We start from the raw sequence: 71,739 nt of genomic DNA, 5'->3' as shown, positions 1-71,739 counted from the left end.
TGAGACAGGGAAGACCCAGAAGGCAAGGGTAAAGACCCAGAGACCCAGAGACTCAGAAGGTAACACAGCTGTCCTGGGCTCAGGGAGCTGCAGGTGGGCTCTGCAGTGCATTGACCATGTGCTCGTACACCTCTGAGTGTGTGTGCGCTTTTATTTGTATGTAATTAGTTGTAAATGCACATACTGGTTTGTGTGTGTGGCAGGTGTCCACACTGGGTGTATGTGACCCTTCAGAATATTTTTTCTCCGGAAGTCTCCTCCCTAGCACATTGAATTGAACCTCACACACTAAAAACGGGAGCCTGTGGTTTTGATTCTGACTGTCCCCTAGGCCCTGCCTATCAGGCTACACATGGGGACTGCGGGCCCCATGGGTGGCTGGGGAAATGAGTGGGTGAGTGGGCCTCGTTGTGGGTACTCTGCTGCCAAGCTCCCTAGCCTCCTCCCCCTCCCCCTTCAATTCAACAAGGCTCTCACATGCATTATTCCGTGAAGCCTTATGAGAAACCTGCACAGACACTAGCATTGAAAAGCCAAAGATTGCCAGAGCCAAAAGAGATCTTAGAGATACATAGTCCTCCTTTCTACTACAGAGGAGGAAACTGTAAAGCACAGAGAGGTGAAGTGACTTGCCCAAGGTCACACAGTCAGTTGCTAATATTCTCTTTTATTCATCGATGAGTATTTGTTTGCATTCCTGCTATGCACCTGGAACTGTGCCAGGTGCTGCAGAAGATGCCGGGAAGCCTAACTCAGGTCAGGGGTCAGAGGAATTATTTAGGAAATGACATTTAAGCCATCACTTTCCGGAAGGGTGACTGATAACAACTAAGTCGGAAGAGAGGCCCAGGCAGGGGAAACTCCACAGGGAAGGGCTCTGAGGTTTGAAAGAGCTTCACGTGTTTAAGGAGGACAGAAGTGAGGGTGTGAGGATGGGGAGATCAGTAGAGGCCAACTCATGCAGGGAATGTGAATGTTATCCCACACAACAAGGGTACGTGTAAGCTGGGGAGGGCAATAGTTTTTAAAGACCATTTTTGCAGAAGACACTGGCGGGAGCAGGAGCAGAAGTAGCGATGAGCTCTACGCTGCTGCTCCTGCGCTGCCCCTCCTCCTGCGCTGCCGCTCCTCCTGCGCTGCCCCTCCTCCTGCGCTGCCCCTCCTCCTGCGCTGCCCCTCCTCCTGCGCTGCCGCTCCTCCTGCGCTGCCCCTCCTGTGCCGTCACAGACACAACCTCACTACACTTCACAACAGCCCTAGGAGGGGTGCTGTGTGCCCTCTTCTTCCAAGAGGCCAGGGCCTGCTGCTAAATTGGCAACCTGTGGAGCCAGTGCTCCAATTTCATGCTTTTGCCTGCTAAGCCTTAGTCCCCTTTCTTTAAATTGCCTCCCATTTACGCTTCATCCCCCTGAAATAGGGCTTTGTCCCCTCTGCTCCCTGTACGTGTCTCTACAAAGTCACGGTGATGTGCGGCATCCATTCTCCTGTCTGTACAAGACTTGATGCTGCCAACTGCTCCTCCCCTGGCTCCTAGGACATTGCACTGTCCTGGTTCACCACCCGCCTCTCTGTCCACTCCTTCTAAGCCTTCTCCAGCTTTTTCAGCTTTGCTAATTCTCTCTGGATGGATGCTCCTCAAGGACTCTGTCCTGGCTGACTCTTGCTTGCTTGGGTGTTTTACCCCACAGAGGAGCCTCCAGTTACCACCTCCTCACTGTGATTCCCAGTTGTCCATCCCTAGCCAGTCTCCTGGTCTTAAGCTCTGAAACTATACTGGTAATTATCAGCATCTTCTTCTGGAAATCAGCATGACCAACGACACCAGACCTTCTACCCATGTTTTCTTCTGTTGGTTAATTACATCACTGTCTACCAAATTTCCCATTGCAGAAACTTATTCCCACACCTCTCCTACACATCATTTCTTCCACATCTAATCTGTCATAAGCCATCCAATATTACTTTCTAAATCCTTTTTCAGTCTTTCTTTCCCATCCCTATGGCCACTACCCTAATTCATGTCCTGTCAACCTCCTTGGCAAGGTGTACAGGGCCCCAGGGGTAAAACTAGGATGAAGGGGGCCTATGCCCATTCATCATGGCCCATGGTAACAGGAAGCCAACGCAGAGGTATCAGGCCTTCTTCCAGAGAGGAAATGTCATCTCTGTGCAGGGGTGGCTAAGAGGAGGCCAGCTCTCCCTAAGCCAATGAGACCAGCATGTGAGTTTGTACAAATCTGTCCTGGGTAGGTCTCCCTGCCCCTCTCTCCCACTAATATGGTACTTCCCTCCCCAAAGGGACCCATCACTGCCAGCCACGCCCCATCACATATTCACACAACTCACGGTTGCTTAATGTGGTGGACAGATTCTAAGATGGCTCTCAATGCCCCCTGCCTCCTGGCACGTAGGTCCCTTTGTATGTCTCTCTCTTGACTGTGGGCAGGACCTATGACGTGCTTTTAACCAAAAGAACACTGCAAAGGTGGTAGGATGTCATTTCCATAATTAGATTACGTGAATTATAATTTCAATCTTACGGAAAGACTCTCTCTATTGCCTTCTTGGCTTGCACCCTTCAATGAAGCAAGTGCCACTTCAGAGGGCTCCATGTGCGAGGAACTGAGAGTGGTCTGCAGTTGACAGACAGCATTGGCCCAACAACCTGCAAAGAAGTGAATTCCATAGCAACCACATCAGTGAGCTTGGAAGTGGATTCTTCCACAGTCGAGTCTCAGATGAGAGCCCAGCCTTAACCAACACCTTGACTGCAGCCTTGAAAGCGGCCCTGAAGCAGAGAACCCAGCTAAGCTGTGTTCTGATTCCGACTCTCAGAATATATGAGATAATAAATGCATGTTGCTTTAAAGTGCTGAGTTTGTGCTAATTTGTTACACGACAACAGGAAATAAATACACTTGCTGTCACTTCTGTGTGAACAAAAGGAGGTGAGCTCTTTCTGCCGTAAGCAGGGGCATACAACAAACAGAGGTGCACTAACCCACCAACCTCAGAACAAACCCTCAGGACCACCCCCATCTTACTGGCCTTTCCTGCACATTTCTCCCCATGCCAACTTCTCTATCATTCCCTGTACCTATATTTTCTCTGCTCAGAATGAATATCTGTCCCCTTTTCTTGGCCTGTGAAGTAACTTTTATCCATCCTGAACTAGCTGAAATGACACCCCCTCCAAGAAGTCCTCTGAGATTGACCCCTCCTCTGGGATCTCATAGCTCACTAAGTATCCCTCCACCCTGAACCAACTACAGGATCTTGTGGCTCTCCGCCCTGAGGTCTCACTCACCACTCGGTGCCCCACACTTCATCGTATTCATCATTTTATACCCAGGGCCTATTAAGTATATGAGGCAATAACTGTGCACCGAATGTGTGAATAGTTCAGCTTCACATACCTCCTCTACTAGGAACATCGCAGCCTGCGAGGGAGCTGTGTGACCATCCTGAGGAGAAGGCAAGGCCTTGCTGTCACCATGGCGGCCTGCTTTAAGAGTCTTATCGTATGATATTTATGTAAGACAGGGAGCTACCTTGGAAGGAGAGTAGATCTGGGTGAATGAAAGGCCCTTTTGTTGTGCTCAGAGCCAGGATGGTTTTGGATATGCGAGATATGCAAGCTAACCTGCACTAGGACAAAGGAGGAACCGGAGCAAAGGGAAACCGGAGACCGGGAGCAGACAGCCAATGAGATGCAGGGCACTGGGGACGACAGAGGGGCCACGGTCCATGAAAAATCCCCAGTGGAGGGCAGGCCAAGGACCAGGGATGTCTAATGTGCAATCTGAGGTTGTTGGCATTGCTGTTAGGGCTGCCAGATTTAGGGAAAAAATTCAGGGGTGGGGGTTTCAAGGCAGGGGGAGACATACAATGAAAAAAAATATCCATTGTTTATCTGGAATTTGAATTTAACCGAGTATCCTGGGTATTATCTGGCAACCCTGAATGCTATGACATAAATCTCTCCTCCTATAGATTTACAGTCACATCCATAATTAACATCATGCCTTGTACAATTTAGGGTGTTTTGTGGAATTATGTAAGAAGCTAAATTGGGGCTCTGGGCTCTGGACCATGGGGGCACAGAACAGGAGGAGCACAGGGGATTCAGGGTAACCCATGAACTGAATTAGTTCTGTGGAATCAGGAGTTTAGAGCTGGAGGTGACTAGAAAGGTGACCACAGTGGGGAAATCTTAGGAAAGGCTTGAAACTTTCCAAAGCCAGAGAGTGAGGACTTAGAGCAAACTTATTGAGACAATCTTATTGAGGACTCAAACAGGGAGTGCCCAACTGTCTCTTCCCATCCACTCCCTGCCCCGCCAACCCACCCACTAGGGGAGTTTGAGATGGAGGAGCCACAGCACAGCAGCAAAGCTCTTAACCTATGGCGGGGGGGAGGCCTGGAGGAGTGGGAGGGGACAGGTGCCTAGATGGTCTAAGAGGGGTTAGAAAAGCCCCAACAGGCTCACAAATGCACAAGTTATGTGTGTACATCTTCCTGAAAAGAGTGGCTGGAATTTTCCACCAGGCTCATCAGAATCCCTGATGTGAAGAGCGTTGGTGGGGGCAGTTCAGCACTCTGCTCCCCTCTAAGATGGGAGATGGCTCTGGCAGAGGAAGGTGGGCAGCTCTGGCTGTGCCACTCCATCAGGGTACAACTAGTCCTGGCTGGTGGCTACTTGAGGAGAGGCCGTCAGTTCACAGAGCGGCCCAGCACCGTTAGCTTTGAGGCCTCACAGTTCCTCTGGAGCTGAATCTCTCAGGGAACCAGCCTGTGTGGCGCCATTCCCTCTGGGTAGTATGTCCAGTCATGGTGCTGAGCTCCCAGCAAAGTACCAAGTATACCACTAAGAGGCAGGGCATTCCCAGCCCCAGGGTGCTTCGAGCCTGAGTACACCTGGAGAAACAAGTTGCAGCCCAAGTTCTGCAGCCTGGAATGCCAGGCCCTGACCATAGGGCCCCGCCTCAAGTTCAAGTCTCATCTCTGGGCACTCCTTTACTCCACCTATTCCACACTAACCCATTCAAGCCACAACAGGCATCTCACTTTTCTCTACACATGCCAGCAACATCCATACCTCATGCCTTTGTACATGGTGATAGAATTAAGATGTGACTGCAATTTAGTACTCTTCCCTTCTCAAGTTGGAGCCCAATTCCCTTTCCCTCCAGTGTGGGCTGACTTAAGGACTTCCTTCTAACATGGAATAATGCAGAAATGACAGCAACTTCACAGACTAAGGCACAAAAGGCATTGCGGCCTCCTGCTTACTTTCTCTCTCATCAAGCACTCTACGGAAAGCTGGCTGACACATCACACAGATACTCAAGAAGCCTCCGGAGAGGCCCACGTGATGACGAGCCGAGGCCTCTGGCCAACAGCCATCAAGGAACACAGGCTTCTGTCCATCGCCCCAGGAGAGTGCTTAGAAGCAGGTTTTCCAGCTTCAGTCAAGCCTTCAGATGGCTGCAGGCCCTGACAACTTCTCAGTAGCAATCTCAGGGGACATCCTGGCCAGGTCTACCAGCTAAACTGCTCCTAAACGCCTGGCCCACAGAATTGTGAGGTAATAAACGTTTGTTGTTTTAAGCTGCTAAATTTGGGGGTAATTTGTTACACAGTAATAGATTACAAATAAACACACGCACTTTCCTGGACTGACATGTTTGTTGCTTTAAGCTGCTACATTTGGGGGTAATTTGTTACACAGTAATAGATTACAAGTAAACACACGCTCTTTCCTGGACTGACATAGCTTCCCTTCTCTACTTTCTTTTTTTATTATTATTATTATACTTTAAGTTCTAGGGTACATGTGCACAACGTGCAGGTTTGTTACATATGTATACATGTGCCATGTTGGTGTGCTGCACCCATTAACTCGTCATTTACTTTAAGTATTTCTCCTAATGCTATCCCTCCCCCTCCCCCTTCTCCTCCCCACAACAGGCCCCGGTGTGTGATGCTCCCCACCCTGTGTCCAAGTGATCTCATTGTTCAACTCCCACCTGTGAGTGAGAACATGCGGTGTTTGGTTTTCTGTCCTTGCTATAGTTTGCTGAGAATGATGGTTTCCAGCTTCATCCATGTCCTCCTTCTCTACTTTCTTTTCCTTGTCCTTCAAAACACCATGCAAATGCCAGCACTTCTGTATCACCTTGTGCAGTGCTGAAGGTCTGATTAGCCACTTTTCCCCAGGGCTAATTAGGCAGTGTGCATAAACCCCCATTGCAACCCCTACTGTATTGAATGAGAAGCATTTACTTACTGCATCTCTCTCTCTGTCTCTCTCTGTCTCTCTTTCTCTCTGTCACTGCAACTGGAGCTCCTTGAGGGATTATGTCTTGTTCATCTTTATATCACTAATGCTTAGCACAATAGTAGCACTCAATTAATATTCGTTCAATTACTTAACTCAATGAATTAACACAGAGAAAGCCTGCATAGCATAGTGCCCAGCCTCCTATTGTTCACAAATATGTTCATTTCTCTGTTTGAGTTCAGTAAAAAGGGAGTCAGTACTCATAGATAACTGTCTACTTCTCTTTTCTCCCATTCCCAGTAGTGATTTGTGACCCTTGTGTTACACTTACCTTCTCTCTTCTCCAGTAAGAGAGGAATTCGGAGTTCTGATGAGGCAACCTAGGTTCAAAAAAGTTAAATGACTTTCCCAAGGACATGGAAACGATATGCTCAAAATCTGTTGCAAGTAGAAATTCAATAACATGGCTGAATTGTACAAACATCCTGCTAAATGAAAGAAGCAACTTCTATAAGAATGAAATTATGATTTCATTTCTATATAGCTTAAAAACAGGCAGAACTAAACTATAGTGCTTAGAGATACATACACAGGTGACACACCTATTAGGAAAAGGAAAAATAAAAGAGTATCACAAAAGTCAGGATAGCGGTACCCTCTGGGGAAGAGGAGAATGATGCAGTGGGGGCTCTTGAGACTTCTCAAGTACTGGCAATGGTTCATTTGGCAAACTGGGTGGTAATTAGACAAATATGAAAAAAGTGATGAAGCATAAATCTTATATCATTAATCCAAAAGTTACTTTTTAAAATGCTCATTCCGGCCAGGCATGGTGGCTTACACCTATAATCCCAGCACTTTGGGAGGCCGAGGAGGGTAGATCACAAGGTCAGGAGTTCAAGGCCAGCCTGGCCAACATGGTGAAACCCTGTCTCTACTAAAAATACAAAAATTCTCCTGCCTCAGAGATCTGGCCACTGCACTCCAGCCTGGGCGACAGAGCGAGACTCCGTCTGAAAAAAAAACCAAAAAACAAAAATTAGCCAGGAGTGGTGGTGCATGCCCATAATCCCAGCTACTCAGGAGGCTGAGGCAGGAGAATTACCTGAACCCAGGAGGAGGAGGTTGCAGTGAGCCAAGATCATGCCACTGTACTCCAGTCTGGATGACACAGCAAGACTCCATCTCACAAAATACATAAAATAAAATAAAATGCTCATTCACTTGGATCTGCCAGTCCAGAATCAGTGGGAATTCAAGATGGGGCATGAATTGAACCTTGAAGCTATAGAATGGGAGACACATCTGCCCATAAGGCACAGTGGGACATGGGCTGTTACGGGGCACTGCTTCTTTTGGCAGTGCCTGAGTTTCTCTTTCTCTTATTTTATAGAGGTTTCAAAGCATGGCCCTTGTTTCTGTAGCGGTGGGCCTCAGGCTTCCTGAGTGAGCCACACGCAGCGGGGGCAGGACTCAGGCGCCTGCATCGGCCACAGCACAGCTGCTCTGCTTCCACCTGCTCCCTGCATCGGGCTTCCACCAGCAATTTCATTTAGAGAACAGGTTTTGATGTGAAAAGAAAAACGTCAAACTTTGCTAGGGCATCAATTCTCCCTTAAATACTAGATACAGGATTTGAAAATACTAAAATTACTTTTCTTTTTAAAAAAGGTTTCTATACCAGACTACACTAAGATAACTTCCTTCAGGCCTCCCTCTGGTCCTGAGTTCTGCTCCCCTGTCCTCCATTCCTTCCAGCTCTGCTCTGCCACTTCTGTGCTGCGGAAAAGGCTGCCTCCCTGGGGCACGTGGGGGCCATTCTAACATTGCTGGCACACTCACTGGTCTTCTGTAGGAAGCTGCGGCTCCTAGGAGGTATAGTCCTCCGGCCTGTACAGGGCGGGGTTCATATCTGGACCACAGGAGAAGGAGCCTGGGGGCCAGTTGCAGCCACTGCAGTCTGGACTCCACAGGGCTGAGCCATGTGCTGCCAGGTCTGATGTCCCTGTTCTAGACTAGTCTGCCGCTGGGCCTCTGGGTGTCTCCAGCTCAAGACCTCTGGTCTCTCCCTCAGACCTGCTGGCTTCCAGAGCCGCTGACATAGGAGTTCTTCAAGCTGCAGGCCACCTGATACACGCCAGAGCAAGCTGGGTGCAGCGAGGACCAGTCATACGACTCTGCCCAGAGCCAAACTCAGTGAGCCAAGTCCCAGGGAGCCAGAACGGAAGGGGCCGTGCTCAGTAAGGCTGCCCAGTGGGGTGGGAACGTGGGTCCAAGCTTACTAGCCCAGTTTCTCACCTCTTGGGGAACCAGCATCCTCCAGAGAAACCTGTCCATTGTGTCCCTGAGACTAAATTCAAAGTCATGGACAAGATGGATTATGTAACCAAAGGCAACTGTTCCTCTTGGCCTCACTCCAGTGCTTCATTATTAAAAACAGCTAAGACCATTCACTGAGTTATTACTACATTCCGGACATTCTGCTAGGCACTTTATGTACAGATTTGAGCCAATCCAAGCCAATCATACCTAAATTTTAAGTACTCTGTTTAAGTTCTCTATTTTATCAGTGTGTTAGTTAACCCATGGGAAGATTAGGTAACCGTTAGGGTCACCATCAACACAAGTGAGCCCAAGCCCATTCAATCTATGGAAGAATCAACTGCAGTCACACTGCTTCGTGCTCAGGGAAGCCCGCTGTGGCTGCCATCTGTGCACCTTTAGTGTCCCCCACCACCACACCTCCCCCAACCACATTGTTTCCAGTTCTCCACTCTTCCCTGTCCTCATCAATCTCCTGCGACTCTTACTTTCTAGGAGACACCTCCAGAGCTTGCTTCACTGGAGGCTTTCATGTAGAACAAGTGCTGCCCTGACAAGGTCCTCAAAGGGTTCACAAGGAACCTAACTTCGAGGGGCCTCAGTTTCGTACTCAAACTTGTAGGCCCATCCATGTTCATGTCTGCATTCATGGCTACAGTCCAATATTTGATGATCCTAGTGATATCTCTAAGGGGCCAAGAATAGATAAAATTGTGCTGTGCAATCTGTATGCCTTGGACAAATTCCTAATCTCCTCGTGTATGTTTCCTCATCGACAAAATGGTGAGAATACTTATAATCTACTTCACAGGGTTGTTGTGAGGATTAAATGAATTAGCACACACAAAGCACTTTAAACCTTGCCAAACTCAACAAGCATGCGTTATTAGCGGTAGTAGCATTGCCATTTTATTATTCTTACCAAGGCAGGAAAGTATGCAATAAATTTTGGAAAGAATTCTATCATGAAGGTAAAATTTTTGAAGTGCTTATGATCAAAGGGCTCGTCTTTGGGTATGTGAGAAACAAGCTTGCCCAGAGACTTGCACCCCCTGAGCTGCAGGTAACAGCACCAGAAGGCCACAGGAGATAAGAGATGAAGGTCCAGGGAGTCATCCAGTTAGCTGGTCTTTCTCAAGTTGCCAATGTAGATCCCTTACTTAGCAATATTCCTTTTTCCAAATGGTTAGATAGAACTTTTTAATAAGAAAAATAGCACTGATATCATAATCACTTTTCCAATGGTTTCATCTTCGCCCACCATCCTATGCCCTTGCTCTACTTCCCAAAGACAGAGACTGGCCTCTGGCCTTCCAGGAAATCACACCCAGCCTCCACTGACTGCCACCATTGCAGGTCCCCATCTAGGAAGGGAGTGGCCAGATAACACGAGCCTCCTAGTGGCTCCACCATAGCTGACCCAAACCACAGACCAAAGGGTTGTGCTTGCTAGATTTTATTTTTATCATGACCACAGCTGCTGTGGAGTCTATCTATTCTGAATACTGCAGTAATAAAGATTTGTCTTTATTAATGAATTGGTTTAATCCAAAAGAAATCTTTAGACTTCCATCTCCAGCCAAGTTGAAATAAAAGAAACCATTTTTATCTCCTTGGCTGAAAAATTAAAAACAAGACAAAATATTGAACAACATTGGACATCAGGCAATGAAAGGCAGCAATACCGGAGAGATGAGAAGCAAAGGAGGTGAGCCCTGTGACTGCCTCAGTTTACTGGCTGGAGAGAGTTTCCAGGCCCCTGAGATAGGAAGGAAGAAGCCAAGAGGATCTCAGTTTCAGAGATGGAGCTACGAATCTGGGGAGGCCAAGGCCTTTAGAGAGTGCAGGGCAGAATACCAGAGAGGAGAGAGCACCACTGAGAGGAAGCCCCAGAGGTGTGCAGGGGGTCTCCCTGGAGTCTTCAGCTGAATCCTGATCCATGCATAAAGGTAAGGAACCTACTCAAGGATGGGAAAAGAAGCACCCTAAAGGATTAGAGAGAACAATCCACAGAGCCAAGAATTGTTCCTATTCCTACCAGCCAGAGTGTAAAACTTTATCATTCATGGGGCATCAGATAGAGTACTCAAAAGGGTCTTCCCTCAATAGTGGGGGGAAATTAGCCCACAATGAAATGCAGTTCTGGTCCTACCTAACAAAGCTTAAAAGACCCACAGGATCAAACTCAACTACATCCCAAACAAAGCTCAAGAATATTTATAGAGATACAAAAATATTGTGTACCCAATAAGGTAAAATTCACAATTTCTGTAATGAATAAAAAATTTTCAGGCATGTATAAAGGCAAGAAGATACAGCCCATAATAAGGAAAAAACCCAATCAACTTAGACCCAGAACTGACAGAGATTATAGAATTAGGAGACAAGGACATTACAAATATTATTATACTATTAGAACAGCTAAAATCCAAAATACTGACAACATCAAATGCTAGTGTGGATGATCAGCATCATTCACTGCTGGTGAGAATGCAAAATGGTACAGCCACTTTGGAAGAGGGTTTGGTGGTTTCTTACCAAAACAACAACAACAACAAAAGCCTAGACATACTCTTACCGGATGATCCTGCAGTCTCACTCCTTGGTATTTACCCAAATACAAGTTTATGTCCACACAGAAACCTACACATGGCACATGAGTATTTACAGTATCTTTATTCATATTGCCAAAACTTGGAAGCAACCAAGATGTCCTTCAGTAGGTGAATGCATAGAAGCACGGAGGAACCTAAAATGCATATGGCTAAGTGAAAAAAAAAAAAAAAATCTGAAGAGGCTATACACTGCCTTCATCTTAATCCCAACAAAAATGACAGAGAAAGAATACAAAAGGCAAACACTCATAATTACCATGAGAACAGAAGAAGAAATGGCAGGTGGTGAGAGCGATCCACATGCTTTGGGGAAGTTGAGAAGAAGTTGGATGAGCGGTAACTGACTTGGCAGACTTGAGAACCTTGAAATCAAAGCTAGAAAGTGGAAAAATGAAAAAGAAGCAAGGCAATGCGCACCTCAAGCCTCAGCAGGGCTTAGGAATCAGAAACATCAGATATCTTTGAAAGCCAGAATGTGGGGGCGGACAGAAAACCACGGGATTTGTAAAAAGTCTTCATAAAGAGCAGTTATTCCCCAAGCCTGTACTATCCAGCAATGGTACCTGCTCACCCAAGTGGAAGAAAAGAGGCTCACTCTGTGCAGAAGTTAAATTAGAAAGCCTCTGGAATTGGAGATACCAATAGCAGCTCAGAAGATGGTTGAGACTTTTTATTTTGAAAGTGGGATTAAGTGAAATCTACATGCTTTACTGTGAGTCAGCCTTGTACATCCAGACATACATATGGCTGACAGAAGATTCCTCTCGGGAAAACTGACCAGCCCCAGGAGAGAATACCTACAAATATCCACATCTGGGGGTCTCCTAACAAAACATGGCTGAATGCAGAGAAGGTTGGAAGACTGTGAGGTTCATGCATGAACTAGAGCTTCTAATTAATTTTTATGTGACTCATACCAAAATAAGTATGAGTAGCTAAAGATCGCCCGCCTTCTGAAGAACACCTCTACCATCAAAGACAAGGAATAAAACACATTAACAGATAAAACGCACTTGGAGAAAAGAGAGTACAAGAGCATAAGAAAATGCCAGCAAAACTTATAAATAATATTCTCAAAGTGATACAAGATATTGCACCTGTGAAACGGAAAAAGGGAAGCTTAAAAGGGGGATATGTTCGAAAACAGGTTAAAGAGTTGACAGCAAAACTTAGAAATTCAGTGGAAAGTTTACAAGGTTTTTTCAGAAAAGTCACTCAGAAGGTAAAACAAAAAGAGAAATGAGACAGATGGAGAGAGAGAGAGAGAGAGAGATTCTGATGGAAAACCAGAAATAAACAGTAGCACTAGACTAGTCCAGAGGTCCAACATCTGAATAATCAAAATCCAGAAAGAGAAAACAGAGAAAAGGGAGAAAACATTTTTAAAGAAAGAGTAAAGGAAAAATTTCCTATAACTGAAGGATATAACTTTCAGATTAAAATCACTCATGGAGTGCCCAGCACAGTGAATGTAAACATATACACATACAGACACATAGACACGGGCACTTACACACAGGCATACAGACACACAGACACAGACTCTTACACACACAGGCACACAGACACAGGCACTTACACACATGCACACACAGAGACACAGACACAGGCACATACAAATCATACAGAGGCACACACAGACCAGGACACTTTATCATAGAATCCAGAATACCAGAAGTAAAGAGAAGACTCTTGGAGGGCAGGGGCTGGAGGAACAGGTCACATACAAGCATAAAGCATCAGTGGCATCAGACCTCTCAACAGCAATACTAGAAGCTAAAAGACAATGAAGCTCCTCCCCTTGCCCTCCAGCCATGGCAGGTGCAGCTCCATGAGTGACTCCAGTGGCCTCACCTGCAAGTGGAGCAACAGCAGCAGCCTCACTAAGGAGACCACCAGATCACCTCTTCCTCAGGCCTGACCATGTCGACCTACCGACAGACCTGTACACAGCCAGTGTGTCTTCCTTCATCATACGCTCACCTTGTCAAAGCTCCCAGAGAGGGTTTCGACAAAGGATTTGGTTTTAAGTTGGTGAAACGAGGTAAAAGCAAAGTCACGTGGTGGTGTGGAATTCTCAGTCTGGTTCATCTAATACAGACACCGGTAAAGTTACTGGGATCTTGGAGTCCAAATATAAATGGTGCAAGTATGACTTGACTTTCACAGAAAAATGGCACACTGATGACACTCGGGACAGAAACCACAATTGAAGACCAAATTTGTCAAGGTTTGAAAATGATATTAGATACTACCTTTTCACCAAACATAGGAAAGAAAAGTGGCAAAATCAAGTCCTCTTACAAGAAGGGGCGTGTGAAGCTTGGCTTTGATGTTAACTTTGATTTTGCTGGACTTGCAATTCATGGTTCAGCTTGCTGGGTACCAGATGAGCTTTGACAGCACCAAGTCAAAGCAGATGAGGAATCACTTTGCAGTGGGCTACAGGACTGGGGACTTCCAGCTGCACACTAATGTCAATGATGGGGCAGAATTTGGAGGATCAGTTTGTCAGAAAGTATGTGAAGATCCTGATGCTTTAGTAAACCTTGCTTGGACATCAGGTACCAGCTGCGCTCGTTTTGGCCTTGCAGCTAAATTTCAATTAAAACCCACTGCTTCCATTTCTGCAAAAGTCAACAACTGGTTGACTGGGGAGGGCTACACTCCACCCTGGAGGCTTGGTGTGAAGCTCACCCTGTCTGCTCTGGTAGATGGGAAGAGCATGGATGCTGGAGGCCACACACTTGGCCTTGCCCTGGAGCTGCAGGCTTAATCCAGATGAAAGAAACCTCTGGGAATGGATATCAGAAGATTCGGCCTTGATGTATTTCCATTGTGACTAGCAGGCTTTTTCCCCCTGAGAAGGTGATCAAAACGAAGGATGATCTAAACAAGAGCTGTATTTTAAATCTTTAGATAGTTACTTGTTAGCTGCTTTCTAGTTCAATAGGCTCTTTCTCTCTAGTTGCCAATGCTGCAGTCCTGTAGTTATCTGTACATTGTTTAGATGTATTTAACTGTTAAATGTGCTACCCACTAATCATGAAACAGACCTTTATGAAAACTGCATAGTTGTGCTCACGTTTGTTTTTATGTTCCTTTACACACTGAATATTGTCATTGCATGAGATGAATCAGTGGACATTTTAAGATGAGGTTTAAATTATTTTTGTCAAATTCAACCACCATTAGAATTACTTTTGGTATCCCAGAACATTACAAATCATGAATAAAACAAGCATATAATTAATGGCTCCAAGTACCTGCCAGCGAGGGTCAAATCGCCCTGGTATCTTGCTACTACTTGGTTTTTCAGGTGAGCATTCTGCTCTTCACCTCAATCTGTCCCTAGATTAGTTCCGTGAACCTTTTAAGACTACAATAAGAGCGTACACGCTTTTAAAAAAATTTTATAATGAGGAAATGTCTTCACATTCCGAAGAAAAATGAGTACTAGCCTAGAATTTTATGCTCAGCCAAATTCAAGAATGTTATACTCAGCCAAATTCAATCCAAGATGAGGGTAGAATAAAGCTATTTCAGAATTTGGAGGCTGACTGGCTGGGCCCTCTATCCTCTCAGTCTACCCTGATGTGAGACGGTGAGGAGGTAGATGATCTGTCTCTGGGGGCTGCTGTTTCAGGGGATGGCAGGCAAGAGAAACACCTGCATACAGCAGCTGCTTGGGAGATAGGACCCCTGTGTGGGGGCATGAAAAATACCCCAAGTACTGCTCCACTAAGGGAAGCTTGGACGCCTAGGGGATATTGTTTGGTTCTCAGAATAACTAGGGGATGCTAGAGCCATCAGCTCCCTAAGGACCAGGATGCTAAATGTTCTACAATGCAGGGGACAGTCCCTCAACAGAGAATTGCTCTACCCGTAATCCCAAAAGCACATCCTTGAGAAATCCTGAATTAGATACTTTCTTTGGCTTTCATTGTGAGGCTGTTTATACTTGAAGCGGGGTTGAGTGGGAGTAGAATGCTATGGGGGTGGGCTGGGTGTGGTGGCTCACACCTGTAATTCCAATATTTTGGGAGGCCGAGGCAAGCCGATCGCCTAAGGTCAGGAGTTCAAGAGCAGCCTGGCCAACATGACGAAACCCCGTCTCCACTAAAAGTACAAAAATTAGCCAGGTGTGGTGGTGGGTGCCTGTAATCCCAGCTACTCAGGAGGCTGAGGCAGGAGAATTGCTTGAACCCGGGAGGCAGAAGTTGCGGTGAGCCAAGATCACGCCGCTGCACTCCAGCCTGAGCGACAAGAGTGAGACTCCGTCTCAAGAAAAAAAAAAAAAGAATGTTGTTGGGATGAGTCAGGTGAAGTGGAGAAGATAGCTGAATAGGGGAGAAGGAAGGAGAGGGAAACTATTGAAACTATTCCAGGACATAAAATACAATGACTGACTAGAATAAACAGGTATGCCTGACATTCATTAGTCTACAGAACAAATTCTACTATCGAATTTTTTGTGGCGATGCCCACGTTTGTAAAGGGTTCTGTGATTGTTCTGTGCCGAAGTTCAGGCCTACACCCTGTCAGCATGCCTTGCCTGGACCATTGCTGTGGCTGCCTTTCAGGTCTCCCTGTTTCCAGTCTCCCCTCTGCCCCTTCGTCCACGACACAGTTGCCAGAGTGATCTTTCGAAACACAAACCCAAATCTTTCAAAACAGTACTTGGGGTATCGTTCATGTCCCCACACAGAGATCCCATCTCCCAAGCAGCTGCTGTATGCAGGTGTTTCTCTTGTCACTCCCCTGCTAAAAGTTTTCAGTGGCTCCCCACTGCCTCCCCATTCCCCAGGGAGTGTGCAGCCAAACAGGACTCATCCTGCAAGCATCCAAAGCCCCTGCTTTCTGAGGCTTCTTCCAGTCATCCCCTGCCAACGCTACCCTAACATTGTCCTCCTCTGTCACAGTACTCATCTACAGCATGACACCAGCATGTTTTTGTCTTGTATTTCCCAGGAGCTCTTTATGGGCAGGGGCTGTTTCTCAACCTTCCCTGACCCCCAGGGCCTGGCAAAGTGGTGTGCACAGGATGTGCTGAGCACTGCTCCTGTGCTCACTGAATACAGTTGAGCCATTTCTCCCTCACAAGAAGCCTGAGCGCAGAGAAAGCCCAGGATCACTCCTGTCACCAGCATAAGCAAGGGATCCACATCACTTCAGGCCTTCTCTGGGCAACTGAGTCCTTCACAGCTTCTTTGAGTCACAAAGACCACTGTGGAGCCGTGGGCAAGGATCCTACAGATAGGCTAACCCAATATCTTCATTTTGCGGATGAGGAAACTGAGTCCCAGCAAAGGCTGCTGCCTCACCTGAGGCCAGAAGGCTGCACACACCAGAATAGGACATGGTCTGCTGGTGTCCAGGCCGGTGCCCCACCAGCTCTCACCCTATGTGAAATGGAACTGATTGGAAACTGGTGACCATTTTTCCAGATAAAATGTGGGCTTCCTCACCCTATCCTCCCTTCTTACTGCAACCGGAAGCTATAGTGGAGGATGTAGGGCTGGGAGGGATGGGAAATAGACTTGGAAGGTGATTTGAGGCTTCCTTTATTTGATTTTATTTTTTGAGGTGGAGTGTCACTCTGTCGCCCAGGCTGGAGTGCAGTGATGTGATCTCAGTTCACTGCAACCTCTGCCTCCCAGGTTCAAGCAATTCTCCTGCTTCAGCCTCCCTAGTATCTGGGACTACAGGTGTACTCCACCATGCCCAGCTAATTTTGTATTTTTAGTACAGACTCCGCCATGCCCAGCTAATTTCTGTATTTCTAGTTTAACTATGTTGGCCAGGTTGGTCGTGAACTCCTGATCTCAAGCAATCCACCCACCTTGGCCTCCCAAAGTGCTGGGATTATAGGTGCGAGCCACTGTGTCCGGCCCAAGACTTCCTTTAAACGTTCGCTTTTGCAAGATCCCGAGCCTCGTCCTACAGGCAATGAAGAGCTATTGAAGGTTTTTGAGAACAGGGTGACTTAATTGCAGCAGGGCTTTGGGCTGAAGGGAGAAGTGGGAAATGCGGGCCTCTAGGGACCTGAGCAGGACCACTGCCCCCATAAGTGATCTGTCTTTGGCTTATGAATGCCACAGCTTTGGCTTCTGAATGCACAGGGAAGGGGCAGAGTGAGTCTCACCTGAACGGCGAGGTCTTTGCTGGGAAGTTTCTTGGCAGATGCAAAAATTGAAAGGGAAGATCCTGGATAAAGAACAACAGGGAATCTGTCTCTAGATTCTGGAATCTGAATTTAAGGAGGGTCAAGAGGTCCAGAACATGGTCTTGGAGTCATGGTGATAGTAACTGGGACCCACCAGCCCAGCAGCCAGCCCCTGGGAGCTTGAGCACAGAGCTGGGCAGCTGGGGGCGTGGACTGGGGCCCAGAAGATCCGGTTCTATAAGGGAGTATCATGAGGATACTCTATATCGTCCTATAATTTGTGTTTTCTCTATATTTATTTTCCTTTACAAATTTAGTAATGTATCTTGTTAAACATCCAGCTTGTCTCCGCTGGCTCCGGGAGCCAAGCGTGCCTGTGCGGACTCTTGTTGCGGGCAGTCTGCAAAGGAAGGGCAGCTTCCCAGACAGTGGGAGGACAGGGCCACTGAAGTCAGGGCTCCAGAGGGAAGAGTAACTTGGTCACCTTCCCCTCCTGACGGAAGACTCCCTTCAACACTGGGGATTTTATTAGGGGAAGTGAGAAATCCCTCATCACTACCGGCTGTGCGGACGTCAAATCTTAGACTCAGTTTTGTTCTACTCACCACAAACCCCCTTGATTTTATCACCATTGGAGCATAATAATTTCGTATCAAAATCTGAAGTAAACATGTGCTGTTCTAACAACAGGCCACTAAAAACACAAAACAAAATTGTCTTTCCACCCCCAATCTAATAGTCTACAAAAATGACAGGCAAATTGATCCCTTTAATCAAATCCATCTTTTAAAAATTGAATCCTAAGTGTGGACATCCAGCTTACTGGTCTGATGTTTTCCTCGTGAAGATCTGTGACATGTGTTCAAGTGTCCTCTGTCCCCTGGGATGTCACCTTCTAGGCTGGTCGCCCTCATTCCAGCTCTAAGGACTCTCCCACTGTACATGTTCCCATCCTGCACCTCCTCCTTAACCCTTATGACTGCGGTTTCCAAACTCCAGGGCACCCGAGAACTTTCTGGACATGATTCCCTGGCCCTTCCTCAGCCTTTCCCCTGTCCCTCTAAATCAGAATCTGAGGGCGGGATCCTGGGAGTCTGTGTTTTGAACTAGCACTCTAGGTGATTTTCATCAGGCATCAGAAGACCAAAACGAAGGTTGCTACTTTACTGATGAATCGCCTTGTTGACGCACCCGTACACACATATCTGGGCTACCGTTTATTAACCGTCGACATTGTGCTAGGGTCTTTACTAAGTTTACCTCCTCTAATCCTTATACTAACTGCAGCAGGTAAGCATCCCCATTTCTATAGCCGCAGAAACAGAACTTGCCAAATGCCACAGGGTTAGGAAATGGCAGGGTAAAGTCCATCCGGCTCCCCAGCCCACTCAGTTCTCACTCTCAGTGCCTGTTCCTTCTGCAATGGAAAAGAGAGAAACCCTGGAGGAAGCAAGCACTGGGCTCTCCTCGCAGCCTCATCCACTTCAGTCTCCCCTCCCTAGGCAGTAGAGCCATCCTCTACCTGTTCTTATTGAAACTTACTATTTTTCAGATAGCTTCCTTCATGGCTTAAGCATTCTTTTAAAAATAAATTGTTTTTAATGACTTGAGATGGGGTCTCGCTATGTTGCCCAGGCTCGTCTTGAAATCCTGGGCCCAAGCAATCCTCCTGCTTCAGCCTCTCAAAGCACTAGGATTACAGGCGTGAGCCGCTGCGCCCAGCCAACTTGAGTATTCTTGACTTATTTTCGGCAGGGTGAAGCCTTTTTCATGATGGCCTCTCCTTCATCTTTTCCCTTGCAAACCTGAACGGCCCGCAGAGTCACACTGATATCGTCGGGGCCCTCCCTATCCCCCTTTGGATTCATCAAGGCTGAGTCTGAATGGATAGTTTTCCATTTGGAACGTTCCCCCATCAGGAGCATTTGGCATGTCTGGATCTCATTTCTCCAGCCTCTGACAACCTGCATGCCTGCTGCAAGCAATGAGGCTGAGCTCCTGGGCCAGAAGTCTGGTTCCAGTGGGGCCAACTCTGCTGGCCGCGCTTGGGAGTCCAGTGGGTTGCTGCATTTTCAAACAGTCCCTACCCCGTTGCCCCCTCAGGAAAGTGGTAAAGGGCTCTGCAGTCCACCCTCAGGACACCAGAACAAAGGGCTTGCTAAGTTAGCCTCGGAGGTGCACCTGGGGACTGTGGGCAAGAAGCACATATTGACCCAACAATATGGGGTGCAACTTTAAATTTCAAACAGATTGTCCCAAGCTCTTTCAGAGGAGTTCTAAGGAGTAGAGCCAGCCTGCCTAGCAGGTGTACTAACATTTGCGGGCTCTATGAAGAACCGAGGAAGGAAGTCCACACTTGCTGGGAACATAAGAAATTGTGACCCTGATGGGAAGAGGAGATTCTCCAGCGGTGAGGGGCATGGTGGAAGGTGGGCCAACAGGACCATCCGGGACCAGAGGGCGGTGACGCCCACGTGATTGGGACTTCGAGGCCCAGCTTCAGAGTTGCAGTGACAGCAACTCATGCTGTCAACGGGCAACTGCAACCAGCCCTGAGGAGGGGCAATGGAGGAACCACTAAGGAGGCAGGTAATACCCAGCTAACAGGACTGGCAGACTGCGGTCCTACCTCGCTGCGGAACATGGTGGGGGCACGGGGGAGGCAGACAACAACAGGGGGAGGGTCTTGCTGTGAGGCAGCCTGTCCTCTAGTTCATGGGTTGGAAACTCCAGCCAGTGGGCCAAATCTGTCCTGCTGCTGGTTTGTGAACAGCCAAAACAGGACTGGATTTTAAACGATTGGGGAAAATCAAAGGAATATTTCATGCTATGTGAAAACGACATGAAATTCGAATGTCAGTGTCCATAAATACAGTTCTATTGGAACAGTCTTGCCCATGCATTTGTGTGTCATTGGGGGCTACTTCCGTGATACAACGTTGGTGGAATATTTGTGACAGAGACGCGCAAGGCCTACAATATCGACTATTTAGACCTTTGCGGAAAAAGATTGTTGCCTCTGGATCCAGAACAACCCTCATCACGCCCCCAGTAAGTTATTTCTCGAATTGGTTTCCACCATGGTGGGGTCAGGTCACCCAAGCTGATCTCCCATAGCTGGGCAGGGTCTCTCTCCCTGCCCTCTTTCACCAGGCCTGGACTGCTGACCCTATTGGAAGTCATTAAATGCTCTTAGGGTGGAAGAGGTACTTGTCTCACAGGAAAACACAAGCATGTTAGGGAGTGTGAGTTCGTCCCAGGTCCGGGGCTTGCATGGTGGAGGAACCTCTGAAACAGCAGCTTTGGAGGGAGGGCACGCCCCTGCCATGCAAAGTCCTCTTTGTTGATCAACACCATTATTAGAAATGTGCACATCCCAGCAAAACCAGCAGGTCACACATTTACAAAAGCGCCTGCCACACTAGAGCAGGAGGCTTCTGGGCCTTTTCAATGTGCAGATTCTAATTCCTGGTACGGGGAAGTTGCTCAGTGAAAGGACAAAATCACTTCATTGTATAGAGTTTGCCACAGTCCTCTGGAGCAGTACCTTCCATTCTCTGCTTACCCTCAGCAGACGAGTGGGGGAAGTGGGTCTGAAGTTCTGGGGAACTTCGGTGAGTTGGCAGTACCTCGAGAGTGAGGCTAATGGGTTGCTTAGTAGGAATTATGATGATATTGCAACCCACAGGCCAATGGGCATCGGGGCAGTCAGCCAGGACAGAGCACTAGCCGGTGCCCTAGGCTCCCAGCCCAGCAGCTGGACACGGTCCACGCTGTCTTGGCGCCAGGTGTGCAATTGCCAGCCCAGGCAGCTGTGCAGGCTGTGGCATGTTGCTCAGCCTCTCTGAGCCTTAGTTTCTCTTCAGTTAAGTAGCGGGTGGAGTAGGGGGAGAGACTACCGTCCTTAGCTGGCAGGGCTGTCACGAGCATCGTGAAAGTGTGTAGCGTGCCCTTAACCGGCCTCTGTAGGTATTAATCAATTGGAACCAGTGTTTTTACTTCCTGATGTCCAGCAGAACCAAAGAAGCTGCGGCACACATGTGTTAATGATTTAAATACCACTTAGACATTTCTCTTAACTCCCCAAGCAGACTGTAAACTCCTCTAGAGCAGAGGATATCAAGTAATAGATACTGTCTATGGGCACCTGGTACTGGGCTTGGAGCTTTATTAAAAAATACCTGGCTTTCCTAATTCTTAGGAACCCCAAAACTGGCATCATCATCACCTGCATTGTTCCCACAAGGACACTGGGCTTGGAGTGGTGTATGCAATCACTAGGGGAATGAGGAGCATGCTGAGCTGGAGTCTCCAGCTCCAAAGGTCCAGCTCTCCTGCCCCACTGCCTCTCTGTAAAGGGCTCCTCACTTTGAATCCCTTGAACCCTACTGGGCACCAAACTGCCACTCAAACAACAAGCCAGAAACCTGGCCACAAGCCTCTGGTTTAACGTTTCCTAAAGGAGGGACTGTGCCCGATTCAGCAGCATCCAAGATTCAAAAGCCGAAGTCAAAGAAGAGTTCATTTCCTTTCAGTAATATCTAAAGTAGGATGGAAAATAAGCCTGCTGAAAAGCTGCCTCTTTTGCCAGAGCTAGAGAGAGAGGGGACGCCTCTCCTGCTGTCCCTGGTCAGATCAGGTGAAGGCCAAGGAAACTGATCTCTCACGGTAGGGGGAGGGGATGAAGGGCACAAGGACAACGAGGTACATGCAGTTGACTTAAAAACAGGGATAAAACCACAGAGGAATGTTTTGTGTGGGATCCTGAGATAGCAGGGGATGTGAGGACCAGAGGCTACCGCAGACCATTCACAGCCACCCAAGCGCTGCTTCTCCCAGGCTCCCGCTTACCTGAGCCAATGTAAAGATTCAAAAAAGTCTTTGCTCCCTGTAGTGTTTATTTAAGGATAAGATGACCCAACTTCCACTATATTTAGTGCATGAAAACCCACAGGTGTTTGACTCCAGGAACTGCTTGGGGTTGTGCTATTAGTTTTCTGAGTCCCCTCCCTTCTTGGTTTCATTGTTTCAGCATTGCAGGTGAGCTGGTTTCCCGAGTTCTGCAAAAGCCGTCCTGCACTACGCCCCCCTCCTCTCCAGCCTGCAGGTAGTTTAAATACCCCCAGAGTACACGGCTGCCTGGATAAGGCGTGGGGGAAACCGTGATGCTGTTTCCATTTCAATTCTAATTTAAAACGTCATGCCAACCACAATAGGCACCCTATTTTAACTTCATCAGTTGGCTTAATTTTCAATTTTAACTACTCAATTTAATCAGTGGCTTTGTCCTCCTCCTTATTTCTCTTCAAAGGCTTCTAATGGAAGGCAGGATATTTGCTCTGCGGTGCCTCTTCTGTGTGCCACCCTGTAAAATATAGGACAAAGACAAAATAGCATACTGTGAAAGAACTGAGAGCTGGAGCCCCACAGTCAGACACCCCAGAGCCAGGTGCTGGCTGTGGCAGCTGTATGACGTTTAGAATTCCTCACCTGTAAACCTAATCATCCTATCTGAGAGTTGTTGGAAGATTAAATGCTAATGCCTAGCACGGGACCTGGTGCTCCATGAGCATTCCCCAAACATGTTAATGAGCCTGCAATGGGTCCCCCCACACCTGATTCACAAAGGGAGGGTTGTCTGAGGAAAGCTGCTGGTTTGTCCAAGGAATTCCTTTCCTGGATAAGTGGAAACGGATCTATTACCAAGCAACTCAACACCTCTTAGGCCCTTGAGAGGGGGTGACATAAAAATTAATATTTGCAGGGCGATTTATGGTTTACAGAGTGTTTCAGGGTTGCAATAGTGGGGGAACCAGGCTTTGCCAAATCTTTGTGCACCGCCTCTGTCTCTTACAAGATATGCAACCTTGGGCAACTCAGAAGTGCACTGAGCCTCTGGCTCCTGTGTACAGTGGAAACACTGCTACCAAGCCCACGTTTCTGAGGCCTGCAAGCTACGTATATGCATTGTGTACTTGGTCAACCGAAAGCCTTCGTCTAAAGCAAGGAGTTGTCATTCTGTTTTCTCATGGGTTTAGTTCCCAACAGGCCTCTTGAGCAAAACCTCATGCACTATCCATATGGAAGGGATGGATTGAAATGGTTGAAAACAGCCTGGCCAAAGTTGCTGTGGTGCTGCCCGTCTCCATGTCTCTCTCCTGAACACTACAACCTTGGATACCTTTTTCCCAGGGAAGCATCCGAAAGACAGGCGGCGACTCCAGCTTCTCATGCCTTTCCCTTAGGGACGTTTCTCATTTTCAGAAACTTCCTAAGTAAAAGGTGGCCCTGGGATGGCCTGCTATGGTGAAAATGCCCTGAGTTGTGATCCAGTCATGGCCAGAACCGGTAGCCTGGGTAACTCTGAGCTGGGTGAGGAATAGTAGGAAACCAAGCCTCCTGATGTGTTCCAGCTCCCTGGATTCTGGGCAGCACCGACAGAAACCTGCTTGAGAGAATAATGATAGTCAGGGTCTGAGGAGTGGTTCATCGCCAGGGCAGCACATGCTTCTAGGTAGCACTTATCCCCAGGGAAGGACACAGTCCTATGTTGCAGAAGGCATAGGGCCAGGAGGCAGGAAAGCAGCACCGTGGCCCCAGCTCCAATGCCATCACTTCAGACAGGAAGTCACTTGACTCAGCTTTTAGGCAGGGGGCAGGGGTAGACCACTCAGCCCAGTATGGGCACCACCCCTAACTTGCCTCTGACTCCACCTGCCATAAGTGCATACGGAGCTGAAGGCCTCTGGAGAGGATGAAGCTCTATGCCAAGGTAAGGTGGCAGAGTGGCACCATCACACTGAGGTTCTGGCGGCTCAGAGGTCATGTGGGAAACCCCCACAGGTCCCGTTAATGCTCTCAGCATCTTCCAGCTGATACTCACCCCAGATTACAACCAAGTACATTACTATCCCGCCCAGGCGACTACTCGGACAGTGAAGGAGAAAAAGAATCCCCGCTCATTTAGAAGTGTACTTCTGGAACCCTAGAGGTCCCGGGTGGCAACGACGAGAGCTTCATTCCAAGGCTAAGGAATGAACACTTGGAGATGGCATGAGAGGAATTCTACTAAAACACCAGAAGGGTAGGTCTGCCAGGAGGACTGGGTGGGTGGGGAGTTTGAAATAATACCGCTGAGTGTCAAGACTGCAACCCTTAGTACTGACCTTGCTCAGGGGCCAAGAGCTTGTGTTCAATTGTGTTAGTGTCCAGGACATGACGACTCATTCCAGGAAGCCGAGCACCAGCACATCCCACACAAGTTGTCCTGCGTATAAATATTGGTCTGGACAATGTCTGGGACTGAAATGGTTTCTGGCACCAAAATGAGGCATTACAACACATTCAGGTAAACATCCAGGATTCAGCCTCTAAGTGGCTAGTGGCCCAAGGACAAGTCCTTCAGGGAAAAACCCATCCAGTTCAACATTTGAAGCACCAAATCTATGCCAGTTACATGAAAAGTGGGCAGAGAATGAAGCATGCAGGTGTTCACAATGTGGGTGAAGAGCTGATGCAACCCAGTAAGAATACGAATAGAAAGAGTAGGAAGGGGGAAGTGGCAGACATAGAGCCTGGCAAGCCAGAGGAGGTGAGGATGGGGGTGACGTTTAGCCGAGATTTTAGAAGCCTGCTGGGGTCATGTGCACAGAAGAAGCTGTGTGCTCCAGAACTCCAAGTAGGCCAGCTTAGTAGAGTAGGTCAAAGGATAGGAAGGTAGACTGGGACTAGCTAGCTATAAAGGGCTCCAGACATCTGCTCCTGCACAGTAGGGTCTTACACAGGTTTTAATGTATGGGAGGGGCCCAGGCACATCTGTTTTAGAAAGAGCCCTTGAAAGAGTCAAGAAAAATAGAGACAAGACTCATTAAATAGCCCAAGCAAGAATTGAAGACAACCAAGAGGGCAGAGTCAAGGAACATTTCAGAAGGCACGCACAGTAAAAATGAGGAGGAAGAAGATCCTGGGGATGGCAGATGGGCAAACATAAGATCAGAAAACTGCTCTTCAGTGATCCCAATTCTTGTAGGGAAAAGAGAAGAATGTCACTCCAGCCTTCGTGAACAGTTCTGGATCCAGATAGTGTCTAACCGATGTGAGTAAATGACTAGAACAGATGTAGTCCATCATAAAGCTAAAGAGGTCACTGACATCACGGATGTGGATGGGCAGAATGAAGGGAGGAGTGAAGAGACAACATGGATAGTGTGAGCTGACAGTCAGGGCTTAAGAGGAGCAAGGGTTACTTACTGAGTAACCATGCCAAAGAGGGACTCATACCAGACTCCAGAGCATGTGCATCCTAGGCTGAAAGGTTTGAGGAGGAGCAGGGACAGGTGGAAGCAAGGGGATGAAGGATTTTACACAACCAAAGACATAAGTTTAATGAGGACAATTAGGAGAATGCCATAGGAGTTCAAAGATATTCCACACAGAAAGGAGGCCACGGAAGGGGCAGGACTTGGGGTGGGCAGGGGTTGTTGTGAATTACATCAAAGGAATGAGGAAGAAGGTTGCTAACCAAAGTCTATAGCATCTCTTTATACCCTTCAAATATCGATCAATCACGCCAAGTATCACTTGTTCACTTCTATACTTCTTTAAAAATGTGAAGAAACTACAGTCTTTGTACATGTATGGCTGAAGTTGTTTTCTTTGCTGTTGTTGAAGTGGGCTAGAAGTTAAGGGGACTGAATTAAACAAGGTGCCAGCAAAGGCGGACTGCAAGACTCCACCTGCCGTGGGTATTAGCTGGAAGGCTGTGGTCAACAACCAAGACTAGTTTATGTTAGCTGGGCTCCTTGAAAAAGAGCCCAAATATTAAGGGATTTGTGGTCTCCAAGGTAACCACACAACCCTCCCCCCAAAGAAAGCATCTGTCCTTCAGAGAAGTATCCAAGGCTGATGTTGACAGCCTCGTATCTCTATTCAATATGTTTCCTGAAACGTAAAATAAATTCATCATTGAGGAGAAACAAATCAATGAGCATAAATGACAAGTTTTATTTAAATTTTAAATATACTTTTATTTCTCAAACTCAAAGCTTTATCAAGTTCTAACACATTTTGCATTGACAAGTGATTTTATCTGCATCAAGGTTAGTGACCACTACCAAAGAGGAAACCCCAGACCTCCTAGGCACTGCTAAGAAATTAATATTTCAAAGGCTATGCAAATATAGAACAAAAAGCTTTCAATTCAGTCTAATGGGTATCTATTTTTCATCTATATTAATTTGGAAATAAGTTGCTACCTTAGGAAAATTACATTTTTATCCATTAAAATAAAATACCAGATAGGTTGAGTTTTTTTAAAAAACACCCACAGATCCGTATTTAGCTACTTCCTCTTTAGTAGATGGTCATCTCACCTTCCTATGCAAACACACACGAGAATTTGCACCAAGTCTCACTAAGCCCAGGCAAAACTCCAAGCATTTTATTTAGCTTACACTTCAATTATTTTTTAAAAAGTGATAGGTAAACAAGATTTAGGCACTTGAACTACACACACACACACACACACACACACACACACAGAGTCTTTTCTTTCCTGATCTTCACCTTAGAGTTCTCAACAAATAATCCTGAAAAGTTGCCAGATCTTTAAAACTACCTCTCCTCAACACTGCCCCCCGGCCCCACGACTTGGTCCTCTGATCTTAACTGGTTGAATTCGAATATGCTCCAAAGTGAGCTGTGAAATTCTAGTCTCTGCAAGATTAGGGATGTGAATCTAACCTTGGAAACTGGATTCTTACAGAATCCACCCAGAAGGTTTTGCCTGACACAGAGCCCTGGTCCAACACCCAGGAAGGAATGGCCCCCATGAGTATCAGGGTCTCTTCTCACCATTGGATAACTACTTTGCTCTCTAAAAGAGGACATCTGAGCTAAGAATATAGCTGTATCCCAATACAAGGCACCAACCAGTACCAGAAAGTAAACTACAAAGGAGTTATTCCTAAAGTTAGGAAGTTGCTTTTGAGTGGCACCATTTCCCAAAGTCAACAAAGCAGTACTAGTTAAAATCCTAACGTACCATAAGGGTGAGGGGTTAGTGCAGAGGTGAAGCTGAAGAATAAGCAGATTCAGGGCTTTAGCAATTTGATTATTAATGTGTCACCACAAAACACAAGTTCATACACAGCTTGCTGTGACTCAAACCCCAGTGAAAAATCAAACTGGAAAAAACTGAAATGCCAAACTACATCTGTAGCATCTATCAGGAACTAAGCATCATCTTCCTTACCCAACTCACCCCATCTGCCAGGTCCCCCAGGTGTGGGCCATACCACATCCCATAGGCATCCCATCAGGAACTCTGACTGGAAGGCATTAGTAATAGAGTTCAGTTTCAGCATTGAGATTATTGAATGAGGAATAGTGTGTCACTGCCAAGGTAAGATTTAAAGGGGAGACTAGAGCTCAAGGTCAGGCATCCCGTGCGTGCTGTTCTGCCAATGTTAGAGGAAAAGGTACTGTCTTCATCTCACTGATGCTCAACCTGACTCCAAGCAGCAGGCTAGGAGAACAGGCTGCAGACATGCCGAAACCATCAGAAAACAGTCAAACCAGAGTCCCGAAACAAACAAGAGACTGCTTAAATTTAGATTAGAACTTGTATGTGAACTTCAGTGCCCCCTGCTACTGCCAAGTTTCATGTTACTCAACATACACACACATACACACACACACAAAATAGGAACCACTGGACGCAGTATAAGTTCAGGGTACCTGGTGCTTGTGTGAGCATTAGGAAAGGCAGGTTTCAGCTAGAATTTCCAGGGACCTGAAATTCAAGGTCACCTCGCCTATTCTGAGGCTGGCAAAAGGCTCACAGAGCAAGTGGAGACATCACTAGCCCAGGGGTTGTGTTTTAAAAGTACAGCTTTGGTCAGTGAAGCTTTTAACCCTGATAGCTCTTGAACACATGTCTATTCTCAAACTACAAAAAGATCTGAGCTGACTAAAAAGGTCAGGTGAAGGGACTCCGAGGCTACCATGGTGCAATGGTGGCAAAGACTGGGGACTGGGTCTTTCTTGCAACTTCTGTGCCTCCTTTCATCCTCAGAAGAGGACTATCACCAGACAGGAAAAAAATAATAATAATAATAAGCAGAAAGAACCCCAAGGACAAACTGGAAATGTAATTACTTGATGCAGATCTTATCTCCATCTGGTGCCTCATTACTCTGGTCCCCAAACCTTCTAGGTAGAAGAAATACTGATTTCTGTTACGCAAGTGCTTCTATTGGTGGCTTCATCCCATTTCAAAGCTTTGGTTAAACACATCTGTCATTTTTGTGCAAACACATGCCATTTGACCACAATGGCAGCTTTTTAAGGTCATGAATGACCAGATAGTTTTCAAGTTGGGATCACTCTTCATCGGGGTTCACTCTTCATCGCCCCACTCTTAACACTGAAGCACCCTGGGTCCCCTCAATTAGAACCGGCCTTGACTCAAAGCGGCTGAATTCAAATATAACTAAGGCTCGCAGCGAAACAGGAGCTGATTACACTAATAAGTGGCTTCTAGTCACCTAATACAGCACAACATAGATACCAGCTAAGCCTTGAGTTTCAGTCATGTCTGATCCGCTTTTAAGAGGACCAAGATATCACATTCCAGAATAAACTTGAAAATATACTTTTAGAAAAAGGTAAACCACTCATTTTCTACTAAGCTCTTTTGCATTAGGGTAACTTCATTGCTTAAAGCAAGGAGAAAACAATCACTCCGGGCTTAGGGTTTTTATAGCCAAAGGAAGGGAAAAAAAAAAAAAAATCAGGAGCATGAATTTGATTAAATCACTTTGGAACCCAAGCTGGCTGGCAATATTGAGTGTCTCTGCCCTAAAGTAATGCTAAGGGACCCCACAAAACATTTCAAAACACATAATCTCATCTAAATCTACTGGAAAAAGCCACAGTAGCCTAGAACTCTCTCATTTACTAAGCTTTCTTTCGACTAGAGATTAACACTGTTTTCCTTCTAAAGTGCAGAATATAAACAAGTCAAATCTACCAGAATAAGGAAGAGCATTCTCATTCACTCAATTCTTCCCAAATATACTGGAATGATTTCAAAGTGCCTTGGTAGCACCAATGCACACAAGGCCAAACTTAATGCTAACCCCCTACTTTCCCCTTCACACACAGCACGAAGACAGCAGGTTAGATTCTAAAGCAGTTCCACAGGTCACTCAGTTCTACTGAAATTCCTGAATTGAGTTGCTGTCAAACACACCTGGAGAAGGAAGTTACTATTTTTGAAAAAAAACAAAAAGAACAAAAACAAAAAATAGCCAAAGTACTCCAGAAGAACAGCTGTGTCATACTTGGAATGTGACCAAAATGGGTTTCCAATTAAAACATGGGAAGACCCTCATGTCAGTTACCACAATGACTCTGGACTCAGCACAATCCTTAGTCTTAGGAAGAATAAAACAAAAGTCAGCCATGAAAGAGCTGATGAGGAAAAAAGAAAAAAAAGGCAGCGAGTCATTTAATAAGAATTCTTTAAAGAAAAAAATGAACATTCATGTTTCCTATTTACAATTATCCCCTTCCACTACCACCAGCACAATTCTAATTAAACATTATGTTCCACATTTTATTTTGTTTTCAAGTTACATTTCAAGAAAAGGTCATTTTTTTTTTCCTCAGCAATATCTCGCAATTCCTCAGGATAGTACAGCATGTAAACCATAAACCACTTTCAACCAGATCTCAATTCTCCAGCTATTGGCTTTGGTTTATTGATGAATGACATTCTCTGCTCTGCTGACAGGGAATAAACATAAGCAATTCAGTCCCTTGAACAAAAATTAAGTCACAAGAGCACCCTCATGTTTACCATTTTCTGCCTGACTAAAATTGATACAAGAGAAGAGATTGTCAGCACAACTTTCACGTAACTGCTGAGAATCCCAAGTGAGGGCCAACGCAGCCTACTCAGGCTCAAGTGAGAAAACAAGTAGCTTAGCACTTCTCATGCGCTGCCCAAACTCTCCCAATGTCGATTACTGCACAGAGCTCAACCCCCACATGCTAACGTTTGGGACGTGACATGGTAGCGTCTATCTTGGAAAGATGTGGCTAGGTCATGCTTCCTGTAGCATTTTCCAACGTGGCACTGTAATATGGGTCCTTTTAGGGTTGGCTCATGATACACTGTAGACCCATTCCAATGGGTACAAAAAAAAAAAAAAAAAAAAAAGCAGAATCAGAGCTGAGTTCCCCTTTAAAAGCCAAACACCTACATCTAGAAGGAGGCTCCCCTACCTGAGAGCCCTAGCCCTATTGGGGTTGCCATTGTGGAAACCCTCAGGTCTCAAGGTTAGTTACAGGGCAGCCAGGTAGGGTAAGGCTGGCTGTAGGTAACTGGAGGATGGGCAACGTAGTAGTTGCTGAAGTTGCCATCGCTGACATAAGGAGCCGGCTGGTAGTAACAGGTGACATTGGTTGCATTGGGGATGATGTTTTGTTCCGCCAGCACACGCAAGGCCAGGAGGGAGATGAGGTTCAGGGTCTGCCTGCGTTCATGCCCCATGAGACACACGGTGCTCTCGTTCACCACCCTGCGAAGGATCATGAGGTAGTCGTACTTGCTTCTCTCTTCTTCAGCAAAGTGGTTTTGAAGGTAGGTCTCCAACTTCCTCTGCTGTTCAAGGATGTCCGGGAAGTCGATGAAGAATCTGGAGCACATGTAGCGCTCTAGAGTTTTGATTTCTTCCTGGTCCGTGGGCCTGAAGTCCCGTACGAGAAGGTTGCTGTACTTGAGAAGTCCCCCGCCTCTGATTTCTTCTGGGTTCTTGGTGGCAATCAGTCTGTTCTGCAGATGGTCAAAAGCTTCCTCGAAGTCCCCGTACATGCTCTCCCCAATCACGGTGGGGTGGAAGTGCTCAGAGATGGGGTTATTGGAACAGTCATAGAAGAAAAGCAAAGAATCCAGGATGATTTGGAAAGAGTCCACACTGAACTCAAACTGACGCCGAATGGAGTCGACAAACTTCAGCTCCACGTTCTTCCCATTCTTGTTGGAGAGGGAGATCAGGCTCCAGCGGTCAGTGTCCGTGCAAACCTTCACTAGCTTCTGCACATATGCCTCCTTCAGAGTGACTGGACTGATTTTGAGCTTGTTCACACCCTCTGGCAGGAAGTTCAGAAGGGAACACAGAACCACATCTCTAACCAGCTGAAATTCTGCCTCTGTTGGAAGAGCCACATGGAAGATTAGGTCCAGGTCTTTGCAGCCCAAGCCATTGTCTTTGACCAAAACGTGGCCAGCTGCAGAGCCATTCAGCCGGACGTCCTGCACTTTGATACCTGCCTCTTCCAGCCGACTGCGGACGGTCTGGACGATGTCCTTCAGAGTTATCTCCAAGGTTGGAAAGTTGCCTCGTCCGTGGATAGGTACAACCTCAGTCAGGACCTCGTGCAGCCGGCTAACCTGATCCCAGTTGAGCACGCTGAAGGACATGCAGTCCCTGGTACAGCTGCTCTCCTCTGCCATCTTCGGGGGATGTTCTGGCTGGGGAAACTGAAAGTGAGGGGTAAGAAACAGAGTTAGGATTCGCTTCTACATGGCAAAGCAGCTCAAGGAACTCACTATTTAATCTCTGAACATCTTCCTATAAAATGGTGATAAATAGCACTTACTGCTCAGTGTTGCTGTGAGGACTCAATGAGTTAAATATGTAAAAAACAGTGACTCCGCAGAGAAGGACAAAAACACACAAACTCATTCCATATTACTTTAGATTACTTCATAGTTTTGTTTTGTTTGGGGTTGTGTTGTTTTGCTTGTTTTTTCTGGGTGAGGGTGGAGTGTGCTGAGACAGAGTGTGTTTCGAATGTGCTGAAAACAGAATGTTAGCAAACCATATAGGACCGCAGAAGAATTAGTTACTTCTCCAGCTTTCTGGCTCCCTAACCACATCTTGACCTGTTTGACACCTAGGCTACAACACTCACACACAGAATATACAATACACACACACACACACACACACACACGACTTCCTTCACTCCACAAGTAGATGGATTCTCAACTTTGGGCTACCATCTCACCAATAAGTGAGAGTCCAACCCCTTCTACTGGAATAAAGCATGTTCCTTTAGCAAAATTCTCATGTCCCTTTCATTTACAGGAGAAGTCTGTCCTAACAAGTACTTGTCATCTAGGGTAGAAGCAAGGAGTTGTTTTTACGACGAAATTTCTAGTCAACAAAAGGTTAGGTCATCTATGTGGTGGAACCACTCTTCCTAGGATGGATGCCCGACACAAGACATGGCCAACTTCCTCAGGGCAGTGTGTACCTTTAAGTGGACTTGGGAAAAAAAAATAGTACCTTAAAGCTACCCGAGGAGAATAAAGTTGGCACTGAGTACTAGGAGAAAAACACCACTTCATCTGCTAGGACCACAAAGTTTCCCAAGTAATTTTCAGCTACGTTATACTTATCAAAAAATAAAACACAATGGATCCCTGGAAATCCTGATATATAAAAGCAAATACTCATATATTAAAATGTCAAGGTGCCTGTAGAGCCACGAGTCGAATATTTGCTAGATGGATGTAAAACCCAAAACAAAGAGTCAAGGTGCTGTCCTCAGATTTCACTGTGAACAGTTTTCCCACCCCCTCCGCCTTTCTGACTTGCTAGACACACACAAAACCCATCCCAATGACTTCTGCAGTTTCATTGTTTGGAAGCTGCTGTGTCTGAATACACATCGGCATGCATTCTCCTAGGGTTCCAACATGGATTTCTGGCCTTGCACCGGTGCCAGGGATCCCCTATGATTGTTACTTGGTTGTCAGGGCATTGCTAGGTACATGAAGATGAGCTCTTCAGGCTCTCCCATCAAGAAGGTAGTGAAAATATGAGGTATCAATACGAGGCAGTGTGTGGTATAGACAACTCTAGTAGTAGAAATAAAATGTAATATAAAAGTAGAAGAAAGGGTGTCCCTGGTTGGGGTGAACAGGAAGGCCACAGAGTTCACTTATAGAGAGGGGACACAAGCCAACAGAAAGAGAACATGAGCTCTTGGTTGGGGCCAAGAGGCAGAAAGCAGTGGGCTGAGTATGTGATCACAGCAGGATCTGCAGGACCTCTCTGGGGATGAGTGCTCTATTGCTTGCTACAGAGTACTTGTGGAGGGGAAGACAAAAGTGTCTCTGAACAGCATTAAAAAGTCCTAGGCTATCTACATCATCTTACAAAGCACTGGTAGGTTATGGATCGCAAGCAAAATCTGTGATGAATAATGTGACTGGCATTTGGTTTCAAGGCAGATTTGGGATAGTAGAGTTCTCTTTTTGCCATATCCTTTAAACACTTAGGAGTTCTTTGTGGTCTCCCATGATTAGCACACAGTACATTTGTGTCCACTGTATGTGCCACACCAGTGGTCCCCAGCCTTTTTTGTATCAGGGACCAGTTTTGTGGAAGACAACTTTTCCACGGACGTGGAAGTGGGGGTTGAGAGTTGCAGCATGAACCTGTTCCTGTTTCACCCTCAGATCATCAGGCATTAGAGTCTCATAAGGAGGGCACAACGTAGATCCCTCACATGCTCAGTTCATACTAGGGTTCACACTCCTATGAGCATCTAATGTGCTGCTGATCTGACAGGAGGCAGAACTGCGGTGGTAATGCTCACTCACCTGCCACTCATCTCCTGCTGTGCTGCCCAGTTCCTAACAGGCCACGGACTGGTACTGCCCCGTGGTCTGGGGGGTGGAGAACCCTGAGCTACACAATTAAGTTCAAATAATTACAGAAAGTTATGGCACTGGCTTTACTGTGACCACAGCTAGACTATGATTTGGTGGCATGGGTTTTATAGATTTCAGGTACGTTGGTCTACCTAAAGAAATACAACTCACTTGCTACTGTGAATCACCTGTTATGTTTTCAAGGCTCATCTTTATGACACAGGCATGAGAAGTCACACGGCAACCAGAGGCTGTAATGCAATCAGTACTTGAGATACAAGCAACAATTTTTTTTTTAAATCTCCAGCCAGAACCTCAATAATGTTACAGAGGAGAATAACTGTAGGAATACATTCTGACTCAAGTCTTTTTTTAAGGAGTTGTTCAAAAAGACGACTTGTAGGATTAAAGTCAGGACTACACCTATGCTAGAACCGTGGTTCTGAACATTAGAGGAGGGACATCTGAGACTGGTCATAGTCTGGAAGCTATGAGCCTTTTTTTTTGGTGGGGGGAAGTACACCAGGTTGAGAATTTTCATATATTTTAAAGTATGTGAACTTCTAGTAGACTCAAAGTTAGAATTTGTTTTAGACAGAATTTGTAAGGTTCATATGGTAGGAGAGGCAGAAATAGCCAGAAAACATTGTGAAAAATAGGAATGATACATACTAGCCTGTAACAGATATCACAAAACCACAATAATTGAAATGGCATGTTATTGGCCCAAAAAAACAAATCAATGGAACAAAATTTTTTAAATCTAGAAATAAAATCAGATATGTAAAGGGATTTAGTATATAATTAAAGGAGGCATTTTAGAATAGTAAAGTGAAGAAAAACATCTGGATGGTTATCTAAATTATCAAAAAGAAAAAAATAAAAGGGGCTCCCTATTTCATGCCAAACTAAGATCTAGATTGGACAGATCAAAGACTGAATGTAAAAGCATGAAATTCTAAGAGTACTGAGGGGGAAATGCGTTTATATATACTTACACACAGTGGGTAGTTTTTTTTTTTTTTTTTTATAAGTCACGTAAAACCTAAAAGCCTCAAAAATGGCTATATTTGACTATATAATTCAAAAACACCATAAAGTCAGAAGGCAAAAGTTGGAAAAATATTTGTAACATGAGGCAAAGTACTCATTTTCTTAATGAATAAGGAGCTTCAACAAATCAGAAATACCAGAAGAACCCCAACAGATAAGACACAAAGGACACAAACTACATCTCAAACACATAATACAGTCACAACCTTACTTAAGAGACAGGCAGATTAAAACCTCAACGTATCATTTTTATCTATCAAATGGGCAAAGATCAGTAAGTCTGATGTGTGGGAATCAGACTAGTATACTGCTTGTGGGTTCTCTCTGGACATAAGACACTTAATTTTAAGGAGATACACTCTTTGACATAGGGATTCTACTTCTACTTTGAATTTTATCCTTGGTATATTTGCGAGTATACACAAAATATTCATTGGAGAATTATTTATAAAGCTATAAGTATTCACCAATAGAAGATGGCTAAATGAGCTGATGTGTTTATAAAACAACAGAAATGCATGCAGTGGTTCCTACAGATTTAAGTATTCAGGGTTTGTTTTTGACAATTCAAGATGGCTGTTCTTTCTGTATGACTGTGAAATGCTCATCAAGACTCATTAATAGAAAAACAAGTTAATAGCAAAACTGTTAACAGCAAAACTGTTCAAGTCTATGCTTACACAAGCATATAAACTCTCTGGAAACACACACAGGTAGTAGTTATAGCCTGTACCAAATACTTCCTCTAGTTTGGGAGAAGTAGATTCAAAGTTAGAAGAAGAAAACTTATTTTGTACCCTTTGAATTTGGAATCTATATATGTATTAGTTGAAGAAAAATTAAAACCTTATGATCCATGTCCTAAAGCTTCTCCCTTAGGAGCCTTCTATTCATCTGTTGCCTTACGTAACTTCTTCAATTCCCGTTTTCCTCCCCTCCCCCCTACATTCCGCATTCCCACATCCATGTGCCAAAATTAAATACACTTGGAAGCTTCATCTCCAAGACATAAATGTTGATCTCTACAGATAAGGGGAGAGACTTTTTTCTCTAGAATGCCTTTCTGTCAAGTTTCTACTCATCCTTTTTAAAAGATGCTCATTTAAAAAACCCTCAAACTCTCTAAATCATGCAAATCCACCTCCTCTCATCTCATTCAACGTTTGTTAACCAAAAGAAATTTTTTTTTTCCAGTTTCACAGAATTGCTATTTCTCATTTCAAACATGGAGCTACCCTTGTGATACTGTTAAGTGGGTTACTGGCTACAGTTGCAAAAACTTTAACAACACTGTTTTCAGAAATACATTATGCCTGTGGTTAGCATCTTCCATGCCAACTTCTTCTCATACATATATGAATACTGGAGTTAAATTCTGGGGGAGAAAGTCTGTATAAAAGCACAGTGTGGGACATGATGAATGCCAAGTCCATGGTGGAGTTTTCCACTTTCTCAATTTACCATGATTTACACAGAGAGGAGTTTAAGCCACTGGAGACACAAATTTAGGCTGAGTGCTTAGCTCATTAGAAGAGCATTAAATAAGTCACTTGTGCCTATTAGAAAGGGATTCTTCATTGTCCCTCACTCATCCAAACAATTTCAAATACCAAAAGTACTTTTTTAAGTTACTTAGACAAACACTGGTATTACTAGAATAAATCCAAGTCATAGGCCCTCAGTGTTTAGATAACACATCAGTGCTTAGTCCAACAGTTTTTAGTTTTAATTAACCACGTTAAATCAACACTGATATAATCCCCGCATAAAAGAATCACGTGGAACACACATTCCCAATTCATGAAAGGCCCTGGTTAAAGGCAAATTCTAGTTAGCAGAATTAACAAAATAGAGAACAAATTAATTTGAAGCCTAGTAAATTCAAACTAAAGTGTTTGATTTCCCTTTTACTGTTTGAGAAACAGATTAATTGTATTTGCACAGTAGAAATGGGGAAAGGTGGAAACCATCCTTTGTTCCTACAGATTTGAGAATTCAGGTTTTGTTTTTGACAATTCAAGATGACCAACTATCTCAGGTACTTTCGAACTCCCTTCTCTTCGGTTATCTGACTGCAGTAAAGGTAGAATACACACACTGAAGGTGGGGGAGAAAAAAAAAAGAGGTTTGCAGAGACAGCAGCAAAAAAAGGAAAAGACAAACTAGGCCAGAAGGTTAAACCAAGGTCCCTGAGAAAAAGTTTGATGTCTAATCTAATCATTTCCCATTGCTCAGGACAGAGCTGCTCAACGCAGATTGGTCTGCAAAACCTACGTTTGAGCATTAAATAGAGGGGGGAAAAAAGCTATTTCTAGTCCTGCTTCATAGCTTATCTAGATTTCTGGACTAGCCAGTGAACTCCAGAAACACGATGAAAGTGTGAGGAACCCAAGGTGGGCGAGCAGGAGAGGCAGGTGCACAAGCTGGAGGGGAGGTAACTGTGAGCATTTATAACATTGGCACGCAGGTCTTTGGTCAAAGCAACACTAATTCTTATTTTGTGCCTGGCATTAGACATAGAAACTGTCCACAAGGTTCTTGGTATGTGTGGAGACATACATCTATCAAGTTAAGGACTGCATATATCTTAAGTCTAGGTCTGTGATCTTTAACATGAAAGCTATAGAAATGATTGTCTAGAAAATTTCAGGAAAATGCTCAGGCTTGAACTAAGGCTCTCAGCTATTGAGGGCTTTCAGCAGTCCAGAGGCAACTAAGCGTTACCTTCTTCTGACTCTCCTGAGGGTTTATGAATACAAAAGAAAACCAAACACATTTCAGCATTCCTTTGGTGACAAATTCTCTTTCACAGTTTCTGGATGTTACCTCAAATGTGTGGTTCTTCCCAGTAAAACTTTCTAACCCAGGGTAACAGCTGGAATCTTGGGCAATGGACCAAGCCTGGTGGCAGACTCCAAGAGGAGTGTGTACACGGAACAAAGACACCTGTGGGCCCTGGCTCCTGGCCAACAGGGGACCCGTGCACCTGTGGCTCTTCCCACACATCTTCCACACAAACCGCTCCGCCGTGTACAAGAGCTTTAGACAAAAAGAGACCATTCCATTATATATGAAAACCTGGAGAATTTAAGCAGAAGTAAAAGTGGTGGCGATATACTTCATGCTATCCTATCCCACTTCTTCCCTTAGCAAGATGAATGAGAACCACGATTCTGAGACTATTTCTTATTCACTTGTGAAATGAAGGGTGTAGCGGTGTGTGTCAAAGCAAATGAAATAGTACTCAGTATGAGCCACTTCACATCAATTCCCATCTAATCCTCATAGGCACTCTAAGGAAGCGACAACTGTCCCTTTTTCACAAATTAAGTAATAAGGTTCAGAAAAGATTAAGCGAATTGACCCCAGGTCCCCAATTGCAAGACGAGTGTCTGGGAATTGGTGACTCCCTCCCACCAAGCTCAAGGTCTGCCATGGTGGATGGGAGGTGGACACAGAGTGACAAGCACATGTCACAACCCACATGTGCACTGGGATCACCAGTTCTCAAAGCCACTAAAGTGATCTTTTCTAAAACAGACGTTATTAGTCCTAACAAAAAAGGACACAGCAACCTTCTGTTCACTATGTAACCGTGACACCTAATCTTTCCATTGCCCCATCCCCACCATATGCACTGAAGATAACAAAAAGCTGGAGTCAGTCTTTACTCTCTCCTTTTGTGCAGATTCCAGTTAAGCAAAAGATGCCAGGTGGCTTAGAGGTGCTCCCCTCCACCCACCCGGCCAGAGACACCAAGGAAGATAATATATTGCCACAGTGTGTGGGAAATCCCACTTCTCAGTAGGGGAGCACATCAATTGTTTCATAATATAAACGTCTAGTTCTGCCCACATCCTTTTCTCCAGCAGGTGCTAATACATGCAGAGCCCTCCAAGGGCTCTTCATATAGCGGCAGCCACAGCCATGGCCAGGGGACACCAAATGTGACTAGATATTTAGCCGGGTACCCTAATGAGCCACCAAACTATTTTACAACATCACAAATAGGCAGTAAAACAGTGCTTTCAGGGCTCTGTCTGGATCAATCATTTGATTCCTATAACAACCCTATAAAAGATACCATTCCCCCTACTCCCCCACTTAACAGATGGGAAAACTGGAGAACAGAGAGGATGTGCAAATTGTAAACTGTCCAAAGATGCACTGCTGGTGAGTAGCAGAAAAGGAATTTAAGAGTCTTCCTAAAAGGTGGATAGCTTTGGTGGGGCAGGGAGCTTGAAGAAGAGCTGGTTGCGCTTAGGTGGTCAGAGGAAGGAGATGGCAATAAGTAGAAAGAAAAGGAAGGAAGGTATAAAGATTTTTTAAAAATCAGATTCTAGGAAAGAAGTTTGGCTAGACCACTAAGGCCACCTGAGTGAGGTAAGGCCACATGGCAAATTCTGAAAGCAACGGAGAAGCATTTAGAACTGAAGTATCTAACAACGGTCAGCACAGAAACTCCAGGCTGCAGCCACCAGAACTGAAAGTGATTAAGTGTAGAAATGCTCATCGTTATGCTACTATTTGTTTTAAAGGAACAATGGCTGGGAGAAGAAGGCCTAGGATCCTAACTTCCCAGGGCACTCCAAGATGCTGGCTACGTTGCAGAGCAGTGGTTTTAGAGAAACCAAGTCCAGAAGAGAGAGAGAACCCAAGAGTGGAAGGTGCTGGGACAATCGCCTTGCTGAACTAGTAACAAGAGGAAAAATTAATGGCACAGGAGGGAGATGATCAGGAATGGGCTGATCCTGATCCAGAAAACAAAGGCATGCTGCTTTGCTCGTGGAATAAAGGAACAACTACTGAGAGTCGCTCTGATGGCTAGGAGATCAGAGTGTTGATAGGCTGATGAAGCAACAGAACAGGACACAAGCTGCAGTCAAGATGGCAACCTTCTCAGACCAAGAAGCCAATAACCCAACTGAGCTACAGAGAAATGGTTGATAAATTTGCAGCAAGTGACCAGGACTTAAAGGGCCAGCCTAGGAAGGAGAACTGGAACAAAACTGAAAGCAGAAAGTCTGGAACCTACACGGGACCTCATGAATGCTGAACCTGAGACCGGACACTGTCACTTCCCCCACACGCATGTAGTTTGACCCTTGACCCTTTCACCCATAAGAAAAGAGCCAGGCGCTTTGAATGACCAAGGACCTTGGTCATTTTGCTTGGCATGTGCAGCAGCAGATAATTGGGCAGAAAGGAGAAAAACCAGGGTCAACATGGATATGGCCTTCTGAAAAAAATAATCCTCCCTTACTCCTTGAATTCCTTGTGGGATGAAGGCCAGAAGTTATCTAGGAAGGGTTTGGAGGCAGTCTGAGGAAGCCTTTTGTCTGCCAGCTCCTCCCTAGGGCCTGACCCCCCAGTAAGGGAGGGGGCCACATTCTGGCGACTCCTCCACAGCCCCAAACACATGAAAGTTACAGATAACAGACACTCGAGTGTTTCACGTACATGGAAAAGGAGCTCAGAGTATGAATGGCCTGAAGCAATAAAACCAGATAAAATAATGCTTTACTTTTTAAAAGGCCAATAAAATATATCCTATGCTCACTATTTTTCCAAGACGCTATTTTTACAGTTGCCCACTTAAATGCCCGCAACACATTCTACCTGAGTTTAAAGAAATAACTGCCCCAGGCCACAAAGCTGTGCCCAGAGAAAACATTTCTAAGTCAGTGACACAACAAACCCCACAGTTGGTCTTTTCTCACTCTCAGCTCCATGACATCCAGCCAGAGTCTCATTCTGTTTCCTCAAGGTTATCATCATCCTCCAGCCATTTACCAATGATGTTTACTAGGGTCAAAAAATTTGGTTAGATTCCCACATGAGCTGTGGAAAGCAGCCCTGGACTGAAACCCAGGCAGGCCACAGAACCAGGCTGTGATCTCGGCTGTCTAAGGGGCCTCCATAAATTCTCACTTCTGAGAAGTGAGAAGCCAACACACTGTCTGAAAGGTTATCACTGGGCTCCGTCCATAGACACCCACCAATGACAACTCCAAACGGAAAGCTCTTTCCCACCTTTGCAAATAGGATGCTTAAGCAAGTGTGGGTGGAGAGATAACGCTGGAAGAACCAACGCTGTGGCCGCAAAACAGCAAACAGAATCAAAACACTGGCCCAGATATTACAACAGGGGATGCCACACAAGTTCAAGTGTTGAAAGGAATACTCTGACGTGGTTGCAAATGGAAATATTAACAAGGTCAGAACACAGACATCTTTAGATGGAAGCTGGGCATAAAAGCCTTGATTTTTTTCCAAGGTGTCAGCATGAAGTGCTACACACACAACTCGAAATGGAAATAATCCTTGTTGCTACTTGGTAACCACCTTCCCACCATCAACTGCTTCTCTCTAAATCAAAGGTGTTACTGGTCTGAATTCATTTAAAGAGCTCCCCAAAGAGAGCCTGCCTTTCTGTTCTAGAGATCGCCTAGACTTGAGAAAAATGAGATGATTCCTACGGAGGAGACTGCTTACTGTAAGAATGACTCAGTTTACACGCAATCCACAGGGTTTAAGAGCTGACAGCCTCCCTCGGGGTTTCATCAAAGGCTGCTTCCACCGGCTACTTTACCATCTAACTCTCCAGCCTACAGCTTTAAACAGTTGTCCAAAAGGAAGACCTCAGTCAGTTAAAAGTCCTGTCTAATCACTAGCAGCTTCCCTGGCTGGGCCTTATCAGGAAAGGGACAAGCAACTCTTAGTTCCTCAAATGCCACCCTTATCATACGTTAGACCATAAACATACCCCGTTCACACGTGTCTAAGTGTGGGCTGACCTCCATTTCAGAGCAGATGCTAATTACGGGCACAGTTCCGTCCAGGTTTGGGTTTTGCATGGGTCCTTCCCTTAGGAGTTGGCATTCAAGTTGCAGGTTCCGGGCCTCCAGGTACTGCGCACAGCAGCAGCCCATGTTTAGCATTTATCAAGTAATTAATGTGCTGTCACTAGACAGTTCAAACACCTTTGACTCGAATGTTATTTCCTCTTGCAATTTCACTCAAATTTTAAATGTTGATAAAATTTAATTGTTGATAAACTGAGTCCTGGTCCCCCGCCAGTCTCAGAAGATTTTATCAGCAGTTCCTTGAAATTCTATTGCCTTATTATTATTCTCTAAGAAACTATAAAAAACGAGAGAATGGGCACTGGGCTAGGAATCCAACACCATGTGTTTTAGTGTCAAGTCTGACGCACAGGGTGAATGAATGTCAGTAAGTTAGCATAACTGACTTTCCTTTCACTCTTTCAAAAATGTGCGTGCCTACTGTGTTTTGAGCACTGCTCCAGGAGCTTGCGATACCCTGGGAAGAAAGAGACAAAGATCCCTGGCCCTGTGGAGCTTATATCCTGCTTCATACTCTCCTTCCATAACTTTGGGTTGTTAACTCTTGCCTCCCACACACGCAGAATCAGAACTTGAGAGTGAAACATTTTTGCTGATGGTCTAGACTTATGCTGCCCAATACAGTAGGCACCGCTATAAGTGCAAAAACACACACTGAATTATCAAGGGATATGATAACAGGAATGTAAACTGTCTCATTTAGATTTTTTACACTGACTACATACTGAAATGATGAAATTTGATATGTAGATTAAATACACTTACTAAAATGGATTTCATTCTTCTTGGACACAGGGTCTCACCCTATTGCCAAGGCTAGAGTGCAGTGGTTCGATCACAGCTCACTGCAGCCTTGACCTCCTGGGCTCAAGCAATTCTCCTGCCTCAGCCTCCTGAGTAGCTGGGACCACAGGCATGTGGTCACCACACTCAGCTAATTAAAAAAAATTTTTTTTTATATAGATGGGGTCTTGCTGTGTCATACAGGCTGGTCTTAAACTCCTGGACTCAAGGGATCACCTGCCTCAGCCTCCCAAAGTCCTGAGATGACAGGTGTGAGTCACTGCCCCTGGCCAAATTTCACCTACTTCTACTCTTTAATGCGACTACTAGGAAGTTAATAGTGTCTCTCATATTTTTACTGGAAAGCACTGATCTAATTTATTGTCCTTATTATAATGAAGAAGCCGAAGACTGAAGAGGTAAAGGCTCTGCCAGGACCAGAGCCCAGGTCTCCCCAGAGCTAAAGTCAGCCTCAGAGGCAGAGGAGGTAAAAAGATGACAAACAGCCTGGGCACAGGAGATAGCAGCAGCGCTAGCTCCAGCTGAGCTAGCTGTAAGCAAGCCTCTAGACACGTATCAGGCACTCGATGAGTGTATGCGTCATCTCTGCTTCTGGATCAGTCCTCTGTCTGCTACTGCTGCGCTGCAGTTATTCCACAGGAATGGCAATTGAAACTGCCCAAGTCCATACAGCACTGGCCAGCTGTGGAGATCCTAATACCCATCTCTAACTACGACGAGCAGAGGGCAGTGATGGATAGACCGTGTTTGGGGATTGGGGGCAGGCAGCCAGGCAAGGTGGAGGATTACCTCTTCTATCTTCGCAAGGGCTAAACAAGTTGAGAGACACTTATGGCAATGTAAGAGGGTGTGGGCAGGTTCATGGATAATTTTCTTCTCAAAATGTTTTCACAGGAGGCTAAGTATGGTAACAGTATGGGACTTCGTGCTTACCCAATCAAAGATAAAATTTAAGAACTAGAAAAGAAGGTAGAAGGCAGAACTGTAAGAAAGTATTGGCCGGACGCAGTGGCTCATACCTGTAATCCCAGCGCTTTGAGAGGCCGAGACAGGCAGATCACAAGGTCAAGAGATCAAGACCATCACGGCCAACATGGTGAAACCCCACCTCTACTAAAAATACAAAAAATTAGCTGGGTGTGGTGGCGGGCACCTATAGTCCCAGCTACTCAGGAGGCTGAGGCAGGAGAACCGCTTGAACTCACAAGGTGGAGGTTGCAGTGAGCAGGGATCATGCCACTGCACTCCAGCCTGGTGACAGAGACTCCGTCTCAAAAAAACAAACAAACAACAACAACAACAAAGTATTAATGAAGCGAGGTATGAAATGAGCGGGTCCTCAGACAGGATAAGTTCAGTCAGAAGCCTGTGGGAAAGGCCTGAAGCTGGACTCAACGTTTGGCGAGAAAGGAGTAGCATTCCTTTGTGCAGATATGAGTATCTGTTCTGTGAGGCAAAGAAGGGCAGTTAGGGAGACTCGCCATGGGGGCGGTCAAGAGTAAAGAGTAAGAAAGGCACGGTCTTGAAGAGGAGGCTCAGCTTCCAGAGGTGCAGGCAGTCCCTGTGCGCTTGGATGGAGTTCCCAATGTACGGACTGTAGAACTAGCCAGAGGCAGAGGAGGTGGACTCACTTACTGCCCTCATCAAGTTGCTGTCTACGGGCCCCTAAACCAGGTCAGTGATGACAGTGGGAAACAATAAAAAAGAGAAAGAATCAGCAGAACTAGCAACTGAGTGAACAGAGAGAAAAGGCTGAGTGAGCCATGTGAGGCTGGTGTCAGGGAGGGTGGGAAGGATGGGAAGTGCTTAAGGGAGTGGGTCTGGAGCTCAGCTTGAGGAGTTTCAGCTGTTGGTCAATTAGCTAGTCACTGCCCCTCAGCTCCAAACCTATACCCCTGTGGCCTCTACTTAAAAGGATTCAGCCATTGGCTTGCCTGCCTCAGTCCACCAGGAGGACACCCACTTCAAGTACACCTCCCTCTTTGCAAGCCGCCAACTGAACATGTATCCAAATGACAGAACACCTTCTGTGTGCCAGGCCAGCTCTACAAGCAGGCACTGGGGAGTCAGCAGTGAGCACAGACCCCGCTTTCCGGCGCTCATATGCCAGTGGCTGAGACTAATGAGAGAAATCGGAGTGCCTCGACTGTGTGATAAAGCCAGCCCAGCTCCTCTCGCATCCAGAGCTCCTCCAGAGGCATTTCCAAACACCATTGCCTTGGCGTCCTCAGCACCTGGCACTAACTACTGCCTAGGAAGCACTTAACTACTTACTGACTCAATCACGGTTATCCAAGAAATAAACAACACTCCATGCAGTTTTGTGACCAAGACTCCAAGACTTTAGTCTCAAGCTCGAAACTAAAAAACATACTACATGGAGAGAGTTGTTTAACATCAGCAATTTTTTTTCATATTTTTTTTTCCTGTTGTTCCAAGAAGTTTTCAGACAGTTCTAGAACAGACTGTAGGGGCCAGCTGTACAAAATCTATTAATTCTAAACAATTCTTAAGGTTTCCTTACCTAGTTGAGCTATATAAAGATGCTTCCTCTAAACTATTTGAATTCCAAATGTAAGCTTCTTTATGAGGCCTGCAATGAAAGTGTAAAAACGTTTGAGAGATCTTACCGCCTGAAAACATCACAAGAAATCAGCAGTACTAATGTACTCAAGCAGCTTTAAACACATGAACATTTCTTTAAACACAGAGGTGTCTGCTTCATTATAATACAATTTATGCCAATTTAATGTACTATAGTCAAAACATCAAGATGGCAGGAAGCATTTTCCTACAGTACCTTGTTTAATGACAACACAAAAAGCAACAGACCTTATCTAACCCAAGTAATGTTTTATTCCAAGTAACCTCACATTCCACATTACTCCTTAACTCCTAAACACACACACATGCACACAAAATAGCAGATGTTACACGCAGAGACAGGTGTGAAACCAAGAAATCCCAAAACGCAAGTTTAGCTTAAACTCATGAAACTAGTTTTGGGCTTCCACGACTTCTCTCGGTAATACAAAAAAAAAAAAAAAAAAAAAAAAAAAGGTTCAACTCATCCACCGAGAGCCTTTGGGTTGCCATTCTTTAGTAGGTAACTCCATGAACACAACATTGACCGGAGACAAAAGATGAAGACAGGGTCCTATGTACTTTAGCAGTAAAAACAAGTTTTTAAATGAAGTTTTAAAATTTTCTATCAAATGTGTCTGGTTAAAGGTACTGTGAAAACACGTGCACTACCGTCCACTTTTAAGTTATCTTTACCGCTGCGCTGTTCCTTGGACTTTCAGAAATATGAGGAATTCTGTTGTCTGACCGGCAGTGCGAGATGTGAATGATCTGCCCCGGCCTTGAACACAGGAGGATGTGGGCTGAATGTGTGCACTATGGGGAGATACGGCTGAGTGGGGACGGGCCTCTGGAACTCAGGAGATTTCAGTGCCTACCTGTGCTCACAGTAGAACAGAAGAAACCAGGTAGAGACAGCCACAGGTGCACAACTAAGTCGTGCTCCCTCTGCCAAGCAGGCCAAGAGCCAAATCCTTTCCTTCAGAGTTACATGAATTTAATCCCTGGATACAAGGTAGGTATTATGGAAAAAACAGCATAAGGAATATGGCTGTTAATTCTATGTGCTCACTAAAGTTGCTTATGAAATTAGGGGCCTTTGTTTTGGTAACAATTTAGAGGCCTCCTGGCAGAGTTTTTTTTTTTTAAACTTTGTTATGGGAGCACACCCCCCCGCAACGCGCCGCCCCGCATAGCTACCTGAACAATTATATACAATATACCAAAATCTTCCTCAAAACTCTTTATTGGGAATATATGTACTCTAAAGCTATGGGTATACCTTAAGAGAAAAAGTTTGTTATCTGAAATAAACTAAGCTTGACTCCAGAGATCATTTTCCATCTTCACAAACAAGAATGTCAAAGGACAGAACCCCTGCAGCCCAGCTCAGAGGTTTCCCTAAAAGCCCAGAGAAAAGTCAGCATTCTTTACTCCCCATCCCCCTCGCCCTTTAACACTGCAGGGCCTAACGTGGCTGGTCTCACACCCTCAATGATACCCTTGGGGATTTAAGACAGTAACATTCTGGGTAAGCTCTCCTACCACTCTTGCGGCTGCCCAACTTACTTCCTGGCTCACTTCCTTGCCAAGTTACTCACGTTGAAAGGTTGCTGTGGCCAACAACGGTCACCCTCCTTCCTGCAGGCAGAGGGCAGCTGAGCCAGCCAGGAGTGTACTTTGGGAGGATCTAATCACCCTAACTTTATTTCCTGGGCTGGTTCAGTCTCCTAACCCACCTACAAAGTAACCTGAAGACCAAGTTGTCACAATACGAATAATTATGCACATAGTATTTATAAAAGCTTTCTTACTATAAGCGCATTTAAGCACTTCATTTGTATGCACTTTATATCTCCGTAAGAAAACAAATGTTAAAAAGGAAGCAGGCCCTGACTTAATTAAGCCAGGGAATTTGTTAGAGCCCTAGAAACGCCTACCTCCGGACAAAAAAAAAGGCCGAAGGGGAAGGCAGCTGACACTATCCCTCCCGCAGGGTCCAGCCCTAACAGTGGGTTCTCCAGAAGCTCGCCAGGCGTTCATTTCTCCAGGGGAACGCCCTTACTTAGAGGTAGCGCTGCTTGGTTCTCTCGCCCGCCGGCGTTGAGTTCAGGTGTGCAGGCTACCAACCTGTATTCTTCAGATAAGTCACCCTCCTCCGAGACTCGCCTCCCACCCTGCTCCCTCCTGCCTCGCTACCAGTGCGAAGGGAGTCCCCGAACTGCGACACCTCACCGGGCAGCCGCACCGCTATCCGTCCGAGTCGACCCTCTCGCCGTGGCTTTTCACCTACGCAGTAAGCAAGTTTCATTTTCAAAAGGGGAGGAAGCAGGTTTCACAGACACCGCATTCCCAAGAAGTTTCCGAGAGACGCGCAGCGCACAAGTCACTGGCTTGGATCCCTTTGCTGCTCATGGTGTCCATAGTCGAGTGAGTGCATTAAACTTAAGGATCTCCGCCCTTCTCCTTAAAACTCAGGACTTGGCAATGAGCCTAGGAAGCGCCCCTCCCCTCCCCTCCCCGATCCAAGCCCCGGACCGCTGCGTCTCCAACTGCGCCTAGTGAAACCGCCGAATTCGAATTCGCACTCCGCGGGCCGGCGTAGGTGTGCGCGCCAGCGGGAGCGTCGGGACGAGCCCGAGGGACTGCAAGCCAGGAAGGGGGGCAGGGGCGTCGTCTGATCCAGGTAGGAGCGGAGACGCAGATCACACACTCTTCGGACGCCCTGCCTGCGCTCAGCCAGCGCGCAGCCCGCAGGACGCGCGGAGCAGGAGCTCGCTGGAGTTTGCCAAGCCCCAGGTCTCTGGAAAGCTGTAGTTCCCTCTCGGAGCGTCTCTTCTGGCCCTCTGGGACCGCTGTGTCAGGGGCGGGGGTCCTCGAGGGAGCAGGAGGGGAAAGGAGCACCGGGTCTCGGCACCCGTCCGCAGCTCCCCTCGGGTCCGCCTGCCCCCTACCAGGCTGGGCAAAGACCTGAGCACCGCTTGCGGGGGGCGGACCCCCGCCAGAGCAGAGCTCGCGGCTCACTGGGGCTGCCGCCGCATCCCCGCACCTTTAGAGAAGGGGATCGTGGACTCACCTGGGCGATGGAAGAGGAGGCAACAGAGGAAGGTCCTTGGCGTGGGCAGGCCCCAGCAGGAGCAGCGCGACCTCTACAGCCCCCAGGCAGCGGCACCGAGTGAGCCGCCGCGCCGCCGCCCCCTCCGTTCTTATACGGCGGGACCACGCCCCCGTCCCCGCCCCTGAGCCGCCCTCCCGGGGGAGCCAGGGGCGGGGCGGGGCGGAGCCAGTCCTCTCGGGACCCTTCCGCCGGGTCCTGACGGCGGGGGCGGGGCGAGGGCTGCCCTCTGATTGGCTCCTCGGGTGAATGGTTGCCAAGAGACGAGTAAATCCTCAGCGGCTGGAAGGGGCGGGGTACACAGGGAGGCAGCACTGAGCAAGCGCAACAGAGGGGGTGCGTCGACAACCCCTTAACTTCGGAGTTAGTGGGACACCTTTCTTTTTGCTTAGTACGCTTTTCTGCCATTCCTGCCGCATAACTCTCTCTCCCCCAAGGTTTTCCCATGTCCATCCTGTTCTCTTGCAGGCCGGTTTTTCTTCCGCCTCTCTGGGGATTTTTGCGTTGGTTCTCCCTGCCCCCAGGAGTGAGGCGGCTAACGCCCACACCTACCTCGGGTGTGTGTTTGCGAGGTCGGAAAAAACTTAATGGTTTCTGGGCCCTAGGGACCTTTCAGATTCCCCAAGCAAACTGGCTGGAGGTGAAGGCGTGGTCTTCGGGGAGAGAGCGCCGGCGGCTCTCTGGCCCCGGGGACCACCTGTGTGCAGTTAGTGGGACGAAGGGCCTCGGGGAGTCCATCGCCAATGTCGACAGCCGCAGCCGCTTCGGCCCCACTCGGAATGCCACAGCACTTGGTCCAGTGTGTTACATAACATGCAGGCAGGGCTTGGACACCATCCATTCATTCCATAGCGAGTGGTTTACAGCCCAGGTTCTGAATTCAGACTAATCTGACTTGAGATCTCCATTCACCACTTAAACTTTCTGTAAGGCTTTAGGCAAGTAACTTAACTAACCCTCCAAAAATCTGCATCTCCAATCTGTAGGACAAGACTAAGAATGGGACAGCTTTGTAGAGTTATATAAGTATTAAGAAAATACTTGGGAAACAATTAGTGCAGTGACTAGTGCCTGTTAGAAAGTGTGTGGCAAATGCTGTATGTATCAGATAGTAGCCAATGTTGGACAGTGTTATTTATCAATAGACATTATTGTCTTGTATTGATCCTCTACTAGGTGCTGGGGGAAAAGATTCCTTCCCAGATGCAGTATTTACATCTCCTCCGCCCTCCTCTCCCATCCCTGCCTGAAATAAGTGTGGTCCTCCTGTCTGTCAGACTTTGAAGAGTTCTCAAATACGTCTTTCCCAGTGAGGGAGAGGTGAGTGAGTATCCAGGAACTTAATGGGATAGGACATCAATATGAGTGCTTACAGGGAAAGCCAGTGATTCTATTGCTAGACACGAAATCAAGACGTACGATCTAATTTTTTGTTTTCCTTTTTTTTTTTTTTTTTTTTTTAGGTATAACATTCAGTAAAGTGCACAAATCTAAAGTGTCCAGAATGATAATTTTTTACATATGCATACACCCATGTAACTGCCACCCACATCAAGACGTGGAACCTTTCCAGCTCATTCCTGCCCCTTCCCATTCAGTATCCCACAAGGGTTACCACTATTTTAACCTCTGTCACCATAGATTAGTTTTACCAATATTTGAACTTGATATGGATGAAATACATAACACGTACAATTTTATCTCTGGCTTCTGTTACTCAACAGTGTGTCTACGAGATTCATCCATACTGTTGTGTGTAACAATGGTCCATTCTTTTTCACTACTGTGTATTACTTCATTATATAAATATTCAACGATTTGTGTACTCATCCTACTGTTGGTGGACATTTGAGTTGCTTCGTGTTTCTGCCTTTCATGAAGCTGCTGCGAACATTCTTACACATGTCTTTTGGTGGACATAGCATTCATTTATGTTGGGTATATATATACCTAGGATTGGATTCCTGGTTCATAGAGTGTTCACATATTAAACTTTAAATACACTGCCAAATATGACAATTTAGGTTCCAACCAGTGACATGAGATTTCCGGTTGTTTCACATCTTTGCCAGTATTGGTATTTTCAGTCTTTTTAATTTAGAAACTGGGGGAGGATGTGTATTTCACTGTGATTTACAATTGCATTTTTTTTTTTGATGATCAAGGATGTTGAGCAATTTTTCAGATGCTTATTGTTCATTTCAATACCATTTTAATAAAGTGTCTGTTCAAGATTTTTGCCCATTTGTGGGGAGTTGTTTGTCCTAATGTCTATGAGTTCTTTACATATTCTGAATATGAGCCCTTTGCCCAATATGTGTATAACAAATATCTTTTCCCAATCGGTGTTGACTTTTAATTATTTTAATGTTATATTTTGATGAACAGAAGCACTTAATTTTAAAGACATCTGAAATATTAATCTTATCTCTTATGATTAGTGTTTGGTATGTCCTGTTTAAAATAATCCTAAGCCCCTAAAAATAATCTTCTTTGTTTTCTTCTAAGAACTTCATTGTTTTAACTTTCACTATCTGTAAGGCCTCGGGCAAGTAACTCAACCATCCTTCCATGAACTTCCAACCACAATAAAGTTAATGCAAATTATTACATTGGCCTTCGGACCATTTCTACTCTTTCAGGACAAGACTAGAAACCTAACACAGTTAGCCTCAAGGTAGAACACAGGACACAAATTCTTAACCTAACATTTGACCCAGCATGGTTTAGTTCTGCCTTTTCCTGGGTGAAATTTTGTTCAACTTCCTGAACAAAATTATTCTGTGGTAGGTAAGAGGTGAGAGCTAAGAACCAGAAAAGAAACTCATTATATATGAGTTCTCAAATATATATACATGTATATATGTATTTTTTTTCCTTGGGCCTCTTTTTATCCCTGATGCATTAATGGACTTTTCTATAATTTTGTTTCAGGGTTTTGTTTTTTTTTTTTTTTTTTTTTTTTAATACACTGTGTTCTTTCTGCCTCATAAAACTGGCATCCTGGAGCTGGAAGGAGTCTTAGAAAGTGGCCAAGTTCTGCCCATTGGACATGGAACCACATATTGAAACTCTTCTTCCTGGATTATTGGTGCCTCCTTCTTGCCAAATTCCAGCCCCTGCTGAGCACATCCAATCAGAATGGTTTAAAGACCTTTTTTGCATTCTGAGTGATTCACTGGCTTCACTGATTTATACCTAGGGAAACCGAGGGACAAAACAGTCTTTAAAATGCAAGCGTACCTCACTTGTAGTGATGATCCTGAGTTTTCTGTCTCAATAGATTCTTATTTTAAATACTTCAGAAAAGCAAAGAAATTCTATCATAGTCCTACTGTAAGTCAAGAAAGACCTTTTGTATAGTGTCTAGTTATCTCCTGATCAGTTTCTTTGAGCTATTTCTTAAGTCTTGAGTTTTTTGTAATAAAAACATTACAAATGTTTATTCAAATGCGCTCATCTAAATATTTTATCTTTCTTGAAATGATTTTTACGTGAAGTTCTTATCCACATTTAACATACGTGTAGAGAAGTACACTGCTCATAAGAGCACAGCTCGATGAATTTTCGCAAATGGAATGAACCTGTGTTGCTAGCATACAGATCAAGAAACAAAGGAACATCAAAGCACTTGTGGACATATTTTAAAACCATCACAGTGGCACTGTGTACATCCTAGTGAGTTTCTGGTGGGGCAAAGACATGACTTGGCTTTTCAGTTCCCACCTACAACTCTCACCAGTAAATCTCTCTCTCCTCTCTGGCTCCTGCAGTCCGATATTTTTCTCGGGTGTTGCAGAAGGAGAACTGGGTTTGGAATAAAATGGTGTAAGTTTTATTTGGACAGATTCCAGAAGTAGTGGAACCTAGAGCTGGTCATATTTGGTGGGACAGGAAGAGAGGAAGGGGCTGCATCTTCAGGCATGGCTGTAGCAGCAGGCTGAAGCAGAGCATGGCAGCAGAGGCACTGCCACCAGAGCAGCATGAAGGGGTAAGGTAGGGATCCAGAAGGGGAATGGGAGTGATGGTGGCAGTGCCAGGGAAAAGAGGATGCCAAATATAAACAGTGCTGACTTTATCCCTCCAATCTAGATGTCTCTAGACTCCTTTCCTGCCCACCCCACTAGCAGTATGTCCCTGGAGAAAGGATGTAGACTTGAATGAGACAGCGGGCAAACCTTTTTTCAGGCAAGGTGAAACCTTAGACAAATCACTTAACATCTCTGAGTCTGAGCTTCTTAATCCAAAAATGGAAATGATAACAGCAGTTAGCCTACCTGCTTCGTGGTGTCTGGTTGCCAACCTTGTACCCCTTTCTAATTTCACTGTCAGGACACCTTGGGAAGCAAGTTGGATGAGAGCAGAAAAGGGTAGATTCTGAATACCTTGCTGTGGCTACCATCACTTCTAGGGCCCCAGATTTCTTATCTAAGGATTAACATTTTTTCAAATCTCCCTTCTGGGAAAAGGGATTTCATAAAAATGCAAATTGTGAATTGATTATTTCATTACATCTCATGATCAACCACTGGGTCCACTCTGAACCTGCCTTGTATTTAGGCCCAGGATGTCTTTCCCACCATCCTGCCAGAATGCCTGAAGCTCCCAGCCCTGGAGTCCATTCCTGCTGGGGAAGAGATTCTGGTCATTCCCACATAGCTTGCCAGAGGAAGAGTACAGCCGACTGCCAGGGATGGCAATCTCCCCTAACATGTGTCATTCTCAGTGTTCATACGCTGGTCTTCCAGTCCTCGTATCAGTCTTGATTCTTAGTTGTCAGCACTCAAAAATGACTCTGGCTGATTTAAGCAAAATGGAATTTAGTTCCAAGATATTGGTGAGCCCACAGAATTAGCAGAATAGCTGGAGAACTTGGCCAATTGACTCTGCCACCAGAAACAAGGTCGAAAACTCATACTGTGGCACTGGCCCAGGAAAACACCATGAAGGACATAGGCAGCCTTGCCACTCCTGTCTCTGGAAACTGGATGTAATTGTCTCTGCCACCACACTGTCACCTGTAGATAGTGGGAGTCTCTGTGAACCTGTGTCCCTGCTTCTTCCCATCACTGGTTTCTGATTTGAACCCAGAGTGGGTGGGATTCTCTCAAATCAGCAAAGCCCAGATGCTATGGCCAAGCCCTGGCTTGGCTGCAAAGAAGGCTGGTGAACAGATCATCTGATATTTTGAGCTTTAACTCTGGGAAGTAGACTTTGCCTCTTAAAGGTAGAGGATTCTCTAAATAGAGGAAGGAGGTTCAGATGCTGGATGGCCAGAATACGCACATCTCCCTTCCAGCCTTCCGCCACAATCTCTTGTGAGCATTGCCTAAACAAATTGGCATTCTTTATTCCAGCTAGCTGTGGGACACAGATGCAGACAGGATTCCGAAGCCTCTGCATCTGAGGGCCAGAAAAATGGACTCTTGGGAAGCTCCTAGGAGGGACACCATCCAGCTGACCTTGCCCTGCCAATACTTTCTGCTCTTGGCCAGGTGACACTTTTCCTCTTCAGAATTCCTAGAATAGGCACTCAGCGAATATCTGATGGAAAAAAAAAAAAAAAAAAGAGGACTTGGGTAACCACCCCTCCCTCAGGTCCTGGGATCTATCCCTGGCTCTGTGTGCTATGGTTCACTTCACTGCTGTGGGCTTCAGTTTCCCCATCTGTTTAAAAAAAAAAAAAAAAAAAAAATGCAGCTTGACTAGCCTGCAGTGCCTTCAGCTCCAGCAGTGAGCATCAAGGAGCTAAAGGGTGTGGGGCTGTGCCGCCCACGGTGCTTCATGGGGTTGGCTGCACATAATGACAGTGTCCCAGAGCTGGCGCTTGTGTAACAGGCGGATTTACCGAGAGGGGACGACTGTTTGCTCAGCAGCCGAGAAGTCTATAATTAGACTGTCACAACATCAGCAAAAGTACAGGATCAATGTAATCAGAGAAGAAATGGAAAAGAACACGGCATCAGTAAAAGCCTCCAGTGGTTCCCCGTGGTTTCCGGAGCACTAATCACCCAGGCGAGGTTCAATGTCCTGCTTGTGGGTTTCCTCCTGGGTGACGACCAGGTTGGTTTAGGCCTGCTCTGCCTGCCCCTCTCAGCAGCCTGGTGCTCCCCCTCCTCTCTCCCTTCTCCACTCCCTCTGCGCACTGAGTCTTAGCGATGAGGGGCCAAAAGATACAGGACTTGCACCCCAAACTCTGTGGCCCAAGCACCTCTATTCCTCATGATGTGCGTGGTGGGAGGAGAGGGGAGGGAGGAGAACCAGTCGCTTTAAAATGCAGATTCCAGGGCCCCATCTCAGCCCTATTGAATCAGAACCGATGGTGGAAGAGCCCTCGTATCTGCATTCTCAGACGATTCTATGCATGCTAAAGCTTGGACACTGCCAGGCTAAGCCACCCTCCTGCTGGTGATAGACTCTCCCTCTTGCATCTATTCTGTACCTGGTGTAGTTAGAGCACAGTCAGGCTGCAGTGAGATTCAGGGCAATCCAGGTTAAAGGGCCTTCCCAAAGTCAGGGAATGATAATGGGCTGCTTATTTCCTTTCTAATCACATTAAGAATTCAGAGGTGCCAACACGCTCCTCTCACTAATCCTCATGGCCTCTGAGCCAGGGGTAGTGTCTAGTGTCATTAGTTTCTTTCCACCAAAGTAGATCTGGGCTCAGATATGTCCCCAAAGGATTGGATCTGAGGGCTTCTAGTCTCCCCTGAGCCTGATCCTCATGGAAACTATTTTTTAAATCTGTAAACTTTTACTTTATTTCTTAAAAAATTTTTACATAAATGATATATAAAATTACATTACAGAAAAATCAGAAAATTCAGAGAAGCAAAAGGAAGAGATAAATCATGACTAACCCCACAGCAACTGTTCTATTAATGTGTTGGTGTTCATCCATCCACACGTGTGTGTGTGTGCACACTCACACTCAGACTCACACATTCTATTCCTGTCTCAGTCAGGGTCTCTGAGGAAACGAAGGGCAAACACTGGAACCGGGGATTGAGGAGAGCTAGTGGGGGCAAGGTTAAGGGAAACCTTAAGGCATGGGCGGCCCCATAGGATTGGCAACCAGTGGGGAACCATTTCCACTTAGGCCTAATGGGATGAGAGGGCAGAAGTTACCAGAACCTGGGAAGACTCACTGCGGCTCCGAGGAGCTGCCGCCTTTGGTTGAAGATTGTGATCACCCTTAATCTGCTCCCAGCAGGGAGGGAGCCAGAGGAGAAACACCTGAACTCTTCTTGCCCTCTGCCTGTGTGTGCCTCCTACTGGGACAACCCAATCAGGAGTCAGCCTCTGGAGACCCAGCAGAGTTAGAACGTTGTCTAGACAGGGTGTGGATAGCCAAATGGAGACGGTCTCAGTGCACTTCTTAAGTGTGTTTATGAGTTTCCAATACAGTAAACGATAATGGAAATAACTTAGATTTTAAAAACTCTTTGTATTCTCAGTAATTGTTAAGCGTACAAAGGGGTCTCAGCCATCCCATTACCGGGGATATACCCAAAGGATTATAAATCATGCTGCTATAAAGACACATGCACACGTATGTTTATTGCGGCACTATTCACAATAGCAAGGACTTGGAACCAACCCAAATGTCCATCGATGACAGACTGGATTAAGAAAATCTGGCACATATACACCACGGAATACTATGCAGCCACAAAAAAGGATGAGTTCATGTCCTTTATAGGGACATGGATGCAGCTGGAAACCGTCATTCTCAGCAAACTATTGCAAGAACAGAAAACCAAACACCGCATGTTCTCTCTCATAGGTGGGAATTGAACAATGAGATCACTTGGACACGGGAAGGAGAACATCACACACCAGGGCCTGTCGAGGGAGGGGGAAGAGGGGAGGGATAGCATTAGGAGGAATACCTAATGTAAATGACGAGTTAATGGGTGCAGCACACCAACATGGCACATATGTAACAAACCTGCACGTTGTGCACATGTACCCTAGAACTTAAAGTATAATAAAAAATAAATAAATAAATAAATAAATTTTTTTTAAAAAAGAGTAAAAAGGGGTCTGAAGACCAAAATGTTTGAGAACCATTGCACTACTCTTTTCCTGCGGGGGTTCAGAGCAGGAGGATCCTATTAGATTATGGGATCAAACTGATTGTCATTAGTTCCCTTTCCTAAATCATAGATGAATACAAAGCAGATTCTACATTAGAAAACTACAGAGTCTGCAGGAACATGGAGAAGTCATCTGGCCCTTTTTTCCTGGCTTTGGGGAGGGTGACTCCAAGTGGACTGTGGGCTTCCCTTCCCCTGGCTGCCTCGTGGGCTTGCTGGTGGCCAAGATGGCCCTGCCAGTCTTGTCCAAGACCCCTGGGCCAAGTCCACATCAGGTCAGGGTTGGAAATCTTCCAAGGGAATTGAGAGTATCTCCTTTGCCTGTTTAAAGACCACAACTGTGTGTGTGTGTGTGTGTGTGTGTGTGTATAAACACAACAGTAATATTTATCCTCTCATTTGCGATGCAGACTGAAGTTTATGGTTTTGCATTTTTCAGTAGAAGAGTAAAATTTTGATTATTTGTCAAGAATTATAAACATGCTTGTAATACGCTCTAGTTTTTTCAGTCTATGAAATAAGGAGTTAAATAATAGCAATTGATTTTTATTAGTACATATTGGGAATTGTAACAAATGAATTTTAGACACTCTTAGGGAAAGGCTGGATACTAGGTAGGGTATAAAATAATTGGTGTTCCTTACTTAAGAGAGAAGAATAGGAAAATGTATGTCATGGGCACTCTAGGCTGGTGCCGAGCATCCATTTTGCCTTCCCTAACTGGGGAGCCAGGCTACTTGAGTGGAATTGACATCCCCAGCCTCAAGGCTGGGTCCTCACTGGCCTAAGCCCATCGGTGTAATTCCATCCCCTCGCCCTGTGATCGTTCAAGGATGAGCAGGTATCTCATGCCTGCATTCAGTGGTTGGACAAAGAGAAGCAGAGAGCATTCATCTTGTCTGGGCAGGATGCTGGAATGGCTGTGTTGTTTTCCTGCCCTGAGAAAAGCCAGGGAATGATGAATTCTACACACTGGCAAGGGCAGAACAAAAAACTCAAGGACAACCAAGCCAGGAGACCATACTGCCCCCAGACTCTCATCTTCCAGAAGCCCACGGCTCAGCTCCTTATAAGTGTTTAAGCCAATTTAATTATATTTTCTGATGCTTAGCAACCAAGAGTGTCTGATATAATTAAATATATTTTCCAATTCAAATACAATCAGGGAAAAAGTGGGACTGTGATGTTGACCCAAAAAAAACTATCAAATCTGACCAGTTCAGGACAACCCTGATTTTACATCATCCACACTGAAGCTGACCTCCCAAATGATGCCTTCTTTGACTTAAAGTTCCCCTACTTGACCTTCCATGTAGGCATTTCCTGTAACGATTTTGTTTTTCTTTCTAAATAAACCCTCCCTCCCTGTTTTACTGTGTGGTGATCAAGCAACAGAAACTTTAGCCTCCACGATCAATGTTTCTCAAGTGACGAGGAAAATGGAACCTAGATGGGCAGCCCCACATGCATCGTGATGGGCATTCAAGCCGACACATGTTCCAGGTCCTAGAACACAGTAACTTCCCATCTCAACACAATAAAATGGTGATGTGAGAATACCTGTCTCATGCGGATGTTCTGAGGATGAAGGGGGCTAATTCGCAAACAGGAAGTTTTCAAAAAATGTCAGCTATATTATTCAGGAGGCTTCCCTTTCTGGGACTGAGATTCTTCTCCTGAAAAAGGAGGGAATGTTCCAGAAAATCTTCAGGGCCCCTACCAGCCTGACATGCAGCTCTTGGCAGAGAACGGAGCTGAGGCAGGAGCTTCTTCAGAGACCCTCTCATTGAGGGGCAAGGGACCCTGACCAGCCATTGCCCACTATTCACCATGTGAGGCCACAGGGACTATCTGCTAGGCAGCCCCCATGCCCCTCAGGGAAGACACTGTTTTTGTTTTGTTTTCAGTGTAGAAATTGTAGTCGAGAAACACAGGGCAAGTCCACCCTGATCATCACCATACATAGGATATCAAGAGCAGGGCTGAGCACACAGTCTAAGACACTGTGTCGTCCTCTGGGGCTCAGGCTCCTCATCCATACAATAGGGTCACCCTGCCTGTCACTTGGAGTGACCATGAGAATTACATAAGATAACCTGTGTGACCTGTGAAAGTGTGTCCCATCACAGTGCCTGGTGCATATCTGTTTTTCTTCCTCTTTTTGGAACCTGAGGCCACCAGCTACCACTGCAATGAGGAACAGAGTTGGACAGAGCTCTACCTTAGGTTGCAACAGAATAAGCTCTTACAGCTGGCTTCTGATAATGAATTTTTTGAAAGTTGCTGGGCTAATGAGGAGACAGGAGTCTCACAGGGACCCTGGACAAAGGTGAGGGAAAGCTGAATCTACAGGACTGAATCTGGGGACTCAAATGTGTCCTGGCAAATCTAGGAACCCATTTTTCTCCTGGCCCTCTGAGCAGCGTATTAATGATTTCTGATTATTAATAAGACCTGACTACTTTCTTTTCTAGAGTCTTCTTCCACCACAAATTTTCAACTCCTTTGGTATCCTTTTTTTTTTTTTTTTTTTTAAAGACAGGGTCTCACTCTGTTGGCCAGGATGGAGTGCAATGGCATGATTACATCTCACTGCAACCTCGACCTCCCATGTTCAAGCGGTCCTCTCACCTCAACCTCCTGAGTAGCTGGGACTACAGGTGTGTACCACCACACCTGGCTCATTTCTTTTTATTTTTTTGTAGAGATGGGGGGTCTCGCTATGTTACCAGGGCTGATCTTGAACTCCTGGGCTCAAGCAATCCCCTGGTCTTGGCCTCCCAAAGTACTGGGATTACAGACATGACCACCACACTCGGCCTCCTTTGCTATCTAAAATTCAAACTCCCAGAGAGAATCCAACAGGGGAAGCTGGTACCAGCAATTTTATTTGAGAATGAAGTTTGTTTCTGGCAGCTTCTAGTCCCTCATCCAAATGTGCTCAGCTGAGGGCATGGGGGTGGGATCAAAGGGCACAGAATATGGCACCAGTAATTAAGGTACAGCCCAGGGAAACTTTTCTCAGCAGAAGGGATGCCAAGAGCCCCAGGGTTCATGGCTGGATTGAGCTGTCAGCTCCACGGACACATCTGTGTCTACAAGCAGCCAGGTGATGCAGCTGTTACTCGACTTTGGACTCTCCCTCCCTCCTTTCTCATTGTTTTATTTTGGGCAGAGCCATCCCGGGCCAAAGATCCTCTTCAACCAAGCTGGTGACATTCCCAAAGCAAAAGGGACTACTGTGCTCTGAGTCTGTGAGCTGCTGTAGCTGTCTCCCCAGTGGTTCATTTTTGTATGAAAGAGTAAAATAATCACAGGCCTGGCACCTGCAGACCATACAGGGAAGGTTTTGTAACCACTTTGGCCCCAACTTGTGCCAAATTAGCTAAAGCAGAGGGTGAGATGCCTGTTATGGCCTGGCCTCTGGGGGTGCAGGTTTCCTGTAACAGTGTTTAGAAACCTATTTCTATTTCTGAACCATCAGGTTCACAGCCATGTAAACTGGAATGAGGTGACAGCTCTCTCTCTTTCTTGCTTACTGGGGGAGATGGGCAGAGGGCAAGACAGAGTAGAGAGCGGAAAGTCACAGCAGTCAGGGGAGTGCTGACAGAAGATGCTCTGATCACTGTGCTATATCTGGACAGAGGACCCACACCGAGGACAAGACTGCCCTGGAAGAGGATGGAGGGTCTCGTCTCCAGGTGTCAGTTACCCAGATACAAGGCATGTCTCTCAGATTGGAAACAGGGCAGAGCTCCCAGGGAGGAAGTCCTTCCCCTGAGTCTTGACCTGAAGGGTCAAGAGAGGCCTATCTGTGAGCATTAAGTTTATTCCGTCACTGAAGACATTGTTCTTCAAACTTTGAGACCATTGAAACCCCCTGGGGGCACTTGTTATAAAGGCGCATTCCCATGTCCCGGCCCTATTCAACCCCTTATTCTGTAGCTCATGGATGGGACCCAGGGGTTTTTGATTTTTATAAGTAGCCCCTGATAGCCCACGTTCTGCAGGAATGAGTGTTAATTCTAACGTCCTGAAGAAATGCCAGTTTAGGCAGTTCCATTCAGAATCTTCATTGATAAACAAGTCAACCCTAACACCCCTCAGCCCCGGGCATACTCATACCCTCCTTCCTTCTCTTTCCAACCCATCCTGGAAGTCCTCAGTGCTCCATATGCCTGTTTGCACAGGCTATTCCTCAGCCAGGAGCACGTCCCCCACCTTCACATCACAGCTATGCATATGCCCATGCAGCCACCGTGAGTGCTCTTAAGTCTTAGACTTCTGGTTTTTCAGTCTTCCAAAAACCCACGTCCATCATTGGAGAAGTAGGATATTCTGCATTGCCAAATATCCGGGCACATTGAGAGAGGTACAAATTAGATGCTTCACTGATTTTATGCACATTAATCTTTGAAGATGCCGATTTTTATTTATTTAATTGTTTCTAGAGACAAGGTCTCACTCTGTCACCAAGGCTGGAATGCAGTAGCATAATGATAGCTCCCTGCAGCCTCAACTTCCTGGGCTCAAGTAATTTTCCCACCACAGCCTCCTGAGTAGCTGGGACTACAGGCACGTGCCATGATGCCTGGATTTTTTTTTTTTTTTTTTTTTTTTTTTTTTAGTAGAGATGGGGTTTCACTGTGTTAGCCAGGATGGTCTCAATCTCCTGACCTTGTGATCCACCTGCCTTGGCCTCCCAAAGTGCTGGGATTACAGGCGTGATCCACCGCGCCCAGCCTGGATAATTTTTTCTCTTTTTTGTAGAGATGGAGTCTCCCTATGTTGCCCAGGCTAGTCTCACACTCTTGGGCTCAAATGATGCTCCCAAAGTGCTGGGATTACAGGTGCTAGCCACTGCATCCAGCCTGAAGATGTCTACTTTTATATTGAGCATTTGGCAATTCCCAAACTCTGCTCAACATAATTTAATCTTTGAAGATGAAAAAATTACTTTTAAATCTTCCAGAGCTCTGCTGTACTTATCATGGATAACCATTATCATTATATCTGAGAATTCCTAAATGGGCATTTCTAATAGTTAGAATTCAGGGCAAACCAGCTTCTACTTCATTGAGCTTAAAGCTCTGGAAAGCGTCTAAGAATTATTTCTGTCCCATACAAAACCAGCTGCGGAACCTGGGTAGAGAGAGGTTCAGAGGTGTGGGTTCCAGTCTTGGCTCTCCTTAACTTGCTGTATGTCCTTGGGTAAGCTGCTTCTCCACTCTGAGTTTGGGGTTCCCATTCACACAGCAAAGGTGTTATCCCCAGGTCCCATGCCCCTTCCGGCCTGTAGTCTGTATCTCTTGAGGGGTGGGGGACTGGCCTTCATGGTTCCATGGAATGATACTTGGTCTTGGTTCTAGTTTAACAGGTTAGAGGGCAGTTAGAACTGCCCTTGCTGCCAGTGATCCAATTCAAAATACATTTTTATTTGTTTTGCACAGAACAAATTCCCCAGGGCAGCCATCCAAGCAGAGTGGGGTTGGTGGTCATGGAGAAAGCCCAAGATGAGGACGTAGTTTCCAGGACCAGAAACAATAGCCGAGTCTTCCTGACGCCAGGACAGTGAGAGGAAGAGTGGACAGCTCTTCTGGGCAGCCACTTGTTTGGTCACAGGGCGCCAAGAAGTGGCCTTGCACGGTCATGTCTGGGAGGGCAGGGCTGGCTTCTTAGCATCTGTCATTTCCAAAGTGGCACCTGGCAATGTCAGCCTGAAGGTCTGGCTGGGAAGGTGGCTTGTCCCTTCATCTGGCCTGCCTCAGTGGGCCCCTTGTCACACTGATTTGAGGAAAGGCTTTGGAGGGTGGATGATGAGGCCTTTTGAGCAAAGCTAACCTGAATCCTCTGCTGGGTTTGCCTCATCTCCACACTCGTCCTTGTGCCTGTTTCTTCCTGGCTGAATCCGGCCATACACCGGAGAATTTGCAGCTGAAAGTGAGGAGAGACCGCCTGGTCTGGTAGCGATAGTCACAGTAGCAGCCAACAATCATTAAGTGCCCATGTGCGCTGGGGCCTGTACCCAGGGCTGTTTCCTGGAGGTAGGATCTATTGTTTCATAAGGAAAAAAGTGAGGCTGAGAGATTAAATGACCTATTGAAGCCTCAGGGCTAGGAAGCTGAGGAGTCAGGATTCGAACTCAGGCCAGGTGGCTCCAGAGCTGGCCACTCTTGAAGAGCAGTGCGTTTTTTAGGATGACGCTGACCCCTGGACAGCTCCTGGGTAGCTCTGGCACCCTCCTTTCCCTCTCCTTTTCTCCACTTTTCTCCCTCCTCTCCTCCTCTCCCTCTCCTCTCCCCCTCCGCTCCCCCTCCTTTCCCCCTCCTTTCTTGGAGCTTAATGCTGAGCCCTGGAGGGAAGCAGACCTCTACCTGGAGAAGTTTCTATTGTTTACACAGTACAACCTGTTTTGTTCCTTTTTCTCTGAGGGACTTGGGTGTAGCAGCCTCAGCTGGGAGCCACAGGCAGTGGGCAGAGCCTCCGCCCATCAAGCACCATCTCTAGGAACGCCCCTAGGTTGCCAACAGGGGCGACTGCTAAAAAGATCACTTCTTGAACACACCTCAAGCCCTCTAAATCAGAATTTTAAGCAACTGGGGAGAATATTTGGGAACCCCTGGCATAGGGAATGGAGCACCCAGCTTCTGGGTAAAAGACCTGGGCATGTGTGGCAGGCAGCCCTCCACATAACCTCTCTGAACCTTTGCTTCCTCTGTAAAATGAGGACAATAATAATGCCTCATTCACATCACAGCTTTATTGGGAGGGGGAACTGTGATCATGTATGCAACAGCTTTTTCATGAACTTTGGTAACTAGCTAACAATTACTGAACTTTCAAACTCAGGGCTTGACAAGAATTATCTCCATTTTTAAGACATCCAGACAGGCCAGGAAAGCTCAGGAATGGCCCAAGGTCCCACTGCTTAGAAGTTGAGCAGGACCCAGGCTTGCTCTTGGCTCGGTCTGAATCAGAACTAACTTCCCTTCCAAATACTGGCTTCGCACAAATGCAATGTCATGCTGATCCAGTACCCGTTGTGAGGTAAGCCCCGCATTCTAGAGATCAGACAAAGCAGAGATGCTTAGCAGAGGCATAAGAACCACTCCACGCACAGGAGAGCCTGAGGAACGTCTCCTGCTGATCAAAACCGCCACCTCGGGCATTCAGCCCACCTGCATGTATCCCAGCCTGCAGATAGGGAACCCCAGGGTGACTAGAATCTTCAGCCAAACCTGAGGCCACGTTGTGGGCAGTGGCTTCAACTGCTGCCTCCCATTATATGTTTTGTCTGAAGCATTACCAGGGAGCACGGAGACATCGAATCAGATCATGGCCCTGGAGCAGCTTCCTATGCTGATTCTGTTCCCTTTGCTCCCAGCTCCTCACAGCTGAGTCAACATCATCATCTGCAGACTTGCTCCACCCAGCCCTCAAGCCACACTGGCCTGAGAGGCCAACCTTCAGCTGCCTCAGCTCCCATCAAGAAGCTTAGTGACCTTCCTGAGAGCCTAGACACAGGCCACAGTATACCCATGGCCCAACTGGTATTCCTGGGAACTCCCGTTCTGCAAATGAGCTCTTGTGCCTAAATCTCCAAGCATGAGTCTTTCTAGGTCTCCAGTTTGTGTAACATACATTATTTTATGAATAATGTTAATTGCAAAAGAGATGTTAATATTTAACTGAGGACTGACTGGCTGTTGGGCATTGTGCTGTGTGCTCTACCTGCATTATCATAGGGAATCATCACAGCTGGAACCATTATTATTCCCATATGACAGATAAGGAAACTGAGGTACAGAGATATTAAGTGATTAGCCAAGTCCAGTGAGTGACAGAGCTGGGAGTGAGCCAGGGCTCCTGGACGGTAAAGCCCGTGCTACACTGACATGGCCACCATCCTGTGTCCCTGGTTTGATAATCTGCCCCTCCGTTCCAGATCCTGCCCACACCCCAGGGTCCTGCCTTCCTACAGACCTGGGTGTGTCATCCATGGACAGACCCTGTATTAGTCTGCGTTCTCCAGAGAAACAGAACCAATAGGAGATATATGTATATGTTCATTCTAGGAATAAAGTCACGTGATTATGAGGAACAGGAAATCCCACAATATGCCCATTGCAAGCTGGAGAACCAGGAAAGCCAGGGATGTGATTCAGACTGAGTCTGAAGGTCTGAGAACAAGAGAGACTGCTGGGTTTAAGTCCCAGAGTTTGAAGACCTAAGAACCAGGCACTCTGATGTCCAAGTGCAGAGAAGATGGATGTCCCAGATCAAGAAGAGAGAAAAAAAATTCATCCTTTCACTGCCTTTTTGTTCTGTTCAGGCCCTCAAAGGATTGGATGCTGCTCACCCACATTGGTGAGGGTGATCTTCTTTACTCAGTCCATGGATCCAAATGTAAATCTCTTCTGGAAACAGCCTCACAGCCTCACAGAAATAATGTTTTGCCAGCTATCTGGTCACCCCTTAGTCCAGTCAAGTTGACATATAAAATGAACCATTGCAGACCCCGAGCCCCTAAATCCCATCTTCTTGGACTTGGTTCCTTCTGTACTCCACAAGCAAGTCCTGCTGGTTCCTCTTCAGGCCTCGGCAAGTCCATTCACACTGACCCCACGCTAGTCCATGTGACTCCTTAGCTAGGCCGACAGTATTTCCAAAGCCTCCCAACCTGGGTCTCAGCTTCCAAGTTTATCATGCTTCCATCTGTCCTGCTGGTGGCCGCCAAAGGTCTCCTCCTGAATGATTTTCTCCTCCATCTTCAGCAAGGCATTCCAGCCCCTCACTGCAAGGTACAGGGTCAGAGGCAGACTTTAGGCCTGGCATTTAAAGCCTCACAGACTGACCCACGTTCCCTTCAGCCTGGTCTCCTCACATTGCCCTTGACCCCTTCAGTCTGTCCAGGTGAGCCTCCTTCCTGTGCCTCATAATGTACGTAGTGATTTCTCACTTCCGTTCACATCAATGTGTCCGTGTGAAAACTGCTCATTCAGACACTTGAAAATATGAATTGAGCACCTACATGAGCTAAGGATCAATTCAGCTACTATGAAAATGAAAGAGCCCAGTGCCTGTCCTGTGGAGCTTGTAGATGAGTGAAGAAGCAGAGTTCTGTGTCTCTGAGGAACTAAAAGCCAGGGTCATGGAGCGGGGTGAGCTAGGGGAGTGTAGCTGGAGAGGAAAGTTGAAGAAGTCAGCAGGGCTGGGTCATGCAAGTGCTTGTCAGCCACACAGAGGGCTCAGTGTGACTCTTGGTACAAATGGAAACCACTAGTAGGCTTTAAGCATAGGAGTGACATAATCTGATTTCACAAATACTGCTGTTATTCTTGAACCATTCCTGGGTTCCCGTCTGATCTCTCCACTTCCACTAGACACAGAGCTCCTGTCTCACTCCTCTCTGCGTCTGCAGAGGCTGGACCACAGGGAAGGGAGCAGGACGGTTAGTGGGATGCCACAGTGTTGATGACTGACACCCCACAGTGGCCCTTATCAAGCTCCAGCCCCAGTGGAGGAGCAGTGTGGAGGTGACACGTGGAAAAGAGTGCAGGACAAACCTTGTGCAAGGACCATCCCTCTGCAGGGTTAACAAGCCCCCTGGAAGGAAACGGTGATCGAAGAACACTGAGGAAGAGCTGGAATTGTTGAGCAGGAGGTGGATGGAATCAAGGAGGTGGGACTGCCCAGGGGTTGACAGGGCCACCCATGAGAAGCCATGGGAGGTGTGTGTTGTGCAACAGTAGGAGAATGGAGGGCTGGTCTCAAGTGGGACACATGATGGCTTGCTTGACTTGGGAACTGGGGCCTGAAGCCCGGTGCAGTGGGGTGCTGTTAGATGGCTGGAAAGTCCAAGGGTGCCCACCAGACTCGCACCCTATTCAGAGCAGAGCACTCCCAGGGAGCTCCTTATACCCCATGCTGGGGGTCATGCGACCCTGCAACTATAGCTATAAATAACCACTTGATTTGTGGCTCAGCACCTGACTCAAAGAGAGCCATCTATAGGCTCATGATGATGATGCCAGAGACCTGTGAGTGGCCTGACACAGAACTCAGAGCCAGAAAGAAATGATCGCCCCAAGCTGCGTGCTCTTGAGGAGTACCACTGTGGATTGAACGGGGAGGACCAAGGCTGTTGAGGTGGCTAAGCTTTGCTCCTGCTCCCCACATCCTGCGGGCAGCCCCCAAAAGTGCCTGAGTGCACCTCTGGTCCTTGCACGCTGAAAGCACCAAACACAACAGAGCACACGCTGCCACGAGCTGGGTGGGGGACGGGTGCTGCTGGGCTGCACAGGCGGCTTCTCCAAGGCTTTCTGTGACAATTGCCCAGAGCGACCACACGGACCAAAATTTGCCCGGAAAGTCTTCAGCGCAGTGAAAGCCTGCAAGCGCTGGGTGGTAAATGACAGGACTGGAGACCACAGAAAGCCACAGGAAAATTCTTGTCAGGGCCAGCAGCAGACACGAGGAGTGAGAGGCTGTGAATGGCTGCCTGGTTGGGAGAGATGAGCAAAGCCACCAGAGCTCAGCGAGATGGTATGGAAAGCAAATGGAGAAACGATGGAACAATGCCTGGAATCCCCACGTGGTGGCTGGCAGGGAAAGGGGAACTATGCAACCAGATGTTTGCTTTGCCTCCTGGACAGAAAGCACTCCACATGGAAACTTTCCCGGCCCTGTGAGGTCAGAATCCATGAGCAGCCCCTCTTCCACAGAGCAAGATGGCGGGGTCTGCCAGCCAGACCCTCTGTGACCACTTGTGAGGACCACTGGCCAGAGGGCAGCACCACAGCATAGTCCTTGGCCTCTCCCTCGTGGGTTCCCACTTCTGGATTGAACAAAGTAGGACCACAAACCATTTTCTCCCCAAGTTTACAGGCCTGGCTCTAGAAAGAAGACCCACGGGAAGGGAGCCACAGCCAACCGGAGGCCAGGAAATGTTTCCTTTGGTCTGTGGTGGGGGCTGATGTTGGCGTGCTTCCTTCTTGTCCACAACAGGATGGCACAAGTGAGAGCAAACAAAACAGAAGCCAATGCAAAGGGTTTCTTGGCCTTCCTCAGTGAGAACAACCCAGGAATCAAGGCCAGGAGTAAGAGAGGGGCTCCTGGGTTTGAGGTGGGGACCAGGAGAACTTGTGGGAAAGCTAGCTAGCTCCTGTGTCCTTCTAAATCTGACAGTGACTTGTGTAAATAAAGGGCAGACAATGTTGAGGGCTTCTGTGTATGTGGTTCATGTGTGTTTTGCCTACCCCAATCCTCTCCTTGACTTCAGATGACAGGACTAAGCACCTCTTCTCCCTAGTAGGCCACAGGACACTTCCTTGGAGACCCTTCTCCTTCTTCATACTGTATGTGTCAGGTTGGCTGTGGTAACAAGCAACCTCCCAAGTCTCAGTGGCTCACACCTATGAGCATTTATTTCTCACTGACATCACAGTGAGGGGGCAGGCCATTCTCATGGCAGTGGATAAAGCAAGCATGGTGGTGGTACAACTTCTGCTAAGACCTAGCGTGTGTCATGTGCTTTCACATTCTGTGAGCTGAAGCATGCCATGCAGTGAAGCCCAAAGTCAAAGGGGTGAGGAAGTATGTCACTTTCAATGGGAACAAGAGCATGAACAATTGCAAATAGCAATACAGTCTACTTGTAGGCCAACAGACCTTTCTATAGCTCAGCAGTCTCCTCTGTGCAAGTTTGTTTTGTTCTTGTAAGAATCTTATGAAATAATAGCAATATTGGCTGGGAGTGTGACTCACGCCCATAATCCCAGCACTTTGGGAGGCCAAGGCGGGCCAATCACGAGGTCAGGAGTTCGAGATCAGCCTGGCCAACATGATGAAACCCTGTCTCTATTAAAAATACAAAATTAGCTGGGCATGGTGGCAGGTGCTTGTAATCCCAGCTACTCAGGAGGCTGAGGCAGGAGAACCGCTTGAACCCAGGAGGCAGAGGTTGCAGTGAGCTGAGATCATGACATTGCACTCCAGCCTGGGTGACAAGGTGAGACTCTGTCTCAAAAAAAAAGCACTATCAATGGTAATTAATATTTACTAGCCCCTTTCTTTATGCCAGGTGTGGTTCTGAGTGTTTTATAGGCATTATTTGAGTTAACCCTTGCAGCCCTATGAGGTAGAGATCACTGGTATCCCCATTTCACATACTAGAAAACAGACTGAGCAATTTAGTGACTTGACCAACAACTAAGGATCTAAAGGTATCAAAGGCTGCACTTGTAACCCCAATATTAATCTGCTTTTTCCTATGAGGTAGGATTGGGCCTGGATAGGGGTTGTGGCCCCATTTGGCAGATATGCAAACTGAGGCTCAGAAAGGTGATTTGACTCGTCCAAAGATACGTATCTTAGAACAGAACTAAACACCCTTGTCTAGGCCGAGTCCCTTTTCTATCCACCCACTGGCCTCCTGGAGCCCTCCTGCCTGCCCTGGCTTTCAAAGGCTTCAGGGCTGTCTTCTACTCAGCAACTCCTCCCCAACTGCAGGCCTGGGGCACTGTCATCCAGCACTGCAGAGTCTTGCTCTCTGGTGCCCAACATCAACCACTCCCCACGTTGGAGCCAGTTGCCATCCCCAATATGAGGTGTCAATGCATCCTCTGCACATGCAGCTATGCCAAGTGAGGCCCAGTGACTGCACTAACCCCATCTGTCTCCCTTTCCCTAAGAGACAGTCAGGGTGGTGAAGCAGCCCAGGCCCCAGGGTCAGACAGACTCTTGCTCCAGTCCTGGCTCTACTACTGATGACTCGAGGCAGGTTCCTCGACCTCTCTAAACTTTTCTTTCCTTGGCTGCGACATAAGAGCCCCAGAGCTTAGAGTACAGCATCTACTGCAGAGTAACTGGTCTTCCTTTCATCCTTCAGTCCCTTCAACCCCAATCCTGCTGAATTTCTTTGGCCAAAACATGTTTGTACCTCTTCTTACTTGCCACCCCCATCTTCCCCATCCCTCCGCCTTAGGTCTGAGTTACTTCCACTGCCCACTCAGATAGGTTCATGCCAAGGTGTGAAATGAGGTGGAGGCACATTCCCATCTGCACTCTAACAAAGAACCCAAATGGGCTGACTCTCTGTGCTCATCACATGGACACTCACACACACACATTCCCACACACATAGTCGAATGTGTACACAAACTCTGACATACACACACACGCACATGCACACGCACACATATGCACACATGTATATACACTTAAACATATATACACACATACACATGCACATATTAATGTAAACTAACGTGTATACACACATGCATACACAAACATACATATGCATACAAACACATAAATACACCCATACAGGCACATATCCACACATATATAAGGCACATATCCATGTAAACTCGCATGCATACACAAACGTATACACACATGCATACAAACACAGATACATGCACACAATACAGATATGCAAATACCATGCTCACATGTATATGCACATACACATGTACAAACACATACATGCATGAATGCCAACACACACATACACATTCATATACATATACACAAACATACATGTGCAAACACATACATGGATAGGCACACGAACACACACATACATGTACACACAAACACATGCACATGCACATATGTGTACATGCATGCACACACCAACCCATATATGCACATGTACATACACATACAAACACATATACAGTTGACCCTTGAACAACATGAACTTGCATTGCAAGGGTCCACTTATACATGAATTTTCTTCTGCCTCTGCCACTCCTGAGACTGCAAAACTAAGCCCTCCTCCTCCTCTTCCTCCTGGGCCCACACAACATGAAGACAATGAGGATGAAGACCTTCATGATGATCCACTTCCACTTAATGGATAGTAAATATTTCCTCTCTTATAATTTTCTTAGTAACACTTTCTTTTCTCTAAAGTACTTTATTGTAAAAATACAGCATTTCATGTGTGTTAACCAACTGTTTATGTTATCGATAAGGCTTCTCATCAACAGTAGGCTATTAGTACTTAAGTTTTTGGGGAGTGATATGGTTTGGCTGCGTCCTCACTCAAATCTCACATTGAATTATAATACTATCCACGTGTTAAGGGTGGGGCCAGGTGGAGATAATTGAATCACGGGGGTGGTTTCCTACATACTGGTCTTGTGGTAGTGAATAAGTCTCACAAGATCTGACGGTTTCATAAAGGGGAGTTCCCTGCACAAGCTCTCTTGCCTGCCGCCATGTAAGATGTGACTTTGCTCCTCCTTGCCTTCTGCCATGATTGTGAGGCCTCCCCAGTCATGTGGAACTGTGAGTCAATTAAGCCTCTTTCCTTTATAAATTACCCAGTCTTGGATATGTCTTAATTAGCGGCATAAGAACAGACTAATACAGGGTGTCACAAGTTATATGTGGATATTCAAGGGCACGTGGGTCAGTGCCCCAACTTGTGTTGTCCAAGGGTCAACTGTATACATATCATATACTCATGCATATATGCACACACACCCACAAACATATACATATACACACACTTATGCACACACTCACACACACATTCCTTACGTGCACAGCTACAGGGGGGTGTGTGGCTTGTGGGACCTGTAGTGCTGTCTGTCCAGCCAGTTCCTCCTTGGAGGGTAGGTGCCCTCCTGAGGGCAGGGCCTTGTTCATTGTGGAGCCCCATGCTGCTCCCACAGCCAGAGGACCCCAGCATGAAGACTGCCCTTGTTGGTCAAGTCCTACCCTCAGCTCCATCTTGCAGGTGAGGAAACTGAGGCCCAGAGAATAACAATAGGTAACACATAGTGCTCACAGTAGGCCAGGCAGAGTTCTAAGCTCTTTGTATGTATGAACCCATTTAATACTCATGACCATCCAGTGAGGTGCCTATTATTATCCTTGTTTTCCAAAGGAGGAAATTGAGACATGGAGGGGTCATTGGTTAGCGGTCATACAGCCAGTGGTAGAGTGGGATTTAGACCCACTGGCTGCAGTGCCTCTGCTCCTGCCCACTGAGCTGTGCTGCTTATCTGCCAACAGCTATATGTGTGAGCTGGGCAGAGGGACTTAGAGCAGCAGAGCGAGGGCTCCATCCCAGCCCTCTGACC

The 71,739-nt window shown here is 46.3% G+C and overlaps 1 protein-coding gene, 2 long non-coding RNA genes and 1 pseudogene across 6 annotated transcripts; 3 read left to right on the top strand and 1 right to left on the bottom strand.

The window, feature by feature from the left end:
* Positions 1-1,532: 1,532 nt before the first annotated feature.
* Positions 1,533-2,869, top strand: LOC108581123. Its single transcript, XR_001892988.3, has 2 exons — positions 1,533-2,221; positions 2,592-2,869. It is a non-coding gene; the product is annotated as an uncharacterized LOC108581123 (long non-coding RNA).
* Positions 2,870-12,660: 9,791 nt separating this feature from the next.
* Positions 12,661-14,677, top strand: LOC116269460 (annotated as a pseudogene).
* Positions 14,678-26,391: 11,714 nt separating this feature from the next.
* On the bottom strand, positions 26,392-48,720 carry TENT5C (terminal nucleotidyltransferase 5C). 4 transcript variants are annotated; one of them, XM_017946203.3, is made up of 3 exons: positions 48,501-48,609; positions 45,366-45,434; positions 26,392-31,934 (listed from the first exon to the last, which is right to left on the bottom strand). In XM_017946203.3, the coding sequence occupies exon 3, from the start codon at positions 31,905-31,907 to the stop codon at positions 30,732-30,734; it is 1,176 nt and encodes a 391-aa protein (XP_017801692.2). In that variant the 5' UTR covers positions 31,908-31,934; positions 45,366-45,434; positions 48,501-48,609; the 3' UTR covers positions 26,392-30,731. The 4 variants fall into 4 exon arrangements, with proteins under 4 accessions (XP_017801692.2, XP_003892529.2, XP_009214715.2 ...); XM_003892480.5 differs by lacking the exon at positions 45,366-45,434 and having other exon boundaries at positions 48,501-48,720; XM_009216451.4 differs by lacking the exons at positions 45,366-45,434; positions 48,501-48,609 and adding an exon at positions 47,660-47,875.
* A 34-nt stretch (positions 48,721-48,754) lies between these two features.
* On the top strand, positions 48,755-50,034 carry LOC116269459. The gene is made up of 3 exons (XR_004176988.1): positions 48,755-48,930; positions 49,716-49,859; positions 50,003-50,034. It is a non-coding gene; the product is annotated as an uncharacterized LOC116269459 (long non-coding RNA).
* The last annotated feature ends 21,705 nt before the right edge of the window (positions 50,035-71,739 follow it).

This window comes from Papio anubis, chromosome 1 (genome assembly GCF_008728515.1).
Source record: "Papio anubis isolate 15944 chromosome 1, Panubis1.0, whole genome shotgun sequence".
Lineage (NCBI taxonomy): Eukaryota > Metazoa > Chordata > Mammalia > Primates > Cercopithecidae > Papio > Papio anubis.
Note: the sequence above shows the minus strand (reverse complement) of the source record. Positions and strands in the feature narration are given on the sequence as shown.

Excerpts from the sequence above, each read along its gene's own strand:
- TENT5C (XM_003892480.5), bottom strand. The coding sequence starts at position 31,907 with ATGGCAGAGGAGAGCAGCTGTACCAGGGACTGCATGTCCTTCAGCGTG.